This window comes from Elaeis guineensis, chromosome 6 (assembly GCF_000442705.2).
Source record: "Elaeis guineensis isolate ETL-2024a chromosome 6, EG11, whole genome shotgun sequence".
Taxonomy (NCBI): Eukaryota; Viridiplantae; Streptophyta; class Magnoliopsida; order Arecales; family Arecaceae; genus Elaeis; species Elaeis guineensis.
Window position 1 is genome coordinate 28,660,423 of NC_025998.2, and position 72,089 is coordinate 28,732,511.

General features: G+C 36.8%; 2 protein-coding genes and 1 pseudogene across 2 annotated transcripts; 1 reads left to right on the forward strand and 2 right to left on the reverse strand.

Moving 5' to 3' along the window:
• The first annotated feature begins 7,995 nt into the window (after positions 1 to 7,995).
• On the forward strand, positions 7,996 to 33,715 carry LOC105035034 (glycerol-3-phosphate acyltransferase 9). Its single transcript, XM_073259418.1, has 12 exons — positions 7,996 to 8,184; positions 8,293 to 8,350; positions 22,574 to 22,692; positions 28,193 to 28,292; positions 30,421 to 30,516; positions 30,589 to 30,685; positions 30,820 to 30,907; positions 30,995 to 31,091; positions 32,304 to 32,389; positions 33,164 to 33,283; positions 33,375 to 33,473; positions 33,602 to 33,715. Exons 1-12 carry the CDS (start codon positions 8,087 to 8,089, stop codon positions 33,648 to 33,650), a joined length of 1,107 nt encoding a protein of 368 aa, XP_073115519.1. The 5' UTR covers positions 7,996 to 8,086; the 3' UTR covers positions 33,651 to 33,715.
• A 2,746-nt stretch (positions 33,716 to 36,461) lies between these two features.
• LOC105035037 (protein NDR1-like) lies at positions 36,462 to 37,221 on the reverse strand (annotated as a pseudogene).
• Positions 37,222 to 53,474: 16,253 nt separating this feature from the next.
• LOC105035035 (NDR1/HIN1-like protein 26) lies at positions 53,475 to 54,393 on the reverse strand. Its single transcript, XM_010910424.4, has one exon. It carries the CDS (start codon positions 54,307 to 54,309, stop codon positions 53,644 to 53,646), a length of 666 nt encoding a protein of 221 aa, XP_010908726.2. The 5' UTR covers positions 54,310 to 54,393; the 3' UTR covers positions 53,475 to 53,643.
• Positions 54,394 to 72,089: the final 17,696 nt, after the last annotated feature.

The following is a 72,089-nucleotide window of genomic DNA, read 5'->3' on the forward strand; positions in this document are numbered from 1 at the left end:
AAAGTACTAGGGGCATTGGATAATCCAAATGGCATCACCATCTACTCATATAAACCCTCTTTTATCTTAAAAGCAATTTTTTACTCATCTCTCGATCTAATCCTTACTTGATGGTAACCACTCTTAAGATCAATCTTAGAAAAAATAGTGGCTCCGCCATCATATCTAGCATGTCATCTAATCTAGAGATGGAGAAGCGATACTTAATGATGATCTTGTTAATGGCATAGCTATCTATGTACATCCTCTATGTACCATCCTTCTTTGGAGTCAATAGTACAAAAACGTGCAAGAACTCAAACTCTCTCTCATGAACCCTTTTTTTATCAGCTCTCTAACTTATCTTTGCAGCTCGCCATGCTCAGTAGGGTTCAACCTATAGTGGGATAAGTTGGATAGGATAGATCCAGGAACTAAATCAATGGCATGTTGAATTTTATCATAGGTGGTAAATAATCTGGGAGATCTTCAGAAAAGACATCATGAAACTCACTAAGAATGCTAGTTACTTCCTTAGGATAATCTACCTTAGGGTTCTCACAAACTTCTCTTGTAGCAAGCATCCAAACTGGTGATCCCTCAGTCATGATCGTCTTTAATTCTTTAGCATCTATCAGATGAAGGTTTTTCTTCTTGATGTTTTCTTTTGGTCCATCGCCTATCTTTCTACTGATAGCCTTAGGTGGGGATGGATTAATTATGATCTTCTTACCCTGATAAGTAAAACTATAGGAGTTGGTCCGGCCATAAATTATAACATCATTATCAAACAGCCAAGACCGACCTAATATGATACTTCTGACTTCCATGGATAAGACATCGCATCAAACATGATCCTAGTAGGAATGAAGCTGAATGGGAATATAACATCTAAATTTGATGGGAATAGAGGAGAAATCTATCCAGAATATACAGTATGGATTGGGATGATCTACAGGAGTTAATCATAATTGCTTAACCATGTTGGTAGAGATGGCGTTGATACAGTTACCGTTATTAATGATCACCTTATAAATTTTATCATCAAATTTTATGAAGGTATGAAAAATAGAAGTTCTACGTCAGTCTTCACTTTTTTTAGTCTGTACTAGAACATACCTAACAACTCCAAGCATGTGGAGCATTTTCCAAGGTAATCTTGTGAACTTTGTCATTGTAAGATCCTAGAAATTTAAACAATTCAATGAAATTTTCATGATTTTTTGAACTTGAACTTTCATCATGACCTCTAAAAGTACAAACTTGAAATGTCAACCATCTAATGCAATCTATGGAAGCTTTGAGTCTAAGACAGTTATTCTCAATCTCTTCAGATGCTTGCCTCTTGAGAAGCCTATCAATATATTGAGCTTGCTTCCTTAAATCACCACAAGACTTCATAGCAACATGTGATGTGGTGAATTAGGATATTTTCCAACATGATTCAAAAGAGGGCAATTTTCTCCACTATTTATTTCTTCCAATCCTTGAAGCCTTCCTCGATGAATGCATTCGAACCTAGGCAATCTGAAGATTCTTTACCAAAGAGGTAGCATGAAAAACAATACATAGTATCATTCTCGGGAGAATTCTCTAACCAAAAGGGATGCATTTCAAACAAAAAAGATTGAAAGCGATGTCAATGACCATCAGAGTCAAAGAATGGATACTCATCAAGAATAGGTTGATATGGCCCAACTTTGAGATAAGCATGATGAATTTCATCTCTTTGATTAAGAGGATATTTGCAAATTTATGGACGTAATCTAGGATCACGCTCTAAATGAAAGGCATCCGTTTGTTGAGGATTGAGTCATGGATGTTTTGATTTACGTTGCCAAAGAGTTGAAGTACTAAAATTTGATGGCTCAAGCGCGGAATGATCTGAATTTGATGTAGGAGTTGCAAAAGGATCCAATTGTTTGTCATCTTTTCTTTTAAAGAATGTGGTCAAGGATTTTCAATTGACCCATAACTCAAAAAATAAATCTCAAAAATACATAAATATAATATTTAAATATATATGACTCTATACATATATAATTAGATATTACTTAATTAAATAAGACTAATTTAGTAGTTAAATATTTAAAACTAATAGTTAAATATTTAAACTCTAAAGCTTATACTGTTACTATATAATTACAGAGTTTTCAATTCTAAAAGCTATTTACGGTTCAATATCATTTTTGTTCTGATTAGTAGTAGTATAATTCTATATTTCTATTCCGTTGGCACTTCTAAAACTTCTAAATTATTACCGAGTGCTTAAAAAAATTCTCAGTAGATTTACATTGACAATTGACAAAGGAACAAACATAATAATGGAAGAAAGGAACCATACCTTCACTGCTTTAGGCACCTTTAGCGAATCAGCGATGATGCACCCATGTAGATTGTAGAAAAATATAATGGCAAAAAGAAAGATAAGTTGAAAGGGAAAGGTAGAGGAGTGTGATGGTAGAGAATAGAAAGAGACAGAGTAACTTTTACTCTTCCACTTCCTATCTACCTTAATCAATATGAAAAGAAGTTATTAGAAAAGTAACACATTATTTTATTGAAAATATGTGTTAGTCGGTGGGCCACCAAAAAGTTAGAAAAATAAGAAGACATTTGTTGGAGGGAGAGAGAGAGTGGAGACTAGGAGTGGGAAGGTAAGGTAACTAAGTATGATAAAAAATTGGGAGGGCCCAATTTATTAAATTTATCATACTATAAAAGAATTTAAAAAAAATCTGGGGGGACCATGGCACCCCCCCCCCCCCCCCCACACACACACAATGGAACATGAGGCGCCGCCCCTGATCCTTAGATTTAGAGGCTTGATTACAAATGCTACAATTGCCACAGTCTCTCTCAAGCTTCCTTTGAAGGATAACCCTAATGTTGAGCTTATTCAGAAGAGCCAGCCAAAGGAATCCCTTAATCTTAGAAGGAATATGTGAGTTGCAGATAGTTTTAACCAACAGCCAGATGATGCTTCTATAAATCAAGAAATTGTACAAAGATGAGGTAGTGAAGACACTCTTAGATTCTAGAAGCCAAATGATCTTATCAAGGTTAGAGATAAGAGATATACCTTGAAGCAAAGAAAGGATGAGCTGTTTTTGAGTTTCTGCTTTAGATGTGAGGTTAGAGTATGTGATTTTCCATGAAGAGGAAACATGGCCGAAGAGTTTTGCAACATTGCAAAGTTTCAATTTACAAGCTCTATAAAGATTCAGCAACAAACTTTTGAGAGGAGTGTTACATAGCCACAAATCAAACTAGCAGGATGTACCAACCCCATTCCCAACAACAAACTTGCACTTGTTCCAGATTGGTAGGAGAGAGGTAATAATATATCTTTCCATAGTCCAGAACATAGAATTCTCAGCCTCCAACAAGGTGAGAGCTTGAATTTCTTGAGGTAAAATGAGCTTAGTGTTCTTCTCCAATTTCCAGGATCCCCAGATAGATATCTCCAACCCCATTTTGCTAGAAGAGATTGATTGGGAGGCTTGGGTATATTAAGCATCTTGAGGTCCTTAATTCCCAAGCTTCATTCCTCTTTAGCCAAATAAACCTTCTTCCAACTGGCTTTGCAAGAAATGTTGGAGGCAAGATCAGACCCTGCCTAGAGGAAGTTATGACAAATTTTATCAAGTTGCTTGGATACCCAGGAAGGCTATGTATAAATGGATAGGAAATAGGTGAGAGTAGATGAAAGCACAACATTGATCAAGATTAGTCCACCTCCAAACAACAACAATTTTCATTCTAAGAAGCAAGTCTAGTTTTAAATTTTTAAATCAAAAGTAACCAGTCAGAGTTCTTGAGCTTACCTGCTTTAATTAAGAGGAAGGCCGAGATAATTGAATGGTAGGGAGGAGAATTTACAATTCAACCAGGAGGAGAAGACCGACCAATAGAAAGGGATGGTCCCACTATCACAACTAGGCTTTTGGAGAAGTTGATTCCAAGACTAAAGATAAGCTTAAAGTAGTAGAGGAGCAATTTATTACAGAAAAAGAATGCTCTCCCTTTGAGCAAAAACCAAAGTGTTATAAGCATATTGGAGGATGTTTGCCCCTTAGATCCCTTGAAAGAGGCTAGCCATTCTTGCATTGGCAAGAAGTTTCGAAAGCCGATTTACAGCAAGACAAAAAAGTAAGGAGAAAGAAGGTCACCTTGCATTAAGTCACTTTTACAAGTGAACTAGGCTTCATGATTGCCATTGGCCTATATAGAAATCTTTGAGGAGTAGAGAAGGTTGTGAATACACTCACACCATTTAGGCGGAAACCATGGTGAAAAAGCAGATTAAAAATAATCTAGATTTTTTTAGATTTCATGTAATATATTATTAATGAAATAACAATATAATATATTATATGATAATGTAATATATTATTATAATATTATATTGTATGATATTATATATTCTAATATACTATATGTTATTATATTATAATGTACTATATTATATTATAACATATATATTATACTATACTATATTATAATACTTTATGATCATAATATTATATTATTTATAACCATGTAATATATTATAACATAATAATAATATAATATGTTATATGATGAAATATATTATTATGATATTATATTAGATGATATTATATATTTGAATATATTATATATATTATTATATTATATTATAATAATATATATTGTACCATATAATTATATTACATCATTATTATTATATTATATTATATTATTATTGAATTAGATTTTTTAGAATAAAATAAAAAGGTTATTTTTTTGGGTTGATGGAAAAATGACTTAAGGTTTTTCCTCATTTCATAGGTAAATTTATAATAGAAAAATAACTTACCACCTAAAGAAGCGTGAGAACATAAATAAGTTGATCAATGAAAAAATTGACTAACTTTTTCATGATATCTATCCACCAAAAAATGGGCCTTTAGGTACTTGGTTTTTATTGTCAAATGTGATCTCATTGCCTAGTTTATTAAAGAGGAATGAAATGATTGTGTTGCCACTCTAAGCTTGCAATCTTTAATACTCTCCTCATAAAGGCAAGACCCAAGATCCTTTGTAATGTGCAATTTACACTGCAGAAGCTGCTATTAGGGGATGGATAGTTATCAATAATGATATGTCATATATAGCACGTAAACAATCTTGTTTGATAACTATCTATCTTTTAATGATGGTCATCAAGTGCTGCGGAGCATTTTATGATAAAATTGTACACTGTATAGAGGATCCATGCTCAATAGAGCAAATCCACTATCTTTAGGTGTCGATGATGAACTAGGTATAATTACTAATGCTATGAAGCCTTACCCAACTAGGCCTGATTTGGACTTAGTTGGCAAGCCAGCCGACTTTGATTAAAAAATTTATTTTTTTTTTGGATTGAAATAAGGAAAAATATGATCCTTACTGGGTGGGGACAAGGATGTGCAAATGCTCGTTGACATCATGGCCTGTGGAATGACGATGGCCATTGGCTATTGCACCGACGAACGACTGATGTTAGTTGAGTTCATCTTTCCAAACTCTCTCTATTTAACCCCCCTCTCATTGATCATCATCGAACCCCACCACCTCCCTCTCACTTCCTTCCTCATCTCCGCAGTATTGTGTGACAATGACACCATCACCCCAGATAGCCCAATTTCCTTCCTAATCTCCTCTATCTTCTTTGTCTGGGAATCAATGACCCGTTTCCCACTGGCTTCCTCCACCATTGGTTGCAACCCACTACTGCCATCATCTCCACCTCTGGTGAGTCTCTCCCACCAATTGCCTTTTCTTCCTTGGCCATGGATGCTGCCACCAAGGCAACAAGGAGTGATGCCCCTTTCCTTCTCTCCTATTTTCCCTGTGCATGGCCAAAGCACTACCTAAAGCTGCGGCCATTTGGCACGCCACTATAGTCTTGACTGCCTTGGCCCCACCACCATCGGACTCCATTTTTTTTCTCTTCTATCCATTCACCCTTGTAAAGCCACAAGAAGAATACTGTTTTGGCATGGGAAGGGGAGAGAGAAGAAAAAAATATGGTGTGAAATCGCCTCTTAAATCAAGAACCAATTTGATTAAGTCTAGATCGATTTTCTAATAAGCAATTCGGACCATCTAGATCGAGCTCATAATTAGGCTTAGACCGAGATCCAAACCGAGAGTCTCTCTCTTGTTCTAATCATTTTCTCTAATTGAAGGCTAACAATATTGTAAATTACTTATATCAGAGTCTTCAATGCTAGAGAAGCACCAAGCCTAGGGATCAAATCGTGAGTCAAAGGTTGTGATTATTGAATCTGATTTACTTAGTTCCATAATTTTATATTATTCTCTGAGATTTTTCTTAATGCATATCATATATTTCAAAATATAATTTATAAAAATAATATATTTAAATATTTAGAAATTAAAAAAAATATTTATATTATGTATGTTCTCATGAAAACATTATTCAAAAATATGGATCAAGCATGAGGTCTTACTTTGGCATGATTATTGCAAAATTGCAAAAATTGAAATAAATTGATTTCTCTATTTTAATATTATATGATATTTTAAAAGAGATTATGCATGTTCACCTTTACATGAATTTTTGAATAAAAACTATTTTTAATTTGAAAAAAGATGCGATACTTTGAATTTAAGATTATTATGAAAAAAATATAGTGATGCTAAAAAAACTGGTTATTAAGAAAATTATGAGAAAAACTTTCTATTTATATTATGATCCAAGTCTAGCTAATAAGACTGATCATTGGTCACATGTCAAAAAATAATTTTTTTGGTTTAGTCAATCGGAACAGATTGCTGGCAGAGCTAGTCCTTCCAGGCCTAGTCAGTTGGACTGATCGCTAGTACATGCTGATACATTGTGTGCTTATTTTTAAGACTAATCTTTTTAATCTGTCACCGGATTAATCATGACCATATGGATCAGAGCCTAGTTCCTTTCTGAGCTTAGCTGGTAAGACTGATCACTGGTACATGCAGATAGATTGCATATTTTGTGTTTCGGATTAGTCTCTTATGGGTCTTATCATGAGGCTGATAGTGATTGTAGTCATCAAAGACTGAGAGAGAATTTTTATATTTTACTATTATACATGATATGTTTAAAAAAGTAAGCATATTGATACATAAATCTTATTATTGTTAAATTACTATGGTTGAAATAAAATTTATTTTATACTTATCCCTTAGAGATATTAAAAGCTTACTGGGCTTCTAAAATGCATTTTCTATTTTCTTTTTTTTTTTTTCAGATCCAGATAGCATACGTGGCTTGGATCGAGCGGAGTGTAGGGCCTTCGATGCTATTTGCTAGTTTTGACTTTGAATAAAATTTATTTTGGATATTGTGTTATTTTTCTTATTAGTGTTTGTGAACGATTTTATTGAATAAATATATTAGATGATTTGTTTTTCGTATCACTATCTGAGTTTGGAACGATGCCAATATGCATGAAGAAGATTGCAGGCCATGTATATCCTATGAGGTTCAAACTTAGGAATGTATAGCTGTTTATCATGCGCTTGGCTTGAGCAGTCGGACCGAGTTGCGATAAGCGCCCAGTTCATCTTCACGCAGCACTTTCCGGAGATTTCAGGGATGAAGTCAGTGTTGCTATCGGTTCGGATGGTCTGAAATGATCCTTGCTTCGCTCACCTTTAGTTTCGCTCAGGCCTCCCCAAGCTCATTCACTGATGAGAGGACGATAAGAACACTGATTCCTCCGACTCTGGATTGGAGGCTCTGCTGCAGCATGGAGGTAACTTCGAGAGATGAACCGTAGTCTTGCATGTTTGGAGTCACGAAGGGATGGCAGGCAAGGGATTGCTTGCGACAAGCTGAGACCAGGCCGGGCCTTAGATAACCTCATTTGGCTGGGCTCAGGTTGGACAAGCTTAAGGGCCGAGACCGGGCTGGGCCGGATAGATATGCTCTCAGGTCCGTTCAATGCAGACGGATGGAGTGGGGTCTCTTCCGTAGGCGGCTTCGAGTTGCGGATACTCAAAATCCGAAGAACTGGATTCCTCAAGCAGGAGGGCCAGAATAAAAATTAGAAGGAGAAAAAAGAACGAGAAAGAAAATCCTCGCCATGGCTGGATGGGGTCCTCGAGCTCGGAGATCGATCTCGACCGCCCGAACATCGAGGAGTACCTCTCCACTGAGTCCATGCAAGAATCCCCCAAGAAGCTCCACCTGTACGGCCCCCCTCTCTCCCTCTCAGTCCATCCTCTTAATTTCTTGATATTTTCCCTTCTTTTTTTTTTTTTTTTTATTTCGCTGCAAAACCTTGTTCGTTTGATCAGGAGGGACTTTCTCGAGATTTCTCCCACGCTGACGGAGGCCGCTGGTGCCATCGTTGATGTAAGTTTTGCTTTTCCTGCCCTTCTGATTCTTTCTTTTTTGTTTTTTTCTTTCTTTTTTTATTTTTTTAAATGCTGCTCAGAGGTTTTGACTAAAAGATTGGATTTTTTTTTTTTCCACGTGTATTACGGTGTGCGCAATGTCATGCCTAAGCAGTAGCGAAGTTTTAATTGGCAAGAACAAGCTGAGTTTCTTAAGGGAGAGAGAATGCTTACCGCTTGTAAGATTGTGAATGGGTTGACGCTACTGAATCTTACGAAACCAGGGCTAAGTTCAAATTATGTGTCGAAGTTTTTTTCTCTCTTTTTTTTCTTCAAGCAATATGATTTAAAGGAAAGCTTTTGATTTTACGATGAAATTCTCATGCTGTTTGTTTAGGTTCTTGATTGTGGATGGTTAGGTATAGAACCCACTTTTGGTGTCTACAAATTATTTTGAAAGAGGTTTCTTCTTGGTTACTTCTAGGTGGAAAGCCTTCCTCCTGACTGATTGAACTTGAATTTTTCTGTTCTTCATATTTTTATGGGCGGGCTTTGTTGGGTTCCAATGGTGCAGCGGAAGGGCTAGGTGTTTAAAATTGTCATTTAAAATACTTGAGGTACCGAAAATCCTAATGCCCAGAAACTTTGACTATAACAATCAAAGCATAATTAAATTAAACTTGAAGAAGAAGAATACATATAGTGTTAATCCTAATTTCCACGAGGCGTCCAAGTATCCGTCCTTCAATAGTGATCCATACGAAAATCAGATCAAAGACAGTACTCCTCCTCCACCTTGCTTCAAGAATTCTAGCTTCCTAGAATTCGACTAGTCTTGTATCAGTCAGCACTTCTCTAGACTTTTGAATCTCCTTCTTTAGGACCTTCCTAATCCTTATCTGGACCTGATTAGACCGTGTCTTAAATCCCAAAGCCTTGTCCTAAAACTAAGATGGGCTGTAAGAAAGAAAGGAGAGCAACCGAGAGAAAAGGGAAAGCAGATTGAATGTTTTGAATACTTGGCGCACACACCTATTTATAGGTGTCAGAGGGACGTCCAAATATAAGGACACACCCCATTCAAATGTCCTATCTGATTTGCATATCAGGAAAATAAGAGTCTTCAGACAGAAGGACTCTTCTACCTGATACATCGATCAGAACATTCATCGGCATGTGCGACCAGAGAAGGGATGTTTTTGCATCCCTTCTCAAATCTGAAAAATTAAGAACTTGCCACGTGGCAAGAGGATTTAATTCTGATTTCAAAATGCCTGATAAGGAGATAAAAATCCCACAAAAGAATGACCTCTCACATCTCTTCATGCGAAATTCTTATCACCGCGCGCGCGCACGTGAAGCGGGGCTTCTGGCATCCTGTTGACCTTCAGATATATCTGAAAAAATTTAGATAAATATTCATTAAAGAAAATTTTAAATAAGGAACATTATCAGATAAATATTTTTCCTATTTAAATAAAGTTCTATCGTCAGAAGGACTCTTCTGACGTGATGAGTCACTAGACTTCACCGCACGCGCACACGAGTTTCCTTCTTTCCAATTTTTCTCCGCCCCATAAATTTCAGAAAAAATACATCTCATGCTTTGAGATGTGTACCAAAGGATGGAGAGTGATGTGGGCTGCCATACATGTCTGAATCCCAAGTCAGAAGGACTCCATCCTTCTGCTCACGTGAATACCCGCGCGCCCACTCAAATTTGCGCTAAGAGTCCTCATCCGAGAGGACTCTTGTATTTTGGCGTTAACTTGAAACGAGGCACCCTTTTTGAGTTGCCTCCAGGTGGCACGATCTAACTCAATTGCTCACCAAATTGGGTTAGAAAATTAGTAAGGTATGAGACCAAATTGATCTTCTAAGGAGCTAAGGTTTTCACACGTGCTAGTATGCTTATCGAAGACCCTGATTGGATCCAAAATTTCAATCAATCTTATCAAAAAGGTCTTGGCCAATTTTCTTATGTGTGTGACCCATTGGGTTCCACATTTAGCCAGCAATAGGTCTAGGTGCAAGTTGACCTAATTTGATTAGATTCCAATCTAACCAATTTAGGTCCAATCGAGCTAATCCGAGTTTAGCAAGTAGAATCTTTTCTAATTGACGATCGAATTAAACTCTTTAATTCGATTAAATCTACAAGTCAAGATTGACGTCTAGCAACGTATCATGACTATCCAGAAGATATGAAATTTGGTGGAAATACCAAATATACCCTTCAGTGGCAAGTTATTATGCAATTCAATCATTCGATCATCTCTACATCCCGAATATATTTTGAGTATGGAATTATGTCAAACTCAAACATATATTTATATCGATTCTCCATCAACCAATGATGACTCCAAAGATTAGAAACTCTTTCTAATCTTCATTCTGTTTTTGGTCAGAAGATTTTTTTCGAGTCATTTAGAGATGAGAATTCACAGGATGCGATCTCTTCTTATTAGGAGTGATCGATTCCATATTGACCGACTCATAACCTTCATACACACTCCACCATGTCCAAAACATCCCATACATGTCTTAATGCCATGTCTGGGTATGAACTAAAATATGGGTTCATGTGCACAAGATTTCATGGTGATCTTAGGTTTAAGGATCACTTGCACAACTCCCACTTAGATAACCATCTTTGAATGCAAGTAAGGTTTTCATAAGATGTTACTTGTCATCGAGTCAATTCAATAAACTCATATCCAAATGAGCACCCACATTCTTGTATTAGCGTCCCTACACAAATGGCTAGTGAGATCAACCACCTTCTCCATTGAGCATACACAGGATGTGCCCGTCTTTGCGGAACACTGATCCCCAACTCAATGTTCCCACGATCAGAAATATTTAAGATTAGAATTTTAGGATTTAGGTCTCATTGGTATGACCCATTTGTGTCTCCTAAAACCATTGTCTTAATTTTTTTTTGGGGTTCATCATAATCTTAGACATAATAAGATGCAGCTAAAAAGATGAATTAATGCCTCATTTTATTATCAAATAATAAATGTCAGTATATGAGTTGGAAAATTACAAAGAAAAGTCCCATCGTAACATACATGCGATTGGCTTGTAGGGCACTTTTCTTTCAATCTTCCATTTGTACTAAAGCTAATCGTCTTTGTATTTTAATTCCATACAATCAAGATGTCGATCAAATAGCTTCTGTGATATGGTCTTAGTGAATGGGTCTGCTATATTGTTCTTAGTGTCTACTCATTCAAGGACAATATCTTGTCGCTCTATAATTTTCGAACGAGATGGAAGTGTCTGAGGATGTGCTTGGATCTTTGAGATCCAGTTCCTTAGCTTGAATAACGGCTCAGTATTATCACAATAGAGTGGCACCGATCCTTCAATTTTAAGAATGACTCCTAATTTCATGATGAACTTCTTTATCCAGTCAGCTTCCTTAGCGATTCACTAACAGCGATTACTCTGCCTCAATGGTTGAGTCAGCTACTGTCTGCTGCTTGGAACTCTTCCAATTACTGTTCCATCATTTAGGGTAAACACATATCCTGAAATCGACTTGCTATCATCAGAGTCAGATTGAAAACTAAAATCTGTATATCCCTTTAGTTTCAATTTTGATCCTCCTTCAAATATGAGAAAAATATTTTTAATCCTTCTTAGGTACTTTAGAATATTTTTCACAACTTTCCAATGATGCTCTTCTGGATCAGTTGAAATCTGCTAGCTACGTCTAAAGCATAGGCTACATCAGGCCTGGTACATAGCATGCATACATAATTGATCCCATAGCCGAAGTATAAAGGATTTCATTCATCCTCTTCCTTTCCTATTGCGTCGTAGGATACATTTTCTTAGAGAGATGTATACTATGACTTACAGGTAGGTAATCTTTCTTACTTGCCTCCATATTAAATCTCTTTATACGAGATCTATGTACCGTAACTGGGATAAACCTAGCATCCTTTTAAATCTATTTCTATAGATCTTTATACCCAGTATATAGGATGCTTTACCCAAGTCTTTTATGGAAGATTTATTCGATAGTCAAGTCTTGACCGATTGCATTATTGGGATATCATTCCCAATGAGCAGTATATCATCGACATACAGAACTAAGAAGACAACAGGGCTCTCACTTGTCTTCTTATACACACATGGTTCATCCTCATTTTTAATAAAGTCAAACTCTTTGACTTCATATCAAATCGGATGTTCCAGCTTCTCGAAGTCTGCTTTAATCTATAAATAGATTTCTTTAGCTTGCATACTTGATTTGCTCTCCCACTTGAGACAAATTCCTCTGTTGAGTCATATAGACCTCTTTCTCAAGATTATCATTGAGGCAAGCGGTCTTGACATCCATCTATCAGGTTTCATAGTCGTAGCATGCAACTATAGCAAGCAAAATCCAGATGGACTTGAGAGCATAGTCACTGGTGAGAAGGTTTCATCATAGTCAATTCGCCTTTGTCTGAAACCCTTCGCCACCAACCTAGCCTTGTAGGTTTCTATTTACCATCAACTCCGATCTTTTTGAAGATCTACTTGCATCCTATTGGGGTCACACCCTTAGGTGCATCAACCAAAGTCCATACTTAGTGTATATAGAGTCCATCTCAGATTTCATGGCTTCCAGCCATCTATCTGAGTCTCTAACATGACAGTTTTCAAATAAGTCAGTGATCATCATCCTGAATGATGTTGATCGAATTGTCATTCTCAATGACAAAATCATATCTTAGAGGTGCTTGACGCACTTTATCTGACCTTCGGAGAGGAGGTGTGTATTGTGGATGTATCTCATCTTTGGATACTTCTGGTTAAAGATGTTCTTGTGGTTTAACTACAGGTATTTCTGAATTGGTTTGTAGATTTTGAACTTTCGTAAATTCAATATTCCTCCCACTGCCTCCATAGATGAATTCATTTTTCAAGAAAGTGGCATACCTACTAACAAATATCTTTTATTCAGTAGGATGGTAGAAGTAGTATCCATTAGTTCCTTAGGATATCCTACAAACGTGCACTTGTCTGATCTAGCACTAAGCTTATGTCCAAAGATATTTTTGACATAAGTAGGCCTGTCCCAAATTTTAAAATATTTAAATTAGGCTTTTTTCTTCCATATCTCATATGGTGTACTAGTAACAGACTTTGAAGGCATCCTGTTCAATATGTATGTGCAGTTTCTAGGGCATATCTCCAGGATGATATTGGGAGATCAGTGAAGCACATCATGGACCGCATCATATTCATCAAAGTGCGATTCCTTCTTTCTGCTACACCATTTAGTTGGGATATATAAGGATAGGTCCATTCAGAGAGAATACCTTTACTTTTAAGATGATCAAGAAATTTACTGGATAAGCATTTTCCTCCTTGATTAGATCGAAGAACTTGATATCTTTTTCAGTTTGTTTCTTGATCATATTTTGATACTCCTTGAACTTATCAAAGGCTTCAGATTTATGTTTCATAAGATACACATATTTGAACCTTGATAGATCATCCGTAAAGGTGATAAAATAGGAGTATCCTCTTCTGGCCTGAGTTAGCGGCCCACATATATTGAATATACTAGGACTAACAGCTCCTTTGCCCTCTCTCCACGTCCAGAGAATGAGTTTTGGTCATTTTACCCATGAGACAAGATTCACAAGTTCCCAATGATTCATAATCATATGGTCAAAAAATTCTTCTTGTATTACTTGTTTATTTTAGTCTCATTAATATGATCAAGGTGGCAATGTCAGAGATATGTGATATTCACATTCTCTCTCTTTCTTTTCATATTACTTTCAATATGAAAAATATTTTTATTTAGTGCAAAAATTAAAAGATTGTTATCAATATAACCATTGCCATAATATTCATTAGAAAAGAAAATGGAGCATTATTTTCCATTAGCCTTATTTTATAATCTTGTTTTAATAACAAAGGTATAGAAATAATGTTTCTAATGACCTTTGGTATGTAATAACATTCTTTTAATTTTAAAGTTTTGCTCGAAGGCAAATCAAGCATACAGGTTTTCATAGCCTCTGCGCTAATGGACTCTCCACTTGCGTCATGAAGCTTATGAAGCTTAAGGTCACCTCTTTTCAGACTTTGATATTCTGTAGTCGCTGCAATGAATTGCAAATATGCGATCCACAGGCGGTATTCAATACCAAGTATCAAAATCTGAGCCACTCAATGAAAAATAGGTCTGTATATGTACACCCTTTTTGTGTTATACTCGCATCTTGCTTCAATCTTGCAAGATAATTCTTGCAATTATTTTTTCAATATCAAATTTGCTATAAAATAAACAGATAATATTTAAATGGACATCTTTTGCCTTCTTATTTTTTCTTTTTATAAGCATTATCACTGACCAATCTAAGGTCAGGAATATCCAGAATATCGGAGTTTTTCTTCGGTATGAATCTAATTTCAAGTTCCTCAACCAATCCACATAGTTTGGATCAGTCAATTTATTATCATCTATGATGTTATGCAGCGAAAATAAAGAAGCCATAATGCGGAATGAAATCTACATAGATAAAGAACAATAATAGAAGCAAACCACTCATGTTTGACATGCATAACTGATGAGGTTTTTCAACTAGTTATGTCTCCCACTATTTTATCGGATACCATAGCCGTCTCTATGGTAGACGAAAAAATCCTAAATTTGTTTCTTAGTGGGGTTAAGATCTTAATTCCTCAATAAAGCCTTGTGGATATCACAACAAACCTCAATGAGTTCAAAAATAGGAAAACCTATCCAATTGCATCTCATGCAATTTTCAACATAATCCTTGCCTCTAAAAAACTCACAGTCTTGTGGATATCACAACAAACTATAATATTTTCTAGTTAAGTCAGACCCTTCATTTCCATATAGCCATATCTGAAAAATGCTACCCTTATGGATATCACAATAAAGCAACATATCCAAATATGGCATAAAGCATATAATATGCACTAAGACAACCCTACATCAATTTCCATAACAAGTCTTGTGGATATCACAACAAACCTATTATGATTTTTGACAGGGTATTGACTTAGTATGAAGGAAGGCAAATGTAATATTTAAAATACTGAGCAACCATCGTTCAAGATTGAACTAATCCAATTGGTCAGAAAAATGTTGAGATTGGTGGGGTCCCCCCGTTGCTTTTCTTAGACACCAATAAATTGGTCAGGCCAGCAAACGAAACTAATTAAAGAACCATGACACTTGAAACACTCTTTAGACACCAATCGATTCAAGAAATTGATCAGCTCCTGGTTCACAACACTACGACTTAATATGTTTTTACGAGGCTTTAATGGTCTTATGCACATCCTAACTTAACTAATCATAACGATGCACTATTACAGTTGTAACTTCATAAACATAACAACTAATCATGGCATCTAATCATATCTCTAAGATATGAAATCATAATCATACAATATGATTATAACATAGCAACTTAAACATATCATATGCATGAAGTACTAATAGCATGTATCAATATAAAACACTCTTTTTGCGGTTCTTCTTCTTGGGACATCACAATGACACCCCTACACGCCATAAGAGTACCCCATAGAATGGAATGAGAGGATCTTTGAACCCTACTCGCTCTTATGACTGGACGACCTGATGATGAATCCCAATTCGAGTACTAGGCTGCTAAGAAAAGTATTCTACATCTTTATATGCATATATAATCCATGCATCATGCCTCTGAACATAACATTATGTATCTAAACATATCTTTAAGATATGCTAGGGTTTGGATGTTCAATTGGGTTCAAACATTGATCCGATTTGAACAAAAAAATCCAAGCCTGATCATAATCAAGACAATATTCCAAGCTTTTATTATTTAAATCAAGACAGGCTTTGATACCACTTTTGGGTTCCGTGGTGCAGTGGAAGGGCTAGGTATTTAAAATTTTCATTCAAAACACTTGACGCACCGAAAATCCTAATGCTCAGGAATCCTTGACTATAACAAGCAAAGCATAATTAAATTAAACTTGGATAAGAAGAATACCTGTAGCGCTAATCCTAATTTCTACGAGGCATCCAAGTGTCCACTCTCCAATGGTGATCCACATGAAATCGGATCAAAGACAATGCTCCTCCTTCACCTTGCTTCAAGAGTTCTAGCCTCTAGAACTCGACTAGCCTTGTTTCGGTCAGGTTTCTCCAAAAACCGACTCGACCCTCTTAGAATCTCCTCTGGATTTCTGAATCTCCTTCTTTAGGACCTTTCTACAAGGAGAAACCTGACTCGATCCTCTTAGAACCTCCTCTAGACTTCTGAATCCTTTTCTTTAGGACCTTTCTAACCCTTGTTGGTCCTAATTAGACTTTGTCTTAAATCCCAAAGTCTTGTCCTAAAATTAAGATGGGTTGTAAGAAAGAAAGGAGAGCAACCGAGAGAAAAAGGAAAGCAGATTGAATGTTTTGAACACTCGGTGTGCACACCTATTTATAGGTGTCAGAGGAACGTCCAAATATAAGAACATGCCCCATTCAAACGTCCTATCTGATCTGCATATCAGGAAAATGAGTCTTCAGATAGAAGGACTCTTCTGCTTGATACGTTGATCAGAACATTCATCCGCATGTGCGATCAGAGAAGGGATGTTTTCGCATCCCTTCTCAAGTCAGAAAAATCCAGAACTTGCCACATGGCAAGAGGATTTAATTTTGATTTCAAAATGCCCGATAAGGAGATAAAAATCCCACGAAAGAATGACCTCTTGCATCTCTTCATGCGAAATTCTTATCACCGCGTGCGCGCACATGAAGAGGGGCTTCTGGCATCCATTTGACCTTCAGATATATCTGAAAATTCCAGATAAATATTCACAAAAGAAGGTTTTAAATAAGGAACATTATCAAATAAATGTTTTCCCTATTTAAATAAAGTTCTACCGTCAGAAGGACTCTTCTGACGCGATGAGTCACGAGACTTCACCACGCGCGCGCACGAGTTTCTTCTTTCCAATTTTTTTCATCCCATAAATTTCAGAAAAAATACATCTCATGCTTTGAGATGTGTACCAGAGGATGGAGGGTGATGTGGACTGTCACACACGTCTGAATCTCAAGTCAGAAGGACTCCATCCTTTGGCTCACGCGAATACGCGCGCGCCCACTCAAATTTGTGCCAAGAGTCCTCATCCGAGAGGACTCTTGTATTTTGGCGTTAACTTGAAATGAGGTGCCCCTTTCTGGACTGCCTCCAGATGGCACGACCTAACCCAATTGCTCACCAAATTGGGTTAGCAAATTAGAAGGTATGAGATCAAATAGATCTTCCAAGGAGCTAGGGTTTTCACACGTGCTAACATGCTTATCGGAGACCCTGATTGGATCCAAAATTTAAATCAACCTTATCAAAAGGGTCCTTGGCCAATTTTCTTATGTGTTTGACCCATTGGGTTCCACATCTGGCCAGCAGTAGGTTTGGTGCAAGTTGACCTAATTTGATTAGACTCCAATCTAACCAATTTAGGTCCAATCGAGCTAATTCGAGTTCAACAATTAAAATCCTTTCTAATTGGCGATTGAATTAAACTCTTTAATTCGATTAAACCTACAAGTCAAGATTGACGTCTAGCAACGTATTATGACTACCCAGAAGATGTGGAATTTGGTGAAAATACCAAATATATCCTTTAGTGGTAAGTTATTATGCAATTCAATCCTTCGATCATTCCTACATCCTGAATATGTTCTTGAGTATGGAATTATGTCAAACTCAAATATATATTCATATCGATTCTCCATTAACAATGAGGACTCCAAAGCATTAGAAACTCTTTCTAATCTTCATTCTGCTTTTGGCCAAAAAACTTTTTTCGAGTCATCTAGAGATGAGAATGCTCAAGATGCGATCTCCTCTTACTAGGAGTGATCGATTCCATATTGACCGACTCATAACTTCATATACACTCTACCGTATTCAGAACATCCCATACATATTTTAATGTCATGCCTGGGTATGAACCAAAATATGGATTTATGTGCACAAGATTTCATGGTGATCTCAGGTTTAAGGATCACTTGCAAAACTCTCACTTAGAGAACCATCTTTGACATGCAAGTAAGGCTTCCATAAGATGTTTCCTGTCGTCGAGTCAATTTAGTGAACTCATATCCAAATGAGCATCCACATCCTTGTATTAGTGTCCCTACACAAGTGGCTAGTGAGATCAACCACCCTCTCCATCGAGATATACAGGATGTGCCAGTCTTTTGAAACACTGATCCCTAATTCAATGCTCTCACGATCAAGAATATTTAAGATTAGGATTTTAGGTCTCACTGACATGATTCATTCATGTCTCTTAAAATCATTGTCTAAATTTTTTTTTTTGGATTCATTATAATCTTAGACATAATAAGATGCAGCTAAAATGATGAATCAATGCCTCATTTTATTATCAAATAATAAATATCATTACATGAGTTGGAAAATTATAAAAAAAAGTCCCATCGCAACATACATGCGATTGGCTTTTGATTTTACGATGAAATTCTCATGCTGTTTGCTTAGGTTCTTGATTGTGGATGGTTAGGTATAGAACCCACTTTTGGTGTCTAGAAATTATTTTAAAGAGGTTTCTTCTTGGTTACTTTAGGTGGAAAGCCTTCTTCCTGACTAACGAACTTGAATTTTTCTGTTCTTCATATTTTTATGGGCAGGCTTGTGTGTATATTACTGCATAAATATGGGTGTCCTCCACTTTTTTCGACAGTCCGGATTCTGGTAGATCATCAATGTTGCCACAATGTTGTCCTTTATTGAGTTGTGGTCAGCATTAATTTTCTGAGAAATTTATAAGGGCTGAACTGTTTTTCACGCTGTAATTATGTTGGATCTAACAATTAATGTCCTTTTATATCCACTTTTGGTGTAGGTTACGTTTTGTTTCCAATTTTACTGGAAGGTGTTTGAAGACTTTTGTATGGCCATATGATCTTTCATGGTGCTTTTGAACTTTCCACCCGAAAGGAAAAAGTGGTGCTTATCATTTCTTGAATGAAGTGAAAAGGATGAATGAGAGTTCCTTAGAAGATAAACAGCTTAGGAAGATAAACAGCTTCGACATGTTATGGAATGATAACATGCCTACATGTGGAAACTTGGGCCAGTATAGATGTAGAGGGGATAATACTGCGTGCTTGATCTTTATGATTGAAATTTGAAGAGTAGGCTGGAGATCGCATGCTCTTTTCAAATCCTATGTTTTTTTCCATGCTAGGAAGTTGCCTTCAATAATTTGCTCTAACAAATCTGTTCTTTCTATAAGTTTAATTTGGATGTCCTTCTCAGTTTAGTCCTCTTTGAAAAGGTGATTGTGATATGTTGCTGGCAATAGATTTTGTTGGATGCACTAGTTACAGAGGAATACCAAGGTGAATGAAAACAGATTTAGTTAGGGGTGATTTATACTATTGCATTTTGGGCAATTCATACTGTTGGTTTGCAGATTTCTTGCATCTCAACTGCTCAGTCTTTGTCATTGCTTATCTGCCTGGGTTGGTTTGGTGATGCTTCCTTTTCTTTCCTGCTTTTCATTTCATTTCTCTGTACCTGATTGGAGGTCTATATTAAATATCCATTCTGAATTTTGTATGGTGTCTTATCTTTTTAGTTTGGTCTATTTTTCAAGATAATATAGACCTGATTCCCTTTTGCTAACCAGTGCATTTTCATCATTTAAAAGGAATGAATATAAAATTCATCCCCTGGAAAAAAAAATAACATAATGTGGTTCTTCCCCATGATTTTTTTTATAAAAAAAATTCCAGACTTCTTTCGAGATGGAATCCATGTAACATGAATTCTGACTTGTCTGATTATGTATTCAACATTGAACATAGGTTAAAAAATGTAGTGAAGGTTGATTGCTAGATCCAGTCTATGCTTCAACTTTGATGTTGAAATTGAAATAGGTCGACTATCTCTTGATCATGATGATGATGATGATCATCATCACCATCTTCTTCTTCATCTTCTACTTTTGTTTCTGCTTTCTCTTTTCCTTTCTTCCTTATCTCCAGTCAATCCTCTTGTTCTCTTTCTTTTTATTTACCCTCTCCCTTATTTTTCACCCTGTTTCATTTCTTGCAACCACTAGTTCCAGCTGTGCTATCAGGTCCTTCAAACACTTGACCAGACCACCTTACCAAAGGTTTCTGCTGTGATCATCTGAAGTAGGTACTGTTCAAGATGGGTATCATATAGCTGTGCTTCAACTTGAGGGGTTGATTGTAGTGGTTGCTATGGTTAAAAACTTGAGATGTTGAATATCCTAAGAAGATAATGATGAATTATGAAGAGTTTGATGGGATCATTGATGAGATCAGAAGGCAGAATTGACTGATTAATGGGGACAACTTTTTGGTTGAATGGTGTACTTTTATTGTATTGGGCTTAATGGAGACTATAAGCTGATGATCAAAGGGAATATTGCTTCTGCACAACCAAGGTATGCTGAACCGGTACCGCCGGCCGTATCGGCCGGCCGGCCGGCGGTACAGATGATATGGTTTCGTATCGTACCGAACCGACAAAGGCAAGTGGACCCGAATCGGAAGAAAAAAAGAGAGAATGAGAGAGAAATAGAGAGAGAGAAAGAGGAAGAAAGAAAAAAAAGAGGGGAAGGAGCCGGCGGGGCCGTCGGACGGCCTCCGGCTGGCCGCCATGGTCGTCGGAGGGTGTAGTTCACACACGCGGCGCCACGGGAGTGAAACAGGGGCGTCGCCCCTGTTTCGCAATTTTTTTAAAAAAACCTAGTTTTAAGTGAAGCCGGCAAATAGTTTGCCGGCTTCACGATTTTTGTATTTTTTTTTTTAAAATTCTTTAAGTCGGCAACTAAGTTGCCGACTTCATAAGTTTAAAAAAAAAAAAAAAAAAATCGAAACAGACGGTCGTCTGTTTCGAAAAAGAAGAAAAGGGCGAAGGTGAAGCCCGGCCCTCAGGCCGTCGGCATTGGCTCGCCGGCCACCGGGCCCTCGCGACGGAGGCGCCGTCCGTCTGGTAGGTCCCTCCCCCCCTCCAGTGCTCTCTCTCTTTCTCGCTCTCTTGAAAGCCTTATCGGCGATATGGGGCTCGGAAGCCCTCCGGCGGCCGCAGCCGGCCACCGCTGGCCTCCGGCAGCTCCCACCTCCCTCTCCTCCTCTCTCTCTCTTTCTCATTTTTTTTTTTTCCTTTCGTACCGCTCATGTACCGAATTTACCGGCCGAATCGTGCCGGTTCCCCATCGGTCCGGTACGATACGGGGTGTACCGGCCAGTTCAGCACGGTATGGAAAATCTTGTGCACAACTATTTAGGACATAAGGTCTTCTCCCTCAACAATATTTTTTGAACTTAACTCTTTAGAGGGTATTGTTTAGCGGGTGTGGTCCTCATGTTCTATGCATGTACTTTAACTTTCAACCACTTGGGATAAACAATTAATTTTTTTTTTAATCAAGGGAAAATTGCAGGTCTATGATTTAAAACATATTTTAATGCTGAAAACATTCTTTACTTATTTTTATTCTTAGATTTTATTTTTTGAAATTTGTGTAATCTATTCTGCTTCCTTATAACATTGGAGCAGGAATTGGGAATTCTAGTTGAATAGTTGGCTGCATCGCCTAAGATTTCTTTGCCACTGCTTTTTGTACTTTATATAGCTGGTAGACAACTGGGTGAACTCATGCAAAGGTAGGCAAAATGACTCTATGGGACATAATGCATATGTTCACCGCATCATTGGAAACAATGAACATAAGCCATATTACATTTTAATGCTGAGAAAATAGATGCTATTATGGTTTTCTTGTGTTAACTTTATGAAATTAGAGCATGTATACAAGGTTTGCTATCTTAGCAACAAACCTCATATTGGCACACAACCGGTACAACCCCTACAGAGTTTTAGTATGGTATGTGCCTTGGTACTGAGACTCAATATGAGGGGTGTACCAAGTCTTGGTATCATACTCGTACAGTATGATATGCCCCATACAAGTAGCATGGTTCGAGATTGCAAATCTTGCATGTATATATATTGTTTATATAGCCTTTATGGTGCAATTTTACATTTCTTCTTTAGGGAAACTTTTTAATTCTATTATTGATGTTCTAGTCATAAGTAGAGCATATCTTCGTCACTTTTAATAGTTGTTGACCAATTTTATTGTTTTTCTAATCTATTATCCAGATAGATTGCCTTTGAATTTATATTGTTTCATTCAGGATTCCTTCACTCGCTGCTTTAAATCAAATCCTCCGGAGCCATGGAATTGGAATGTGTATCTATTTCCGTTATGGTGCTTGGGAGTGATTATTAGATATACAGTTCTTTTTACCCTAAGGTATGAAATGATTTCTTATTCTGAACAACTAAACATGAATAGCCATTTGGTTTTAAAGGAAACAAGGTAGGCTGCATTTTTTTACTATAATTTGAATCTCAACTACACAGTTTTTTCTTTATATGCTAGTATGGTTTTTCTATATAGCAATCTAGGCTGTTTGCTATAGTTATTGAGATGTTAACTACTAAGATGATTGATATATGACTGACTTATGATTATGCTAACTACTTAGATGTTGACAGTAGCAAACAAATGTTGAGCACCAAAGGGAGACTTTAACAAATACATGATATGCCAATGGTTAAATGAATGATTTTTGTTTTCTTTCTTTTTTTAATTTTTTTGCATGTGGTTACAATCAAGATTTTTAAATTCCGTGGGATGGGGCTATCCTGCTTTGCCCATGGATTGCGATACTTGAGACCAAGATGTCCTAAGATGTGTTGATCGGAATGTTGGGATAATGGTGGGATGGATTTGAGACCATGGTAACAATGATTAGGAAGAAAAAGACTATGTAAGGCTTACAGGCTAAATTGACTTTTTTGTGACAAATTTTTATTAATGTCAAAGTTTAAACTAACAATGTTACAATTTTTTTCCTCTGGAAGAGAACTTAACAGGGAAAAAGCTGTAATCACATGCCATCTTAATGAGAGAATTGGTTGGCTATGTGGAGTAGTTGTTCCTAAAAGCACACTGTAATCTATAGTACAAACAAAGTTCTGAATGTTTCGTTAAGCTGTGGTATGCCAGATATTTTTGAAATGTGTGGGCCTTGTAAATTTCATTGTTAAGTGAAGGATAAGTGTTTACTTAATTTGTATTGTTATAATAGCGGTTACTTATCTACTTTCTTTTCATATGAAAATAAGTATATAAAAAACAGCGCAAGACTGGAGTGGTTCTTAGCTAAAATCTGAGTATTGAGATCCTTAGCCAAGATAAAATTATCACACACACACACACACACACATAATAGCTGGTTACTTATCTACCTTTCTTTTCATATGAAAATAAGTTTATAAAAAGCAGGGCAAGACCGGAGTGGTTCATTGCTAAATCATTCATAGCTAAAATCTGAGTATTAAGATACATGGCCAAACTAAAATTATCGCGCGCGCACAAGCACACGCACACGCACACGCACACGTGTGTGTACATATATATATGCATATATACATATACATGTATGTGTGTGTGTGTACATACATACATACGTACGTACATACGTGTGTGTACACACACACGCTACGTATGTGTATACATATACACAATATATATATGTGTGTGTGTGTATGTGTATGTGTGTATCTATATACATCTATACACATACATACATACATACATATATATATGTGTGTGTGTGTGTGTCTATATACATATAGATATATATAGATACACACACACACACATATATATATATGTGTGTGTGTGTGTAGATATATAAATATATATATGTGTGAGTGGTGGTGTGTGTATCTATTTATATATCCACACACACACACACACACACACACATATATATATTACGCACACACACACACTTGACCAAACTAAAATTATCACACACCACACACACACGCGCGTATTTATGTATATAGACATATACATATACATATACATACATATATATAATGTATGTATGTATATATATGACACACACACACACACCCCCTTGGCCCACCTAAAATTATCACATAACCCACACACGCACACACGGCGCGCGCACACACACACACACACACATATATATATATATATGTGTGTGTGTGTGTGTATGTATGTGTGTGTGTGTGTCTATATTTATGTGTATATATATATATATATACACATAAATATAAACACACACACACACACATACATACATACTACATACATATATATATATATATATATATATATATATATATATTATATTTATGTATATATATATATACACACACACACATATACAGACATACATACATACAGACAGTCACACACACACGCACGCACACACACACACATACAGACATACATACATACAGACAGTCACACACATGCACACACACACACACGCACACACACATATACATATACATATACATATACATACATACATACATATATATATATATATATATATATATATATATATATATATATATATGTATATGTATATGTATGTATGTGTGTAGATGCATGCATGCAATTTGCTAACCACTAGAAGTAAAATTAGAAGCGTGGCAAGGAGCAAAGTTGGACATGTTGCAGTAATGCAGCAGAACACATTAACAAAGGAAAACACCCCATGGATAAAATTCAAATGGCTCTGAGTCATTCAGTCTAGGACTACAATATGTATAAATCTCATTTACATAGTGTAATTCAACTGACCATTGTATATTTTTATCAAACTCAAGTATGTGTTTACTTGGTAGGTCTGAAAGCACGCATTAGAATGAATCTTCATGAGAGTCACAATCTGGTCAAAACATCAGACTTAAGGAATTGTTGCTACTATCTTGACAAATATATTGAAGAAGTGCCAATTATTTTCAATATAATTTATTTACTTGCAAAAATAAATTGTGTCATGCTCCGAACCCAACACCCAGCTCGATCACATGACACGACTGTATGAACCCTAGAGCAATGTTCTAGAGATCACATAAGGCCTCAAAATCCGTTACGACATCAATACCTATAAATAATAACGACCTCAGTTCATAACAATTACTAGAACTTGTACAATTACAAATCCTATCATCCTTCAATCATTCGATCAGACGTTAATGCTGTTCTATCTGTCCATTCTTCACTGCAAACCCAAACCATAGCCAATTATGAGCATCCTGCAACTCTAGAAGAAAAGAGAAATGGAGGGTGAGCTTTATAGCCCAGAAAGAATCTCCACACACTCACATCAATATAATAAAAATTTGAAAATAATATATGAACAATATCAAAAAAAATATAAACTATAAAATCTCATATCAAGTATCTAATATAACTCAATTCCAATATAATGCCAAAGCATGCATCATACACCATCAAATATTCATCTCTTTCAAAAGTGATATACCACACATATGAAATTAAGTAAAACTCTTTTTACTTAATTATGGTTTCATATCTTATCACCCGTGTCTCATTATATGATCCGAATCCATCAATAGTTATTTTTAGGATTTTGGACTAATCATGATCATGCTTCAATCCGTTATTGGTAAACTCAAGTACCACATTCCTATCCATGTTAGAGCTATTCTCAGTATCATGTTTCTGCCCATGGTGGGCTATTCACAGTGTTATGTTTCTACCCATGGCGGGTTATTCTCAGTACCATATTTCTATCAATGGCAGACTATTCACAATATCACTTGCCTGCTCGTGACAAAGCTATTTGCAATTTAATGTGACTAGTCCAAACACCCCTTTCTTGATCATCAATTTATTAAATCTCAATTATATGAGAAAAATATTGTATAATATTATGTTGTTTTTCAAGATTCTCAATAGACGGTATCATAATCTAAATTATCCGAAAAACTATCAACATTTGATACAAACATACAATACAAAAAATACAATTAATCATACTGACTATCACAAAATAAATATCAGCCATGAGAAACCAAAATCATGCAGTGCAAAAATAAATATATATACCAGTGTTCATGTTCAAGAATCTTTACCTCTACCAATAACAAACTCGATCATGACATCTACTAGTCCACGCCTTGTCGAATTAGTCACTATGATTCCAACTTGTCCTCGATTAACCCCCTCGATTTAGAGACTAGAGCACAAATCCTCTTGCTCAACATCTGCTCGTCAGTTGATTTCTCCTCCCCAAATTGCCAACACCAATAACTAGGGAAAATCATAAAGTTGCTATGATCGGGATGGAAAGATTATAAGAGAGGAAAGGCATAGCTATTTGGGTAATGAGGTCTGGTAACTCGAGTAGATTAAATCTGGGTGAGTCGACTAATAGATCATAAAACAAGAATCCAATGAGTCATTATCAATGATGGGTGTTCTACAAAGAAAAATAGGATGGAGATCAATACAGTGGAAGATCGCCGCATTGTTAGTCTAGGACCCTCTATTGGGGTCAACTCAGGATTTACAAAATAAAAGTCTCAACCTTCTACTAGATCCAGTAAACCATGTAAAGAGAGAAAAGTAGGCATCCATTATGCTAAAAAAGAAGAAAGTTAGAGAGATTTTCTTCTTTCCTCTCTTCTTCTCCTTTTTTTTTATGGATCTCTAAATCCAAGAAGTGAGAGAAAGGTGAGAGAGATGAGAGAGGGAAAAGAGAAGAGAGAGAAAAGAACAAATCTCTCTCTCTTTCTCATCTCCTTTCTTCAAACAAGGGATTCCCCCCATCTCTTCCTCCCAAGATGGCAACGGATGGCTGGGGCCAACAACTTGTGGCAACATCCGACAGTGAAGAGGCGACAATGACTTACCCGGGCAACAAGCCGCGGTCGGTGATGACTGACGAAAACAAAAAAGGGAATAATGGACTTGTTTGGGTCACAAATTAGGTATGAAGGCGGATTATCACTCTGCCTTGTTATAAGCCATCACATGATATACCATTGTGGTATTGGAGTGATTTCCTATTTCATGCTCTTGTAGGAGATGTATCCACCCAAGAAGTTAGAAAAGTTGATGGGAAAACACTAATTAGTAGGATCACTAGCCCACTCAACAGGGAAAGGTTCTAAGCTTTAGAATAGAAACAACAAAGAACAACTGTTCCTTAGGAAAACACGCACACACACAATGAACAGAGGATCAATAGGGATATGACTGGGTTTGAAGTGGGACATGACCTAAAGCTGAAATATGGTGTCAACTTGTGATTGTCTTCTTATCAGCTTTACAAAGAGATGAGGCTTGTCTTTTGTCTTTTTCTGTAGCATCTCATCATTTATAGGGTTTTTTTAATTTGAATATATAGAATATCGATACATTTATTATTTGTATGTCAGAGGTGTAGGGCTGTTAATGGGCCAGTCTGGCATGAGTATCCTGAAGACCCAGCCAGAAAATCTGGGTCCTAACCTAGATTGGCCCTAAAGCCTGATTGGGTTCAAAACCTAGAAAGCATAAATGAGTTTGGACTGTCCTAGGATAGATTATATGGAGAAAAATAAATGGCCCTAATTTTTCACATCATGTTCTGAAAAGGTTACCCACGCTTTGGATTAGCTCAGGCATGGTATCTTTGGGCTAGGTTTAGGTTGGGCCCAATTTGGGCCTCAGGTTTCAAACCCTAGGTCAAATTATACATGGGCCTGACCCAGCCCAGCCCATGGACACCCCTATAAAGATAATTCATCAGGGCAATACATGATAATATCATGTAAACTTTGTCTTTCTTTTCTTGCACTTTTATGGAGATAAATTTAATCTTTTGCACTTTTACTTTCATTTATATGGAAATATACTTGTTAACTCCCATTTTGCCCCATTTGGTACCTTGCATGTGTTGGTGTAGAGTTGCAACCTTGACAGCAGGGTGGATAGTGTTTTTTGCAGTCTTTATTCCTGTACATTTCCTGTTCGGAGAACATAATAAGTGGAGGCGTAAAATAGAGGTGGGCTTATAACTCTTGCAGTTAAAATTCTGCAGCTGAACTTTTGAGTGGCTTGTAAAAACTTTTACTTTATTTTACAAAACTGTCTGGTTTTATCTGCATATATCTCCACTGTTGGCGTTCTAGTTCTTAGATTGACAATTAGAGTGTAGTTTCACTTTCATCTTCTAGTTTGTATCTTCTTTCATTTTCCTGCTAGCCTCTCTTGTGATCCTAATAAGTAGAAGTGAACTTTTACCTTCTATCCTCTTTTTTCTCTGTACTTTTATACTTATTTTTGTACTTTTCTGCACAGAAAAGACCAAAAAGGATGAAGGAAAACATCATTTGGTGCTCTCTCAGATATCAGCGATAGCAACATTAATATAACTTTCCAAGCCACAGAAAATCTGTGTTAAGGTGAAATAACCAATGATAGAATTGTTAAGCATGACCAGGTGGGTTGGGAAGAGATTGCAAATAAATCTTAATTTAAAAATGAAGGTTTATGCCTATGTGAAAAGTAAGTCCTTAGTATTGCAACAAAAAGCCCATGGAAGAAACCAGTTTGGTCATTGGGGCAGTTGTATATTGTAACAACTCATGGTGTAGCCGTACACTCATGTATAGTTGTATATTTGTAAACAACTAATGGTGTAGCCATACTCACATGCATACATGATTTTCTTGGTTTAAGAGTACAGAAAGATTGGAAGATGGACTGCAATGTCTAGGATGTTTCTTGTAGACATACAGAGGTATGCAAAATGTAGTTTCACTTACATTTTAATTATCTTGGTTATATTATATTGTTATATAACCACAAGGAGAGTTCGCCTGTTAACTGATTTGATTGAGTTCAATATATGACAACAACTTGAATTTAACATAGAATGGATTATAGAGGTAGGGTTGAGTACTAAAAGTGAACTTTCAAAGTAGCACTGGTTGCGCAACTAAAAGCACTTGAAAACTGATTGAGAAGGCTTTGTTACTTGGAGTAATATGAGTGGAAGTTGGATAAATAGAAAAAATAAGGATGAAAGGAGTTTTGTTTCTTTGATTTTTTTTTTTTTCCAACCTTGGAGATATGCAGTACGCCATATCAGACAGTTTCTTCTTCTTTCTCCATCTAGATTACTTTCATGTTTGGTGAACTAAAGAGGTTTGCTTATTGGGTCCATGATTTTGCCTATTAAAACCTGCTTCTGTATGTATGGTTAATTTGCTTGCCTGCTTTTTTTAATGTTTAGGGCCACATCATTGCATTGGGCCTGTTGAAAATTTTGGGTTTGCTTAACCTGAATCCAGACTATTATTTATGTGTGCATTATTCCAGTTATCTAGATCCATGTGAGGTTCTGGTAGAGAGAGAGAGAGAGAGAGGAGAGAGAGAGAGATGCATGAATCTGACTTGTAACAGCACTCATTTATTGGCTTTTAAGAACCGTAACTCTTCAGCTCTTTTTTGTAAATAGTAATTGACTTACTATTTTGGAGGATCATGGATATCATCTGATGTCCTAAATAATGATGCACGGATAATCTGATTTAAATATGACCTTTAGGTATCCTTACGACTGCAAATTGTGCAATATATAAATGATACTTATGTGGTCATTGGCTATTGAAAAAGCAACATTCCATCAGTAATTGACATCTTAAATGCATGTAAAAATGATGGAAGCAGGTGAAGATCCTTGTTCCATAAAAAATAACCTATCTGATGTGAATATAATTACATTTTCAGCCACAGCCTACAGCTTTTATTAACTAAAATTTGCAATGTGAAGGTGCAAATTAGTAAAGTGGTCTTGGTTTGTTGATATTAACAGTCTCATATCATGTTTGTATTCATCAGCTCTTTTATTATCTCTTGTCCCCTTCTTTGTTCTACCCCAGTGATTTCAGCTAACAAAATACACTTGGATCAAGGGAACATGAACCTTACCTCTCAGAATCTCTGAATAATTTTTAATTTTGGAATTCAACTTGGTTGTAATCAGGTTGCCCGCATATTTCTTAGATTGATTCAGTTTTTGCTTTATTTAATAATTTGTTGATATGTAGTTCAGTTTTCTGGCTAAATTGTTAAACTGTCAACAGAAAGTGATGATCTGTGTTTCCTTTTTTTATGAATATTATCCAGAGGAAGTTGGTTGAGATGATGTGCAGCATATTTGTTGCTTCATGGACGGGGGTTGTCAAGTATCATGGACCTCGTCCCAGCATGCGCCCTCAGCAGGTTCTTTCTATACATATTATACTAGTTGTTGGCCTTGTGTTACTTGTATTTGAATGCAACTTATTTGTGCAGGTATTTGTTGCCAACCATACTTCCATGATTGATTTTATCATATTAGAGCAGATGACAGCATTTGCTGTTATCATGCAAAAGCACCCAGGATGGGTTGGTAAGGACCTATAGTATTATTTTTTCCATTTTATGTCCTTTTGTATTTGCTTCTGTTGGTAATGGTTTTCAGATTCTCTTTTCAATATCTAATGGTACCAAGCCTTCATTTTCTTGTTTAATTTTGTGATATAGGATTTATTCAGAAGACTATTTTGGAAGGCGTTGGTTGCATTTGGTTCAACCGTACAGAGTCGAAGGATCGTGAAATTGTGGCAAGAAAGTAAAAAAACGCCATCTTCTTTTGACTTAAAGCATGATGGTATCTGTACATGTTCATAGTCTTGATAGACTAAGATTCCATTTTTAGGTTAAGAGAACATATTCAAGGAGCTGACAACAACCCGCTTCTGATATTTCCTGAAGGAACTTGTGTTAACAACCATTACACTGTCATGTTCAAAAAGGTTAGTATCTGATCTCCTTCATATCATGTTTCTTAGATCAGTATAATAAAACTTCATTTGCTGAAAGTGATTCCCAATTCCCATCCTGGATTACTCTTATTGACTAGTTCTGTATCATGCATTTAGACCAAAATAAGAAACATGTGTTTTTTTTGCCCTCATGGCATATATGTTATCGAAGAAAAGAATGATATTGTGCATGGAAGAAATTTTGTATCTTTAGAATTAGCTGATCTTCTGTATTAGCTATTAAAACATCTTATTCACTTTGGTACCATGAGACATTAGTAAAATTTAGCAATAAGCTAGCATTGATGGTTCTGAATGTTGGTTTTACCTAGGGTTCATCAAACTGAGGTTGCTTAAGGGCTTTTGCAATGTACGTCAACTTTTTAGACTATCTGTAGTTTAGCCTCGTAGGTATGCACTCTCAGCACATATTATCAAATTAAAAGCAGGACAGGAAGGACCATTCCTTCTTAGCTCACAAATCAACCATGTTAGAGGGGATTTGTGTGAAAATTGCACAACCTTGCATAGGTGGACACATAATCGCACATGACATGTTCAACTTTGACCCAGATATTTAAAAGTTGGGATGTGGCAGAAAGGGGAATCTCTTTTTCTTATGGTTGTTTTTGGCAGAGAAGGGAGTGGGAACAAAGTGTCTGGTGGGTAAACCCTCCTAATAGCTGAGCTAATGGCCTAATACCCAACAAATCCCTCTCCTACATAACCGGATATAAAATTTTCTTTCTTCTGTTATAAATGCCCCAGCATGCATTCTCTCTCAAACTTAGCACCAAAAATGTGAAGTGGTTCATGAATAGTGTTATCCTCTTATCAGCCTGCAAGTAGGCCTTTTGAAAGAAGTTTTGGGGAGGACAGTGGACTTGTACATTGGTAAGTTAGATAATTATCTAATGCAAGAGAATAGATATGAAATATCATTATCTCATAATTATTAGCTGTTTGAATGTTTTGTTGATTTTTATTTAAGTCATTTGTAGCTTTCTGCCATGTGTTTTTAGCGTAACTTATTCGTTGTGTCAAAGGACATTTCTAAGCTTCTTTCTTATGTGTAGTATTGTTAGCATTTGCAGTACTGCAATTGTTTTGAATAATATATTGTTCTCTTATTTTCAGGTATATTTTTTATATATGATAATATCTGTGTCTATTAATTGGCTGACAAACATGTGCTTTACTCAGGGTGCTTTTGAACTTGGTTGTACAGTTTGCCTGGTGGCAATAAAGTACAACAAAATTTTTGCGGATGCCTTCTGGAACAGTAGGAAGTAAGGACCCTTACAAGGAACAGTGTAGATAAATAAGCTATGATTTTATTTGTTTCCTTGGACTATCTATTCTTTCCCTCATATACTGTATTAAAGCAAGAGGTAGTTTGAAGATTTCAAAATCATAAAAAACGAGGTGCATGTGGTATAGCAGCATGTTGCATATGCTAAAGATTACCTTGAGACAATTATGAATGAGTTTCAGGCAGGCCATGTGGTGTTGAATTTTCTCATGCTTTTTGAGATTTGCTTGATCAAGCTGTTTCCTTCGAAGGCACATGAGAGTTGTTAGTTGATCATGTTTGCTTTTTATAATTACCTTTCTTAGTACAATGTCTCACTTATGGTGGCAACTCATAAACTCTCCATGTAAAATTGATCCATGATTATTGCACGAACAGTAACTTATCAACTGTAATTTGAAGAGAAAAGGTTATTGACCATATGCTTGCTAGGATTTTGTTACTGCAAGATAAGAGAGAAATTCATCTATATGAGAGTTCAACAGAACAAATCATGTGGACATGAATGGATGGTACCAATAGGTCTAGCATGCTAATTGTATGGTAGGCCAGATAAATTGAGAATGTGCTGTTAAATCAGTTTCTACACATTCAAAGTTATATAACTTATTGTTGTTTCTTATTTTTATTCTCTTTTTACCCTTTTTTCAATACTATAAAAACCTTTTCATGGATTATTGGTATGTTTCAGCTATATAACATTATTATTCTCTTAAGTCAATTTGCTGCGTCTGACACATTTATTTGGCAGGCAATCTTTTTCAATGCATTTGTTTCATCTTATGACATCATGGGCTGTTGTCTGTGATGTTTGGTACTTGGAACCTCAGTGTATAAGACCTGGAGAGACACCAATTGAATTTGCTGAAAGGTAAGGATATTGTGCATTTTCTGATTCACAATCTTCAAGTGAGAAATTTGATCTGCTAATTTCTCTCTGCTACATTGCCCATTTCATATAGGGTTAGAGATATGATTTCTGTTCGAGCTGGTCTCAGAAAGGTTCCGTGGGATGGGTATTTGAAATACTTCCGCCCCAGCCCTAAGCTTACAGTGCAGAAGTATGCAACATGTCTCTTTTTTCTCATTCTTCTCTAACAGCATTAACAAAAAATGAAAAAAAAAAAGGAAGGTTCTTTTGGATGTCTTGTTTTGAGTTTGTTTCTTTTTTTCTTTGCCGTATTTTCAGGCAGCAGATCTTTGCAGAGTCGGTCTTGCAGCGGTTGGATGAAAAATGAAAAGCCATTGTGGATTCAGCCTGAATGTGCCCCACTACGTGCGCTGTTAGATTTTTTTTTGATTTATCTTTTGCCATGACCATTATATATTGATACGGAAGCTTTTGGAAATGGCCAGCTTGCTCTTATTGTAGGAAATCATAAAGGTGCTAGAATGATCTTTTGTAAAGTAACAGTGGTTTTTTTTTCCCAAAGAAAGTATTGTCGAACAGCTAATAACCCTTGTTGTTTGTCTGAAGTGCATTTTGGAGCTCAGTGGCATTAGGCCATATTGAAATCTGAAATATAACACGAATCCAAAAGTATGTATCACATTTGTAAATGGTGGCGTTATTCAGTTCCGGGATTTTCATCCTAGATTAAAAGTATCACATATAACCGCTGAGTGGAATTGCAGTAAAGAATGGAGAAGTATACAAGTAAATGGATAAATAACCAGCTGAGATCAAAATATGTTGTGAATTTAGGATTAATGTCTTAGTGCTCTGTCAAGCATAAGGATGAATGATTTATTCATTTACCATTTACGGGGTAACCTTTCAGATATCAATGACCTCAATTACTGGGATAGAACCTTATTTAGGGGAGGTAACTTCTGAATGTCAGCGGCTCTTACCGGGTTAAAACCTTATTTGAGCAATATTCCTCGCGGCGCTGGTTGGGCCCCCACCCATCTTGGATTGTGCACTCTTCAACTCCAAAAATCCTCCAAACGTAGCGGTGGGTCACATCATTGCCACAGACCAGAAGATACATTGGAATTTAGACCACACCATTGATTGAGCACCATCCAAATGACCATCACCTTCTCTAAGGGCAGCATAGCATACTCGATGAACGATAGCTGGGCGGTGCGCATATGCTGCAAAATTCACACCATATTGAGCTCCGTCCGTACTCGGCAGCTTTAGGACTCCAAAATATGGAACACCTTGACTCCTTATCTAAGTACCCTATCATCGAACTACCAACAGTCACCATTGATTTTCATAGTGAATTTCTTGGTCTCGCCATTGAGTTCTTTGCTGAGCCGATCTCGATAGCTCACCGGAATTGAGGTAATCACCCCTTGCCTTTCTTCCTCACCTTCCTTGGACCTAAGGTCACATTCGCCAGCTTGACTACAGTCAAATTATCGCTCGGTCCCACCAGAATCTAGCTCCCTGTTTTCCACCTCTGTTGCCTGGCTGATTTCTAGATTTCTCTCATTGTTCATTGCCATTGCTAGTTCGAAATGTAAGGACGTATTTGCAATTCTATACAAAATGCAGGGCAGTATTTTTTTTAGCTTTTTTAAAAATAAAATTAAGAACTAGCCCAGATAAAATGTGTAGGTGTCTACAGAGTTCCGGCGGATGCTTTCCAAGGCTTGGCTATCTCTATGGCTCTGTCATCCTCCGTCCATTTAGGTGGATCTCACTAAGAGAGAATGAGTGATTGCTTCAACCAAAAAAGAGAGGGTGATTGCTGATGATTTAGTCAGACATGACCGGATGGCAATACAGCTTGATCTCTTGCTACATGAAATCATACGAATTGACTTTGTATGAACGAGGAGAATGTTGCCACTCCCTCTTTTCCGTCTTAATTGATTAGATGCCGCTGGTGAGGAAATTCTTCTCTTCGAATGCAACGTATGAATTTGCCTATATGTTTCTGAGAAGAAGGCTTTGCATGTATGGATCATATCAATTAGAAAGTTGTATAGAATATCTGTCAAGGAATTGTGACTATGATGAGAGAAGAACTAGTAAGAGCTTTGCAATTTTTAATTATTCCTATGAAATTATATAAGCTTTTAAAATTTCAATTTCACTAAATGTAGCATATATAGAATGATATTGTTGCAGCTTTGAATTGAGGAAATGTGCATCCTCCAATGGATTTTGAGTAGGGCTAATTGTGATACAGCTATATTCTCTCGGAGCACAGACTATTTATGAGAAGGCTAGCGGAGGCAGCTGAGGATGCTTTCACACATTTACTATGAATGAATGAATGAATGATTTGGATGAAAGATTTCGACCATGCCCTTACAAGCAGAGAATTAGCATTCTAGATTTTCATGATATTTCTCTCAGGATTCGACCTTAAATAATTTATTCTCGAGGTTTTTGAGGTGTGAATTCTAGGTTCACATCTCAGACCAGCTCAAATACTTCTATTTCTTCTAGGTTGATATTATAATCAAAAAAAGCGAGCAAAAGATGTTGGAGGTTGGCAAAATATTAGCTCATTTTTATAACTCATATGTCAAAATAAATGAAGCTTACTGCTTGACACCAAAAAATAGGGATAAAAGTGGTACGGATATTATTCGTCAGATTCAATTTCGTATTCGAATCAATTCGGATATGAATAAAAATCTGATGACCTATCCGTATCTATATCTGTATCTGTATCTATCAAAGAAAAATGGATATGGATAAATAATTATCTAATCCATATCCAAATATCCGAGTTTATATGTAATCCTATATAATTTTATATAGTATTATTAATTTTTAAAAAAAATATACAATCATATAAAATGTTATTAACTTCATTTATCATCTATTTAGAAATATCTTTAATTTAGTAGCTATAAAATGTTTAATTACCTAAATTCTATCCATACTTATATTCATAATTCCAATATCCTAATCATATCTATATAGTTCAAAATAAATATGCATATAAATTTTTACATTCAAAAATATTATATATATTGTATTTGTATTCATCAAACAAAATAATTATGGATATGGATACGCTGGTATGCAATCCATATCCCATCCACCTTTAGCCCTACCATGAAATCATATCTGTATCTCACTCGTATTGATCTGAATCCTGTTAGTGACTTTTATCATAAGCAAATACACAATCAAACAATTATGTAACAAAAAAAAAACAATACCCAACGTTTCATATGCGACATCAAACTAATTACATTTACACCAACATAACACAAGAGGTGTTTCAAGGCCCCCCCCCCCCCCCCCCCAAAAATCAGGAAAAGAATAAAGAAAAGAAAAAAAGTCCTATCCTCCCAAAGCAGTGACTTCCGTTTCCTGCGACTCCGATGCATCCTCGCCTTGCGAACCTTTCCGTCCTTTCCAACCGACATCCTTGCCTGCTCGACCATCCTATGAACTCTACTCCACCACCATAATGTCTTATACCTCACCTTCGTCACCAACCCCATGGTCAACTGCGTCGTCCCATTAGTGACGGCCCTAACAACTGCGTCGCTCACCTCCGGCCGGCATCCACACCTCCTCTCAACGAGGTTGTCCTCTGATGACCCTGGTAGAAAGAAGGCACGTCATGGACCCGGCATTTTCATCGAACAAAAATAACGTGACGTTCATATCGGAATAGTAGACTCCGCCACCCAAGTTGGGGTTGGACACCTCGAGACCGAACAAGATGGTGGTGTTCCCGTGCCATTAGCGTTTGGGATGGAGAGGTCGACGATGGTGTAGGAGGGCGCCGAGGGGCGGAGGGTTAGCCAAAGAATTAAGATGAGGAAACCGGAGAGGGTGAGGACCAGTAGGAGCCAGCAGCAGACTCCGTCAGAGCGAGACATTTCGCAATGGCATGCAATACTGTGGGAAATGTAATGGAGATGGGTCGGTCTTCAATTCCGGGGTGTCTTTGCTTCGAGTTGGGGGGACGGACTTGATTCTTTGCATCTTCAATGGAAGTTTTCTGGAAAAGGTAACTTGATATGTTTTTTTTTTTTTTTTATTATTATAAAAAGGTAACTTCAGGGTTCGGATTGTACCTTTCATCTGAAAAAATAAATTATTATTATTATTATTATTTTATTTTTGGCAATACCCAGACCACAATAGCCGTCACGAGATTTGTACTGGCAGATAAAAAAAAGAGTTCGAAATATTTTGAACTCTATGCAAGGTACGATCCAACAATTGATGCCGTGGAAAAAGATCAACAATTCTTTAATTCGTGCGAAAGATACAACCCTAACCCATAACCTGGTACGTTGCTTGAGAAAATCGTATGGGCACATATGAATTTTTGGGGGAGTTCGGAGCCCCTGCTTAGGGCTGGACCTGCAATCACAGCCATATATGTAGATCACCAACAAGATGAACGTTATGATTTGATGAACTCTATGATTTGAACGCATGAGATGGCCGACAGAAGCTGGCCCCATGTATGGTGTCATGATTTCAGCAAACGCTTGGATCTACAGATGGACAGTTGGGATTGCAGAGGTAATCAGTGGGCAATGAGCAGCGGGTAATTTCTTCTGTTCTGCTACACAGAAGGATTGATAGAATCAACAATTACTATATGCCGGAATTGCATGGAGCCCGCAGCTTTTGTGTGATTATTAGGTATCTTTTGAATATTTTCAATTCATGCGGTTTCAAACTTCCAGCATTATTCTTCTTTCAAGTGCTGTCGGGACGGCCATCCAGCCAAACAAAAGTCTCGCACAATACATGACACAAAAGAATTATGACCGGCACAAATCAATAATCGTCGCTAGCGATGCATGTTAGAGAATGTTTTGGAGCGGTGCTGCATTGTCCCAGTGGTACATCCTATTGAGACTCATTGCAAGTGCAACTAGGACTTTATTTTTATTTATTTATTTATTTATTTTATGTGTGTTCTATTTGAAATATAATTAAGAGTTTGTATTATAGTGAATTTTATTTTATGAATCAAAATAGGAGCCAAACTCTAACCCATATGACGGTCTATTTAAAGAGACCCTTGGTGTCTCCTTAGTGTGTGGAACCGTAGAGAATTGGTATGGGAAGAAAGTGAGGAGAGATTATTTAAACGTGTGGAGACTCTTTGTGAGGCATTGTTGTAAGGTTTTGGTATTTATTCTTTTTTGAATTATTATTTTTTCTCCCAATTTTTTGTTCTTCTACAATTATTTTTTCTTGCAATTCTCTGCAAATATTTTTTTAGTTAGTATTTATTTAAGATCTTGGACCGACATGATTAATTTACTACGTATAGCGTACTTTTTATATGGTATCAGAGCCATATGTTTGGAGATTATTGATTCATACATTAATAGTTCGGTGTGGTTGAAGAGCTTTCAGTAATTTATTTTAGGATGGTGCAAATGTGTAGACTTTTATTTGATAATTCAAAATTGAGTCCTCATAGCTGAAGCTACTATGATCAAAATATTGAACAATATCAATTATGCATTTTGGAAGGCCTGCATCAAATCTTATTTGATTGGAAAAACTTTATGAGAGGCCGTGGAAGGAACAGATACAATGAGGCTACTAAAACTTTAGATAATGCAAAAGTAAGAAAAATATAGGAGACCAAAGCCACAGACGCAGTTCTTATTCTTCTAATAAATGTGGATGAAGATACTTACAAGCATATTTAAGGTATAGAGGAGCTGAAAAAGGTATGGGATATTCTTGCTGCTCTCTACTTAAAAACTAATGAGGCTCGGCTTCAATTTTTGAAAAATGAGATTGGTGCTCTCAAATAAGGTAATCTTATAATCTTTCAATATTTTCTTAAAGGAAAAAAATTATTTGATGAGCTTGGTATGCTCGATCTAACTTCTCATTATGATGAAAATAAACAACATAGATTATTAGTTTGAGGTTTGAATAAAGAGTATAATGTTTATATGCTAGCTATTTCTAGATGCTCAACAACCTACATTAGCAGAATTGGAAAACATACTTATTAATCAAAAAGTACTTAACACTCAGGTCCTGATTTAACGATATCTCCTTAGAAAGAAGAGGCCTTATTTTCTGAGAGTAAAAATAAAAATAAAAAAGAAGTGGAATAATGATTTTAAAAATTCGAACAAAGGCCAGTTGGAGAATATGAGAAGGGTAAAAATTTTAATCAGAAGAAAAATTATAAATTCAAGGAGGATGTTTTAGGTGTGGAAAATTTGGTCACAAATTTTAGGATTGCAGGGTAAAGCTTAAACAGTCTAATGTTGCATCCTCTACATCAGAGCAAAGGAAAGAGAAAAAAAGTAGTAGTTGGGCTCTTACTACTACTATTGTTAATTCTAATCTTGATAGTAAGCATGCATATATTTCTACTTCTTCTCATATGCCAGATATTGATTTTGCTCATGACTGGATTATTGATCCTGGATGTTCTAATCATCTGACTGGATATAGAGAGATATTTAATTATTTGTATGATTATACTGGTTCTAACACTATTGATACTATCGATGATTCACTTCATCCTATTAAAAGTGTTGGTGATTTATCTCTATATCATCCACTAGTTTTTCTGTTTTCATGAATAATGTTATTATGTGCCTGGCATGAAGAAAAAATTGATTTCTATTTCATAAATCACGAATAAAAGATATTCTATTTTATTTGGACCTACCTCTGTGGAGATTTATGCTAATGTTAAAGCTTCTAGAGAACTTATTACTCAAGACTGGAAAGTGAATAAGTTTTATATTATGTTTGCTAGTAATTCTTATATTGATTGGACCCTTAAACATGATACTGCTGACTTACAGCATGCTAGCTTAGCTTATGTGAATTATAATAGACCTCCAAGATATACATTTTACTTTTTATTTATGATTTCTCTAGATATATCTGAGTTTATTTTATTAGATTAGAGAAAAATCAAAAGTATTTGAGAAATTTTGTTAATTTAAGAATTTGGTTGAAAATCTTTTTGAATTAAAAATTGACTACTTAAGAACCAATGGAGATGGTGAATGTCTTAAAGGAATTCTCTAACTATTTGATCAATTGTGGCATACATAGACAGTTTACTTATCCAGGTACTCCTAAACAAAAGATGTGGCAGAGAGGAGGAACAGGCATATATTTGAAACTATCCGTAGTATGATTCATGCAAAGAATGTGAGGTGTGAATTCTGGGTAGAGTGAATGCAGGCAGCTGTCTATGTTCTTAATAGGACACTTTTGAGAAGTATTGATAATACAACTCCCTATAAAAAACTATTTGGAAATCATCTTAATATTTTTGATCTTTGTGTATTTGGATGTGTTTATTTTGTACATGATTATGATGCATTCTCTAATAAACTAGATAAAAAGTCTGTCAGATTATGTTTCTTGGCTATGATGAAGCTAGAAAAGATTGGAGATGCATTAATCCTGGGATGATAAAGATTTATATCTCCAGACACATTGTTTTTGATAAACTTTTTTTTGTGGTTTTCTGATTGGTCCTACTTTCTAGTTGGTAAGTTTAGATCAATTTCTGATGAGGACAAAGTATCTCGGAAAGATGTTCTTACAAAATTTGATGAGTCTTCTATAGTTTCTCCAGCTTCTTCTTCTTCTACTAAATTGTCAAGTCTTCTCTACCTATTTCTGATACTCATAAAAGTCCATGAAAAACTGATTTACATACTTCAAATTCTAAGAAAAAATAAATTCTTAGAGAAGAAGATGCAAAGTCACTTGAAGATGAAACTTAAGCTTCTGAAGATCCATTATCATTGCAGAGAAACAAGTGAAAGAAGAAATAAATTGACAGGTATGGCGATTGGGATTATTTCTCTATGGCTTATTGTTATATCTCTACTATTGTTGATCAGCTTAAGCCCACTTCATATGATGAGGCCAAGGGTAATAATGTTTGGGAGGAGGCCATGAGAGAAGAGATGTCAGCTCTTAAAAGGAATGAGACTTGGGATTTGGTTCCTTTACATAGTGGTGCTTCTCCTATTTCCTATAAGTGGGTTTATAAGGTGAAAAGAAAGAGTGATGGTTCTATTGAAGCTACAAAGCTAGACTTGTAGCAAGAGGATTTTATAAAGTATGGAGTTGATTTTGACGAGACCTTCAGTCTGGTTGCAAAGTTAACTACTGTCAGAGTACTTATTTCTTTAACAGCGAGCAAGAAATAGTCTTTGTGGTAGATAGATGTTAAGAAAGCTTTTTATATGGTGATCTTGACAAGGATATTTATATGTTGCAGCCTCCTGATTTTGTTGACTCCGCTCATCCTGAGTATGTTTGCAAACTTAAGAAAGCTTTATATGGTCTCAAACAGACACTTAGAGCATGATATAAAAAAATTATAGAATATTTAATATTTTATGGTTATTCTCTATCTTCTGTAGATTTTAGTTTATTTATGAAACATACTAGTAGAGATGTGGTAATTGTTTGCCTATTTGTTGATGATCTGATTGTTACTGACAATGATGTTGATGAGATCTACAATGTTCGTGGGTGGCTATCTATATGATTTGAGATGAAAGAACTTGGTGAGTTGAGATATTTTCTTGACATTGAAGTAGCTAAACTTAAGGATAATTATTTTATTTGTCAAAGAAAATATGCCCTTGATTTTTTAAGTAAGTATGGATTGGCTAATTGCAAGCATAAGCAGATTCCAATTAAATCAAATTTAAAGTTAAGTAAAGAGCAGGGCAAACTTCTTGATGATCCTAATATGTATAGATAGATTGTGAGTAGTTTGATTTATTTGACTATCACAAGACTAGATATTTCTTATGTAGTTGGCATTGTCAGCAGATATATGCAGCATCCTCGACAGCCACATCTTGATGTAGTTTTTATGGATCTTAAGGTATATTGCTAAGACTGTTGATTATGGCATAGTATATACTAATAATTATTCAGTTAGCCTAGTAGGTTTTACAGATTTAGACTATGCTAGTGATGTAGATATACATAGGTCTACCACTGGTTATTCTTTTAGCTTGGGATCTAGTATTATTTCTTGGTGCAGCAAGAGACAACCTACTATTGCATTATCTTCTACAGAGATAGAGTATCGTGCGACCATGATGGCAATTCAGGAGTTGACTTGGCTCATGAGATTGCTTGATGGTTTAGGTTAGTAATTGATTATATTGTTCCTCTTTATTATAACAATGAGAGTGCAATCCGTTTGGCAAGGAATCTAGTGTTTCATGCAAAGATAAAGCATATTGAGGTTCATCATCACTTTATTAGAGAAAAAATTATAGATGAAGAGGTTGATTTGCTTTTAGTTTTAATAAAAGATCAGCTAGCAGATATCTTCACCAAAGGATTAGCGGTTAAGTGATTTAAAGACTTGCATGGCAAACTTGGCATTGTCAGTATGGACTTCACAATGACGGAGAGTATTGAGACTCATCGCATGTCCATCTAGGATTTTATTTTTATTTATTTATTTATTTTATATGTATTCTATTTGAAATGGGACTAAGAGTTTGTATTGTAGTAGATTTTTTTTGTGAGTCAAGGTAGGAGTCAAACTCCCACCCATATGGTGTGTGAAACTGTAGAGAACTGATGTGGGAAGAAAAAGAGGAGAGATTATTTGAACATGTGGAGATTCTTCGCGAGATACTTTTATAAGATTTTGATATTTATTCTTCTTTGAATACATTATTTTTTTCTCCCAATTTTTTTTCTTCCATAATTATTTTTTCTTGCAATTCTCCATAAATATTTTTTTTTGATTGGTGTTTGTTTTAGATCTTGGGCCAGCACGATCAATCTATTATGTGTAGTGTGCCATTCTACATGCCTCTTACTTTCCAACAAGGGGTCAAAGGCTCGAGTACTGAAGTGATCTTACACCTCAAGGTTTCAACCCCATGCTTTTCAAAAAATTTTGGAGGGAGTTCTTATTATGCTTTTTTATAATATTTTATAAAAATAAATATTTAAGATAGTTTGTAAAGAAAAATATTTAAATTAATAAATGAGGGTATTAAAATATTATTTTTTAACTGTCCGATGATCATTCGATCAAGAATCTGTGATAATGAGAGATCTAATCTAGAAGCTGAGGGTAAAGTTGCTACCACCATTAGGGGAATGGGAGGGCACAGAGGTAGGGAGGTGGGACTGATGGGGGAGAAAGTTGGGGGTGGTGTGATGGGATGGGAGCCATCGAGGTGGGAAGAGCCTTAGGGTCTGGATGGGGGCTAGATTTAGAAAGTGATGGTGATAGTTACAATAGTGATGGCAGTGAAGATCATCCAAGAGGCATGGAAGTCGAAGGCAAAGCCACAGCCTTGAGGTCAGCTTGGGCCGCCCTAATGGCAACGGCCACCACGGAGCAACCTCCATCCACTCCTTGGCCTGATGCAAGAGGTTAGCCTCGACAGGAACAATAGTTATGAAAAATTTGGCGGCGATATTGGCGGTGGGAATGATGGTCTTGGAAAATCCAATGATATAATAGGAGGTTGGGATGATGGCTGTGGAGAGGGGCGGGGAGGGGGAGAAAGAGAGATAGTTTGGGTCTAGTAGTAGAAGTATAGGGAAGGGTTCTGGATTATTTGCTGCATCAGTCCATGCAATTCAAATTATTTGCTACACCAGTCACGCACATCGCTGATTAAAATCAGTTGACTATGGATAAATCAGTACCATCCATCTTAAGCTGGATGGCCAAAAAAAACCTAATGGCGACAAGATCAATAAGGACTTCAGAGCACCATAGCAGTATCCTTTTCTGGAATACAAAATTCTGGTGACATAAGCAATAGATCTTAAACCATCATGGTACTTGGTAAGATAGTAGTGGGGTGGTGTAATACTTTTTTATTTTTATTATGTTTAATTTTTTTATGGAACCCCTTCTTCCCAAGAATCAAGGAAGCATAAAATTACTGACTCATTTGGTCAAATACTAATAGTTGTCATGGGATAGCTATCGGTAGTCTAAATCTTGGTTCCAAATCACTCAAAGCATGCAAATAATAGCAGGCCTCTCGATCGTGATCTCTCAGGTTAGAGGAGTCAAGTGGCTGTATGGAGACTTATGTGGGCATATACTTAATTAATCCCATAACAACTATATACTAGATATATCGTAGATACTGGTACAAGATCAAAAAATTCAAATAATAACTTTTGTTAGTTTTTTTGGATGAAGGTTTTAGATTATCGCAGAGATATTGCAATATAGGTTTATTTTGATTGATCACGAGTTAATTGTTGTATTTATTATTCATTCACAAACATCTCGCAGCTAAGCCCTAGTTGTCAATTATTCACAAATACCATGGTCAGCCACACTTCATTTTTTTAAAGCAAAATTATACACTTCATTTTTGACAACTAATAATGGTTTGACATTCTTATTAACAACAACACATTCGATTTTCATTTTATTCTTTGCAGATAGACACCTTCCTCTACGTTGCAGAATTTGCTAACAAGGGGCACCCCGGCAAACTTTGTGACCAAGTCTTAGATGCCATACTTGATGCCTGCCTAAAGCAAGATCTTGAGAGGCAGCTTGTGTGACCTACACCAAGATCTATAGAGTTTGTCTTCAATTATACTTCTAGTAGGACAAGTCCATGTCAATTGAAAGTCTATTTTGGATGGCAATTCAAGTCTATATTGAATTAAGACTGGATGCTAATTCAAGTCTATATCGAATTAAGACATTAGTCTAAACTAATTTATTATAGAAATACTAGTTTGAGTCTAAATTAGTTTACTCTATTATATATATATATCCCTTGTAATCCTAAAGAGATAGTAGTAATTAAGTCATAATTGAGTGTCCTAGAGATCTGTTGTCTTGGAGGTTTAAGTTTGTGAGATAATTTTGTACTCCATAATCTCAAATTTTTTATAGTGAAGTTGCACTATTTCTGCTTGTGGTGTAGGTCAATAGATCAAACCGTACAAATTTTGTATGCTCTTGCTGTTCTCTTATTCTCTCTCTTCCCTTTTTTTTCTCTTGTAGTTTTATTATTCTTCCTATTTGTCGCAACAAGTGGTATCAGAGTCTTGATCTTTTCGATTGGAGTTTCATGATAATGACTACAAAATTCAAAATCGAGAAGTTCAATGGTGTAAAAGATTTTGGCATCTTGTAGATTAAGATGCAAGCCTTTTTGATACAACAAGGTCTGTGGAAGGTATTAGAAGATAAAAAGAAGTTATTAGATAGCATACTTGATGGACACAAAGATGAGCTATTGATGAAGGCACATAGTACAATTCTATTATATTTGATAGACAATGCTTAGAGAAGTTGTTGAAGAGAAGAAGCAGCTGGACTATAGTTAAAAGTGGAGAGTAGATACATGACCAAGTCATTCGCAAATAGGTTATATTTGAAGCATCAGCTCCACCACCTACACATGAAGAGATACACCTATGAAAGATCATATAGATAAATTTAATAAAATTATTTTGGATTTAAAAAATATTAGTGTTTCAATTAATGATAAAGTTCAGGCATTTATTTTATTGTGCTCACTACCAGCCTTTTATATGAACTTTATTGATACTATACTGTATGATAGAGAATATCTTATAGTCATGATGTAAAAGATGTGTTGCAATATAAAGAGTTGAAAGAAAATGGTATCTGAAAATTATGAGGAGAATCAAGGAGAATAGTTGATTGCTAGAGATAGGAACAGAGAGGGGTTCTAGCTGTAAGAATAAGTCTAGAACAAAATTAAAATATAAAAATATCTATCATTTTCATTATCACAAGAAAGGACATATTAGTAGACTTTGTCCAGAAAGAAAAGAAAAAGGTGAAATGAGAGAGCCAACCTTTGAAGCTAATACTAGCATAGTACAAGAAAATTCTGATTATGCTCACAATGAGATTCTATCGGTTAGTGTTGGTAGCTCTAGATAAAGTAAATTCTTTATTCTGGTTATTCCTTTCACATGATTCCTAATAGAAATTAGTTTTCTACCTATTGGATTATGGAAAGAAATGTTCTATTGGCACATAATAAATCTACTATGGTTATTGGTATTGGAACCATTTGAATTGAGAAGTATGATTGTACTATGAGGATCTTAGAAGCTTGATATGTTCAAGAATTGAAAATGAACATAATTTTCTTAGGTACGCTTGATTCTCATGGATACAAGTATGCTGGTGAGAATAATTTGTTGAAAGTTTTTAAAAAAGCCCTTGTAGTGATGAAAGAAAAGTTGGCTAATAGATTGTATCACTTTTTGAGTAAAATAATAGTGGATACTACAACAATTTCTTCATCAAAAGGATTGTTAGAGATAGATACTACTCAGTTACAACATATACTTTTAGGCCATATGAGTAAGAGAAGGATGATGATTCTGTCCAAGAGAGGTTTGCTTGATGATGTGAAGATAGAGAGACTATACTTTTGTGAACATTGTGTGTTTGGCAAGTAGTGGATTAAAATATTGAGAACCAAGAATAGCTTGGAGTACTGTTCAAGTGAATTTGATAAGTTTTACAAGAATGAAGATATAGTGAGACATTATATTGTATGAGAAACATTATAATAGAATAGAGTTGTAGAACAAATGAATAGGATACTAATGGAGAGAGCTCATTGTATGCTCTAAATATTCGTCTCGACAAAACTTTCTAGGTTGAAGTAGTAATATAGCATGGTACATCATAAATCGTCTCCATCAACCATACATGAGTATAAGATTCCACATAAAGATGATCCAATTACTTTGTTAATTATTCTAATTTTATAATATTTAGTTGCCTCTCATATGTTCATGCGAATGATGGTAAACTAGAATCGAGGGTAAAAAGATGCATATTCCTAGGTTATACATGTGATCACCCGGCCCAATTGGGCCCAGAATCAATCCACAGCCCAGAAAAAAAAAAAAAAGGGAAACAGAGGAGAAGACTCCCGAAGGGAGTCTTCTTCCTCCTCTCACTGGCTCCCAATCGGAGTCGGAGAGCCCCCCCTCCGGCTCTATTTAAGGAGGAGAATCCTCCTCTCTCCCTCTCACCGAAGATTCGAGACCCAGTCGGCGGCAATCGCCGGAAAACCACCGCGGAGACCGTCCCTGTGCCATCCTTTTTGCTCGCCGGAAAAGCCTCGCCGGCGTCGAAGGTGAGCCTCCTCCCTTCCTCTCTTCTCCTCCTTTCTCCCATGCCTGTGTGCACGATCGCCGGCGATCGGAGTCGTCGGATTTCTTGGAGAAAGGGATTCGATCCCTTTTGAATGTGTGGGCGTCGGTGGGCCGCCCCCTCCTCCTGCCGACGGGCCGCCTATGCCGGTTGCACCGTCGGTCGGCCGGCCAACAGGGATTGTGAGATCCCGACGGCAATCGCAGAAAACCACCGCGGAGACCGTCCCTGTGCCATCCTTTTTGCTCGCCGGAAAAGCCTCGCCGGCGTCGAAGGTGAGCCTCCTCCCCTTCCTCTCTTCTCCTCCTTTCTCCCCATGCCGTGTGCACGATCGCCGGCGATCGGAGTCGTCGGATTTCTTGGAGAAAGAGATTCGGTCCCTTTTGAATGTGTGGGCGTCGGTGGCCGCCGCCGGCCACTGGCTTGGCCTTCCTCTTGCCGCAGGGTCGCCCCTCCTCTGCCGACGGTCGCCCATGCCGGTTGCACCGTCGGTCGGTCGGCCAACAGGGGATTGTGAGATCCCCTATTTCGGCTCAATGGAAGCCTGGGAAGAAGAAAAGAAAAAGGAAGAAGAAGAAAAAAAGAAAAGAAAAGAAAAAAAAAGGAAAAAAAAAAGAAAAGAAAAAGGAAAAAGAAAAAGAAAAAGAAAAGAAAAGAAAATACAAAATAGAAAAATAAAAAAAAAATAAGAAAAGAGAAAAATTCCCTCTCTCCCCTCTTTCTCCCTCTTTCTCTCTCTTTTCTCTCTTTCTCTCTCTATTGTCTCTCTCTAAAAAGAAAAAGAAAAAGAAAAAGAAAAAGAAAAGAAAAATATAATAATAAAAAATATATGTGAGAGAAAATTTCTCTCATCTCTCTCTTAAGTCTTTCTCTCTCTAGAATTAGACTTTCTCTCTTTACATTCTCTTCTATTTTCTCTCTCTAGATTTTCTTCCTATTTTCTCTCTCTAGACCTTTTATCTCTTTTTATGGATTTCGTCTCTCTAGGGTCATTCTCTCTCTGATTGCATCACAGACCCTAGGATAAACTTGAGATGAAAATATGATGATCTGAGACTGCTCCGAAATTCATGCAGTAGATTAGATCCTGATCGATCCTTCTTCGAAATTGATAACATTGATCATGGTTAATCCATATTAAGTCATCATGATATAATCTCTGATGATCTCAATCATGATTGTCACTTTTGAAGGATACGAAGATTCTCTCTCCACTTTTTCTCTCTACTTTCTCTCTCTTGACCGACTTTCTCTCTCTAAAAAAGGTCTATGAATTTGTATCGAGTCATGTCTTCATCTTTTAGAAGCTCATATTGACTCTAACAAGATGATCCGAAGTTGCTTTGATATCCGTGCTGTATGTCAACCTCATTTGATCATATCAAGATCTTTCAAATTTATTATTAAAGAATCCTATTAATTGATCTTGACCTTAATTCGATCTATGCTTCACGATTTTTTGATCAAGTCACTTAAATCTGACCCTCAGATCAGAGATCCTGAATTGCCCTGGTATCTGGATGGACCGACACATCCGGACAACAATCCTCTTTCCTTATGATTTAATCTTATTGTATTTATGGAATAGAAATTGATGATGATTTGATATTTTAAATAGAATTAGCTGATTCTTTTAATAAAGTCTGAAGATCTAAGATGAACGAGGTAAGTAGATCTTATGCTCCTTATTTATTTTTAAATGATTATGTTTTTATGTAAAGAATTACTATTGATGAAATCATAAAATAAGGATCGACATATGTGATATAAAAAGCATATTTTATTATGAGTATTGATTTCATGAATATGTCTTATGAAAATAGCATGTTATGAAGCATGAATTTCATTGTTTTTCCATCTATATATATGTATGCTTTAAGAAAAAGATATAATGATTTCAAAGGCTCTCAGATGGCTATGAATGAATCCCTTCAGGAAGATCGACATCCGGAGCTAGCATCCACACGAAACATGGCCCTGCCAGCGGGTATAAAGTTGGCACATGAATTAAGAACTCTGTCGATTAAGAAATATGCCCTGTCACGGATATAATAGTGACCTTAGCACGAATATCTGTGAGCAATATTTTGAAACATGACATGAATACGTGATGAAAATGATTTACGATTCATGATTGTGAAATATACATAATTTATGCATGCATGATGAGTTTATAACTTGTTTTGTTATATGCTCTATGAAATACTTTATTTTGTATTATCTGTTATTTTTTAAATATTACATTATCATGAAAAATTTATGCTTGATCCGATAAGGAAGCGTAAGTTTTACTTACTGGGCTAGTGTAGCTCATATTCTTTTTGTTTGAATAGAGAAATAAAGTTAGGATCGACAAAAAGAATCCAAGCTTGAAGATCGGCATAGCAAGCTGAAAAATTTGACAACAGAAGTTTAATTTATTTTATAATCATGAATTTATAGTTATTTATAAATATTGAGATTCGGGTTAGTACTTACTTTTGGATTTAGATGCTCTGAACCAATATTGGTTCGATTATTTGATGAATAATAGAATTGAATTTTTTTATTTGATGGATTTTAGATGATTATGATGGATTGGTTTCGTGTTATCGTAGGCTCCATCCCTCGGTAGCATGGCCGTGTTATGTCTCGGATTTGGGGCGTGACAATACAAATGGGTTGAAGGGATATAGATTGTGGCATACTGATGAGTTTAGGTCATCCAAAGTTATTATTACCAAAGATGTTACTTTTAATGAGTCTACTATGTCAAATTAGAAGAAGGAATCTATTGACAGTGTAGGTATAAATAGACCACGATATTAATAAATAAGTGGAGCTTGATGTTGAAGCTCCATGGAGAGTGCCAAAAAATCTTTTAGTTCAACACAATAAAATAAAGACATAAGATTTTATACATGATGATACGTCATGGCGGTAATAATAATATAGTATTGCTATTGGTAAGGAGACGAGGTAGGTTAGACCATCTTCATGATATGTAGATATAGTTGCTTATATTTTTGTAGTAGTTGAGAGTATTGAGCATGAGGAACCTCCTCATATCAGGATGTTATGAATAGTGAGTCTATAAAATAGGTCATAGTTATAAAATGAATAAATTGAATCACTTAGGAAAAAAATATACTTGGGAGTTAGTTTAGTTAACTAAGGGTAAAAGAGTAGTTGGTTGTAAATGACTTTTCAAGAAGAAATAAGTCATTCTTGGGGTTGAGGCAGCACGTTCAAAGCATGATTAGTTGTAGAGGGCAATACTCAGAAAGGAGCAGATTTTCATGAAGTATTCTCTCTTATTATAAAGTGTATCTCCATATATATTTTAGTTGCTATAGTTTGTGTGTTTGATTTAGAGCTTGAGCAGCTCGATATCAAAACTGTCTCTCATATGGTGAGTTTGAGGAATAAATCTTATGTCACAACCAAAGGGATTTCTTGATCCAGGTAAATAGAATTATATTTGCCTATTGAAGAATTTTTTATATGGTTTGAAGCAATCATCTAGGCAATGGTACAGAAGATATAATATTTTTATGGCTAATAGTGGTTACACTAGGAATCACTATGATAACTATGTTTATTATAAAAAAATTTTAGATGATTCTTGTGTGTATTTACTGTTGTATGTTAATGATATATTGATTATAGCTAAGAATAAATCTAAAATGAAAAGTTAGAAAGTTAGTTAAAAGATGAATTTGAAATAGAAGATTTGGATATGGTGAAGAAGATTTTGGGGATAGAGATCCATTGAGATTGGCAAGCAGGTTGACTGTACTTGTCTTAAAAAAAGTATATAGAAAAGGTGCTTAAAAGCTTCGATATGGATAGGTTCAAACTGATGAGTATTCCTTTGGCTGCACACTTTAACTTATTTGCTTCATTATAAGCATAAACTAAGGAGATGGAGCACATGTCATGTGTTTCATATGATAGTACAATTGGTAGCTTGATGTATGCTATAATTTGTACTAGATCTGATATTTCACATGCTATTCGAGTAGTTAGTAGATACATGGGCTATCATAGGAAGACATATTGATAGATAGTGAAATAATTATAAGATATTTGAGAGGCTCTATAAACATTGGCTTGGTCTATCATAGTAGTAGATCAATTAATAGCATTGCAGGTTATATAGTTCTGGTTATGCAAGTGATTTGGATAATAATGACATCAATGTAGTTTAGAAGATAGCCAATATAGAGAATCTAGTTGATATGTTGATAAAGCCACTTCTAGTTAACAAGTTCAAGCATTGATTGAATTTTATTAATATTTGTAGAGGCTGATGCCTTCATGAGGCAAGTAAGGAAGAGATAGCGAGAAAGATTTCGATATTTTTGACTTGGTAAACTTCAAGCTAGGGTGGAGACTTTTTTAGTTTGTCTTGAATTTTACATCTAGTAGGATAAGTCCATATCAACTGAAGATCTATTTTGGATGGTGGTTCCGGTCAATGTTGAATTAGGACTCTGGGTCTAAATTGATTTATCATTGGAATATCGGTTTGGGTCTAAATCAGTTTATTCTATTATATATTTCTCTTGTAACCCTAAAGGGGCATTAATAATTGAGTTGTAATTAAGTGTTCTAGAGATGTGATGTATTGGACTCTCTCTCTCTCTCTGTTTTCTCTTTATTTTTTCTTCCTTGTTTCGTTATTTTCCCTATCTGTCGCAACAAGATCAATATGGTTATGATGTTTGGCGAGATCACCTTGACTATGAGAAGATTGTTCCAACAGTACTTGCCGAGGTAATGGATTTGTCCCAGCCCATGCGTGTCTTCATGCTGATGGTTGCAACGTTCTTGTCAGCATTGAGGAGCAGAGCCCTCACAAAGCAGACAATGTTCGTGATCACCTCATAAAAAAGCCTGAGGAAATTGATTCTGGGGAGAAATGCCGCATGTTTTGCTATGAATTCCTAGCTGATGCTACTGTCCCATGTTATGGTAACTAAGCTTGGTGCGAGGGTCGTACAGACCGGGAAAAATGGGAAGGTACTTTCGAGTGTCAGAACAATGGTGGTGCCATGGTCCCAATTAGGGTTCACACTGTGCTTACCTCCATCCAATGCGATGAGTCTGTGACTAACGGGCAGATGGCAGTTGACTCCCCACTGCATGACCTGGACAGCCTGCTACAATGGAAAATTCAAAATGGTTCTAAAACACTCTCTTCAACACCCTTGCCACCGGGGGCATACGAAACAACACGGGAAGGCATATCAGTGATGCTGAAGGAACAAAGGTATTGACTTCGTAAGTGGCTGCGCACAAATGTAGACCACGCAAAGATGCAAGCTGCAATGCATCATGAGTACAGTAGGAAATCCATGCTTTATCAATAAATTCTGGATAGGTCCACCTTCCATTTTCGTTAAAATATATGAAATAAAATGACACTCCTCTCGTCTCTCTGAGCAGATATCACCTCTATTCTAAGTGCATGCCCTGTGGGTTCGCACCTCTGAGTTCAAATGTACAAGACCAGACCCGTGTTCAACATAAGATTGATCTGGCGTTCAATTCAGTGCCCTCACCTTTCTTCTTTTCCTCTCTTTCTTTGTTTCCCCTGTTTTTATCTTTTGTTTGAAGTGGGGGTTCTCTTCCCTTCATGGTCTGTGCACACTTCATTATTTAATAAAAATTTCTAGTGAATTCCTCCATATTTTCTCCTTTTTTCCGCATAAAAGTTAATCCACTTCTTGTTTTTGGTACAAAAAATTAATCTACGTACTTTATGCCTTGTTTTTGTTGCGTGCCATAGGCTGCTTTTCCTTGGATATGAAGAATCTCTCTCTAAGAGACAGAAAGAACTATGAAAACCAAATGAAATTAGGAGTCTATTCAATGGATCACATTAAAAAAAAAAAAAAAAGGTAAATATGAAAAAATCATTTTGCAGTGAGATCACATCCATATACATACCAAATATTCCCAATTCGTGATATGACAAATTGTTTCTTATACATTTTCTTGAGCTCAAAGAGGAAAGTTGTACAAACGATCAAATGTCACAAATCAAACAAGAAGAACGTAAGATAGGTTTACCCAAAAAAAAAAAAAAGAAAGAAAAAAAAGAAACGTGAGATAGTGAAGTCAGGAGGGAAACGATCACACATATGCAAGTTATGTCATGTTAAGACTAGAAGTAGATGGAGCACTTCTCGTTCTTGTAGCTGGCCAGGAGGTTTCCGTCAGAACCCACCGCCATGTCGCACTCCACGTGCAAGGTATGGTGGTGCGTGTCCCAGGCCTTCACCTGGAACCGGATGACTGATTTCAACTCGAGCCGGAACTCGACCCGGCCAGACGCCGCGTCACCCGACATCTGGGCCGCCAGCGCGTCCCCCGCCGCTGGCGCCGTCCCGGTGAGGTCCCCGAGGACCAGCGTCGTGTTCTTGGGCGGCTGGAAGAACGGGTTCAGGACCGGACCGGACGCGACCACTTGGTCGTTATAGTAGACCGAGCCGTAGACGACGTCGTAGTAGATGCCGATATTCCGGTTGGAGTTGCGGTCTGTGACGTTGAAGGAGATGGGTGAGTTGAGGAGGCCGGCCGACGGCTGGGAGACGGCGGGGACGGAGAAGGAGGAGAGATAGAAACGGGGGCGATGGGGGCGGAGGCTGAGCCAGAGGATGAAGACGATAAGGCCGGCGACGAGGAGGACGAAGAGGAGAACGGAGCAGACGCACATGGCGAACCGGGTCGTGAGGCTCTCCCGGACAAGTCGGGCGTTGAACCGGGACCGGCGGGCTGGGTTGTAGGACCGGGTTTGGGTCTGGAGCTGTGGCTGGAACGCGGACGACATGGCTGGCACTTTGGATGAAGGTGAGTTTCTTGTGAATGGAGCGGTGACGGGACTCTTTTATAGAACTGGGACGGGGATGGCGAGCTTTGGAAGGGCCTACGCGTTGGGGAGAATTCAGAGACACTCCAGCTTTTCTCCTTTACTTTTTGGTTTGGGTTGAGGAAGAAAGGAATATTAACTGGGTAGAAACCTTGCTTCTTTCTTATTACTAGCTGTTCGTTGAGCCAAACTGAATCGAACCGACCCGAAACGGAGTTGGTCCAATAATACTTGCACCAAATTAGTTTTAGGTCTAAGTTTGAGCAGTCTCATGTTATCTTTTGTGGCTAAAATCATTGAACTAATGACATGGGTTGAAATCTCACGTGCGTTGGTTTTGGCACGATGCTTTTGTAGCGGTTTTAGAGCTGGTAACGGATCGGACTGGATCGGACCACATTGTTGTTCAATCTGATCTAAAAAATTTTTCGGCCTTCGGCCGAATTTAAATCCAAAATTTTTTAAATATAAGACCCGCCTAGCCCGAGCCCAAGCTTGAGCCGGTTCGAGTCTAATCAGATCAACTTGAATTATTTATTTGGGTTAACTATTGGACTGGCCCAAATTAAACAACTTCAAATACATTTGTTTTATGGGACGACTGAATTACTCCTTAATTACCCTCATCCCCAAAAAATCTTGTGAATTCACTGTTAGAGATTTTCGACCTATAAGTCTAATTAATAGGATAGTCAAGCTAGTCTCCAAAGTTCTATCCAGGAGACTTGCAAAAAAGTTGAATCAGCTTGTTTCAACCTCTTAGTTAGCATTCATGCAAGGCAAAAATATTTCCGAATGCTTTGTCATGGCCACAGAAATTTTAAATCACTGCAAAAATGAGGCGTATAAAGGACTAGTCTATAAGGCGGATTTTGAGAAAGCCTTTGACAATGTTGATTGGAGCTTCATGCTTAATTTGTTGGCAGAGGGTTTGGTTCAAAGTGGAGACAATGGATAAAGGATATAGTCTATACAGCCAAAGCTTCGGTGCTTATAAATGGGCTGAAAGGAAATACATTTAAACTGAGGAAGGGACTCAGATAGGGTGACCCGTTATCCCCCTAGCTATTCATTTTGATGGTAGACACCCTCGATCGTATGATAAGGGTAGCAGAAAAAACTAATTGATAAAAGGAATTGGGCCAGCCAACATCACGGGGCAATTTCAGAGTTTGCAGATGATACACTCATTTTTAGTAGATATGGCCATAAATTATGTAAAGCATCTCAAATTCATACTTTATTCCTTTGAATTGATGACTGGACTCAAGATCAACTTTGACAAATCCCATGTTCCAGGAGTGGGTGTTGAAGAGATGATGCTGAAAAGAGCAGCAGAAATGTTAGGGAGTAAAGTAGGTTATTTTCCCGTGACATATTTAGGCCTTCCATTGCATCACTCCAAACTACGAAAATCAGATTGGAACCCATTGATAGAAAAGGTTCAGAAGAAGCTGGTGGGATGGAAAGGTAAGCTGCTAAATTTACCTGGAAGGCTTGTCCTTACGAATGTGGTAATTACAGGCATTCCTTTGTATTGGATGAGCACCCTACTTCTCCCTCAATTTGTTATTTAAAAAAATAGATAGGATTCATAGATCATTTATATGGAGAGGGAGAGAGGATTGTAAGCCAGGGAGCTGCCGAGTCTAGTGGTCTTGTGTCTGCTGGCCCAGGCAGTTCGGAGGGCTAGGGGTGCTCAACATAAAAATCTTCAATAGGATCTTATTGGGTAAATGGTGGTGGAAACTTCATACCAACAGCACTGATATATGGTGCAAACTGGATTGTTCTATACATCCTGTATCACAGAGGCGATTAAGGCAAAATCGTAAACCATTATCAGTTTTTTGGAAAGGATTAGAAGCTGCTCAGGATAGTATTCAGCCTCTAATTAGATACACTGTTGATGATGGAAAAGCAGCCTTGCTCTGGGAGGATTGTTGGCTTCCAAATCAGGCCTTGAAAGACCTCTTACCAAAGCTATATGCAGTGGCACCAAATCACTTCACGACAGTAGCTGAAGGATTGGAATTCTATAGCAATAATTAACTCTTGGGTACGTTGATAATATCCTGCTTTAAAGAAGATATCGACAGGTTACAAAGAAGTATTAGTCCAGTATGTTTGATGGGTAATCCAGATTCCATAGAATGGAAGTGGTTCAGTGAAAAGGATTACAAAGCAAGGAAGGTGTACAGCTTCATACAAGATGGAGGAATTAGACCGAATTCAAGCAGAATCATTTGGAAGACCGGGGTGCCAGAGAAAGTGCGGATATTTGCTTGGTTATGTGACAAAAATAAGATCGCAACAAGGGCGAACCTATCTAAAAAGGATTTCTTAATTAGGTGGACTGTGTGCTTTGTGGGGAAGATTTAGAAACTGCTGATCACCTTATATTAGGCTGCCCTTTCTCAAGATCAGTTTGGGCTCAACTCTTTTCAGGTCTTCAACTGCTTGAACTTCCCCCAACTATGGACAACATATGGAATTCATGGACATCTGAAATCAAAGATAAACAGAGACAGCAAGGTGTGGATGTACTCCTATTAACACGTTTATGGTGTATCTGGAAGGAGAGGTGTTAGAAATTATGTCCCAAAAGCTAATCGTCAGTCAACAATGGTTGAGCTCTTAGTTGTAATTGTATATAAATTTTTAATAATAAAAATTATTTGACTTTTTCATCACAAAGTTTTTTATACATCTTCTGTATGAACTCCTTTGTTATGATGAAGTCCTTAGGACTATTTTAAATTGATAAAGGAGAATTTATCATTTAGCCTTTAAATTTATTCGTGATCAAATAATATACTATTATAAGGATGATAGCGATATCGAGTATAGATCGTTGTATTCCATATGAGTTGGTTGTCATCTTAACCAAGGAGTGTGGAGACACTGGTATGGCATGCAGATGAAATATAGGAGTATATTTGCACCGAATATGATTAACTGCGGAGCACTCTGCTATCAAGAGTAACTCACGAAGGGTATGGGTATAAGTATCCTTCCGATCTAAAATCACCACGATGACTTGCAAGCAACTCATTGTACTTTGGTGCCGGACTACCTGAATTTCTAATTCAGTGATAGAAGGTTTCGGGGCACAGTCAAGTATTTGTTAAGTCGGTGTGTGAGTCAAGATTGGATTGAACCCTCCGGATTCAGGAGTTAATGCATCACTGTATTTCAATTTAGTAAAATTTGGATAGGATAATCCATGTGATGGATTTGAAAGGTTGAGATAGAATGTGGTTGACTATTCTAGGATTGATAGTTAAACTCTAGGTCACCTTGAGCATTAGAATCAAAGAGATGAATTATACGGTAACCATACACCAGTAGGTTCTTGAATGTTGCTTTGTAATCATTCGACCTATCTGGACGTCGGATCTCATTACTAGATGGTTACATTGATTAGTTCAGAAAGTTGTTTCTGTGCTACCGGCTTAGGTTCGAACATATGGGGTCACACTCATAAGAAATTTCTGTCTGATCAAGTAGCTGATCAACGATTGAGAATCATTCTAAGATTTAATCGTCAATTTGATTGATGATTAACCTGATGCAAAAGTTGTAATAAATCAATTTACTAATGAGTAGTGAATTAAAAGAGGATTGATAAGTAATTGGATTACTGATTATCTCAATTTGATTGAGCAATATAATTTATTTTAAGTCTAATTGAATTGGATTCGATCAGATTGATTTAATTTGTAAGGATGATTGATTTTTGATTTGTTCAGAAATTAGACTTGATTAAATTCTGATTTAATCAGGTTTGAAACTTAATTAGATTAGGTTCAAGTTATTCAATTGGATATAATCTAATTTGATTAGGTTGGAGACTTATTAAATAAAGCCTAAGAGTCCAAACCAGCTTGGACTCTCCTAGCCGCTGGTCATCCTTGTGCGCATGCCCACTTCTCAACGCAAATTCAGATTTGCATGAGAGTTTGCACACCTCTCAAAGATTTACCACCTCATCTCAATGCCCAAGAGGATGAGATAAGTTCTGGTTTGGTTTGAATTCAATTTGGATTGAGTTTAGCTTGAAACTGAACTCTTATCTAAGTTTGAATTTGATTCGAACTTGATCCTTATCTCTCCATCCATGCCATGTATAAAAGGACCTGATTTTTGTATGACAAAAAATCAGAGATTATTGGGAGATCTAATTTATTGGAAATTAGGGTTTCTGGGCATGAGGTCTTGGGGTTGGATGGCCATCTTTGGCGTGTGAGCATAGAGAGTTCTTCCTCCTCTTGGGTGAGATATCTAGATTTGATCTAGATTTTTGGATGAAGAAAAAACAAGAGAAAAACAGTTCTCCATCTTTATTTCCATCACCAAATCTTTTTTATCTTTCTTTCATTTCGGAGGAGTTCGAGAGATCTAAAGAAAGTAGTAGATCAGCCATCTACAATGGTTTCTATGCAAGCTAGTACTTTTGGAGAAACAGATCAATGCAAGGCTTCGAGTGGATCAACCGTAGAGACCGACACCCTGTGCCACTATGAGCAATCCTCAAGTCTATGATATTTAGATGTGGAGATCTACTACCCATGTTTAAGTGATGAGTTTTGAACTCGTGCTTGATATCATGTAATGTATATTGTAGATATGATCTACTAGTGCATGTCTAGATGTGATCTTGCATGCTGATTTTATTTTCAGATCTTTGTATGCATACATGCCATATTATAGATCCTAAGGTAGGCATTAAGATTAGATCTTAAGCATGTTTTATAGATTAAATTATTTAATCTCATATTTTTACTACATAAAAATTTAAAAAAAAAATACTCTATGCCTGCTAGTTTTTCTACAGTGATATCAGAGCTTAGGTTCGATATAACATAATTATATTGCATGTTAGATCTAATTTTTGTTATTTAGATTAGATCTAAATAATTTTTATGCTTATCATGTAATTTTGATTAGATCTGATATGATTTAGATTAAATCTAAATTTTATCATATGTGATATGATTAGATTAGATGCCTAGTAGCATAGTAATCGGATCGAATTTTTTTGGCTATCCGATCATAGGAGAAAGTAAGATTTCATAACCCTCTCTCCCATTCTATGAGATCTCTTATAGCGTATAGGGGTACTGTTTGTTCATGAGGATGAAACACAAAAAGAAGAAAACTTATTTTTCTGTAAAATCTTAGATTTTTAAAATCTTAGGATCTGTTGTATGTGATATAATTTTTAAGAAAAGTAAAATTATCTAATCTATGTGATTAAAATTATTTTAATCATAAAAAATAAAATTTAAAATCATAAAATATTTAGATATGATCTAAAAACTCATTTATGATTGATTTTATTTCAAATGATGCAAAATTTTTAAGTGCTAAACTCTGAAAAATCTATTGGCATGCAAACTGGGCCGACTCAGTTTTGATCTGAGCCAACCTAGTCCCTTGATTTAGTCAGCTCGGTGCTAACTAAGCTGAACCAGTTGTCACAGATCGAACAGTAATAATTACTGTTCATTATTAACTAGCTGACCAAGTAGTAGACTTGGTCGACCCACTAATGTTAGCCAATTAAGTCCAGGGATAGGTCGACCTAGTTTCAGAATAAAAAAATTTACATAAATCAGTTATAAATTATTTATAAAATTAAAAATTAAAATTATTTCAAACCTAAACAGCATACCCATATAAATTATATACTTAATTGATAATTAAGTTGAATTAATTGGATCTGGAATTGTGAATTAAAGATCTGATGATTTTCACATAAAACATAGGTCTATGGGTTAGCTAGATCAGATTTTTTTAATTGGATTAGACCTAAGGTTAGAATCAAATAGACTTAATAGAGAAATTGATTAAATCTAATTAAAAATTAAACTAGATTAAATCAGATTTTTTAGAACCAATACAATAGTTGTAGTTGGTCAAGTCCATATCTTTGATTGAACCAAGATGAACCTCGATCGTGGTGCAATAATCGAGCCCGAGTCTTTAGGCAAATCAAATTGAAATTGATGAACCAATTGATGTCTAAGGTAAGTTTGGTAGTGTGGATCGATAGTCATTAATTGGGAGTTACTCACATAGATTGAGTCTATGGTGAGTTAATGACATATCCCTCTCATCGATCTCACTTATTTGGCCAATGTGGTCAATCAGCTTTTGATTCAGTTGCTCATTGATTCATGCTAACCCATGCTGCATAGGTTGATCTGTATGACTAATTTAGGGGTCAGGTTCTTTGATTTGACTTGGTAAAGTCAGTGGGAGGATTATGATTAGCTGATCAACTTTTTTTTTCTCTTAAATTGTATTAATCAAATTCTCTAAATTATTAGGTTCTAAAGATAAGATAGTTATGGTGATAACTAGATCATAGTCTCCCATTAAATTGAATGATAATTGGTCTATTAGTTTGATAATCATTGGAGGTCCAAAGGCCTGGTACTTATTGTCTATTGAAATTATTATTCATAATATGATGGCTCAGTTGAGTCTCTCAGATGGGTGGTTAGGTTGGTCGATCAAAGTCGGTTCTGATCATTCGTTAGTTAGATTTTTAGAGTGATCATGTTAATGGTTGGACCTAATCAGAACCTTACAATGGAGGCCAAAGCCTACTGATTAAGTTTCTAGGATAGAATTAATTACTAAAAGTTATTTGGAGAAATAATTGGTGAAGAACTTACCCATAAATGCACATGGGTGGGCCGGCCAAAGTCAGATTTGTGTGCAAGCTGTGTGGATTTTAGTACCCACTAAGAAATTAGTGTAATTCCTCATATTGGAGGTAGAGGCTACCAATTCATAAAAATAGTGGGAGAATCTTGAGATTAAAGTTTATGTCTTTAGGCTCAACAATTCATATACTGATTAGGTTTTAATTTTTTTTTGTAAGTTATGGCCACCATCTTATCGCTCCGATCACTGTTGAACAGTGAAAAATTGATGGGATCCAATTTCAGTAGCTGATATCAAAAATTAAAAATCATCTTGGAGCACGAGTAGATCTTGTACGTACTGACAGATCTGACACTAGAGGAGCCAGTCCCGAATGCATGCAGTGCGGTACGAGATACTTATTAAAAGTAGATCAGTGATCACATCACTATCATTGCATTATGCGGGCTGCGATGAATGACGAATTCAATTGTAAGTTCAAGGATGCTCAGCTAGAGGACATGCTTCAAGTGTTGAATAAGTTCTCCAGTACTCCCAACGATGTTGAGCGACACAAGACTAGTTGTGCTATTTTTAACACTCGAATGAAGAAAGGGACGTTAGTCATTGATCATGTATTGTACATGATCGAACAGATCGAGTGTTTGAGCAAGCTCAGCTTTTTCTTGCATGAATAGCTTAGGAAAGATGCGATTCTGAATTTTCTGACCAAATCCTATCTCTCCTTTCTCAGTCATTATAGAATAACAAAGCCTATAGTCAATTACCACGGTTTACTGGGATTGCTATAGACTTTTGAGAAGGATCACCAGCTCCACAAGGAGATGGTGAATGTAGTGGAAGGATCTTTGATGGGGCATTGTCCCATTAAGAAAAGAAAGAAGAAAAATAAAAATAAAAAGGTGCAGCATGCTAGGGGTCAGACCAAGAAGTCTAAGTCCAAGTCCGATCAGAGTCAGACAGAGTGCTTCTACTTTAAGAAGCAAGGTCATTGAAAGAGGAACTATCCTCAATACAAAGCTTCTCTTGATTCGAACTGGCCAGATAAGAAGAAGCAAGCAGTTGCTGGGCTTGATAATTATATGATAACACCTTGCAACTTCTCTATTTGTGATACTATGATCTGGATATTAAATACAGATAGTCTTATTAATATTTGTAATTCACTGTAGGAACTTCAGATCAGTAGGAGATTGAGGACGATGAGAGATTTTGAACGTTGGAGATAGAATATCAGTTTCAGTTCTAGCTTTAGAAATTGTCAAACTTATATTCAATTCTCAAGTCGTTGTTCTTAGTGATGGTCACTTTTGTCCTTTATTTCTATTGAATGTAATTTCTATAGGCTTTTTAGCCAAGAAAAATTATGAGATTTCAATAAAGAATAGTTCTTGTAATGTCATTTTGAATGATGTTACTATGATGAATGGATAATTAAATAATGATATTTATATTGTATCATGATCTAGTGTAATGTACACGTCGAATAAACGCCCTAGGATAGATGATGTCACGGATACCTACCTTTGGCATTGTAGGCTAGGTCATACTAACAAGAACAAGATGAACAGGTTGACCCAAAATGCAATCTTTGAAGTCAATGATTTTGAATCATTGCCTACCTATGAGTTTTGTCTTCTTGGAAAGATGACTAAGTCATCTTTTACTAAAAAAGATGAATAAACCAATGATGTTCTAGATCTGATACATACTGATGTATGTGAACCTATGAACACAAGTGTCAGAGGTGGATATCATTATTTCATTATATTCACAGATGATTTATCTAGATATGGGTACATCTACTTGATGAAACACAAGTCAAAATCATTTGAAATATTCAAACAGTATCGTAATGAGATAAAAAAATAAACTGAAAAGAGTATTAAAATTCTTCGATCTGATCGAGAGAGTGAATACCTCTCTAGTGAGTTTTTGACATATCTGGGAGAGAATGAGATTCTCTCGCAATGGACTCCTTCTGGGATGCCACAACATAATGGTGTGTCTGAAAGGAGAAATCGAATCCTATTGAACATGGTTCGATCTATGATGGGCTTTGCTAGTCTGTCAATCTCCTTTTAAGGATATGCACTTAAGTCGGCTTGCTATGTACTTAATAGATTTCAAATAAGTCTATGAGCAAAACATCATATGAGATATGGATAGAGCATAAGCCGGTTCTCTCACATCTTAGGGTTTGGGGGTGTCTAGCTCATGTCAAGCATTTAATAACAGACAATTTGGACCTAGGTTTGACAAGTATATTTTCATACGGTATCCAAAAGAAATTAAGAGATATTTTTTCTATCTTGTTGATAAATAAAAGATGTTCGTCAGCCTTAAGGCAATCTTTTTAGAAAAAAATTTTTTTGGTGAAGGAATAAATACCTCTAAGATTGAACTTGATGGAGTTCAACAGGTAGATGAACCGACATAATCAGTGAACCTACAGAATAGGATTTGTTTGGATCAAACCTTGAGTCCATTGTAGATGCACCATTAAGGAAATCCAATAGAGTACCGCATCAGCCGAACATATACTACGATTTCTTGATCTGGGACGATGATCCTATTGAACTCGATGAGAATAATGAGGCTCCGATCATCTATATTGATGCAATACAGAGATTCGACTCTGATAAATGACTTAAAGCTATGAAATTCGAAATGAAGTCTATGAAGGTTAATGATGTATGGATATTAGTTGATCCACCTGAAAAAGTAAAAACCCATTGGGTATAAGTGAATCTTCAAGAGAAAGAGGGATGCAGATGGAAAGGTGGAGACTTATAAAGGCCATTTGGTTGTCAAGAGATATTGTCAACGTTATGGTATTGACTATGATGAGGTATTTTTTCTGTGATAATGCTCAAATTTATTCAAATCATGCTTACGATAGCGGCACATCTGGACTATGAAATCTGATAAATGGATACAAAAATAGCTTTCTTAAATGGAGAGCTGAAAGAAGAAGTATGTTTGATATAATCTAAAGGATTCATATCTACAGATGAGTCAAAGATGTGCAAGCTTCAAAGATCTATTTATGGATTGAAGCAGGCATCCAGGAGTTGGAACATACATTTTAATAAGGTGATCAGAATGTATGGCTTCGTTAGGAATGGTGAAGAACCCTGCATCTACAAGTGGGTAAACAGTTCTATAGTTGTATTTCTTATTTTATATGTAAATGATATTCTCTTAATCAGGAATGACATCCTTGCATTACAGGAAATAAAAGTTTGGCTATCATCTCAGTTCTCTATGAAGAACTTGGAAGAAGCATCCTACATCCTTGAGATGAAATCTACAGAAATAGAATGAAGAGGTTGCTTGGATTATCTCAGTCCACGTATATCAATACCATGCTGAAACAGTTCAGCATGAAGAATTTCAAGAAAGTTTATCTTTCGATAGACCATGAAAATTTTCTTTCGAAAAGAGATTGTCTGACAACCCCTCAAAAAAAAGAACGTATGAGTAAGATTCCATATGCTTCAGCAGTGAGATCCATCATGCATGCCATGACTTGTACAAGATTGGATTGTGCCTACTCACTAGGGGTAGTGAGCAAGTATCAGTCTGATCCAAGGAGAATTACTAGAAGATTGTGAAAACCATCCTCAAGTATTTAAAAAATACTAACGACCAGTGACTCATTTATGGAGAATCTGACTTGAAACTTATGGGTATACAGATTCTAACTTTCAGTCAGATTATAACGATAGCAAGAGCATGTCGGAATTCATGTTTATTCTGAATGATAGAGCAGTTTGCTGAAAAGTTTTAAGCAGCATGCCATGACCGACTCAATTTACGAGGTGGAGTATGTCACGGCATGCGATACTATGAAGGAAGCTGTATGGTTACAAAAGTTTATCAGTGAGATCGGAGTGGCACCCTCCATTGATGGTCCGATCCTGTTATACTACGACAGCATTAGAGCCATTGGTCAGACGAAGGAACTAAAATCTCATCAGTGCACCAAACACATACTGCACTGCTACCATCTGATCCAGAAGATCGTAGATCGAGGTGATATCGAGCTTCAAAAGATCGATAGAAAGAAGAATCTGACCGATCCATTCACTAAAGTCCTCAGTGTCAAGGAGTTTGATGATCATAAATTAAAGATGGGTATACAATACTGTACTGATTAACTTTAGTCCAAGTGAGAGTTGTTAAAAATTATATCCCAAAATCAATCGTCAGCTTATTAACTATTGAGCTCTTATTTGTAATTGTATATAAATTTTCAATAATAAAAATTATTTGACTTTTTCATCATAAAATTTTTTATACATCTTCTATATGAACTCCTGTGTTGTGATGAAGTTGTTAAAATTATTTTAAATTGATAAAGAAAGATTTATCATTTAGTCGTTCAACTTGTTCGTGACCAAATGATACACTATTATAAGGACGATAGCGATGTCAAGTATAAATCATTGTGTGCCATATGGATTGGTTGTCCTCTTAACCATAGAGTGTGGAGACATTGGTATGGCATGCAGGTGAAATGTAGGAGTACATTTGCATCGAACATGATCAATTACGGAGTACTCTGCTATCAAGAGTAATTCTCGAAGGTATGGGTATAAGTGTCCCTCTGATCTAAGATCATCATGATGACTTGCAAGTAACTCACTATACGTTGGAAAAAGATCTCTAGTATTATTGAGAAAAATACATCGAGATTCGATTCACAACAAGCTCAGAATGAGGTCCAAGATGACGAACGAAGTCCAACGAGATCAAAAACAATCCAAACGGAGTTCGGATAGAGGAGATACGCACGAGAGAATCCAGAAGTAATTGGTATGAACCAAGGGCCGGCGGAGGGGCCCACGGGCTGGTACAAGCCGGTGGCGGAGCCGGCGCATGGCCCGGCGGTAGGCGTGACCCAGTGCAGGCGAGGCCTAGTGCGGGCGAGCACGGGCAAGGCCTGCAGTGGATTTTTCACTGCGGTCCACGATGGATCGATGGTCCATGCGACAGTGCATGGACCAAGTGGCCGTTTCCTCTAGGTTTCGCATGGTCCACAGTGGACCGACGTCATTTCCCAAGGGGTTTCTTGAGGTCTACAGGTTTCTCCATGGACCGATTGCACGATCCACAGTTGTAATCAATGCTGAAGTTGGATCAGACGGTCCTAATCTGATCAGGAGGTTTGGGCATGCGGATGAGGCTTGATGAGGTGCGATCGAATGGCCTAGGGATGAGCCAATTGTGATCTAATGGTTGAGAGGCTGGTTTGAGTTCGGAGTCCTATCTTCGATTAGGGCTTGACTTCAGGTCCTTAAGAGACCCTGTGGGCAATCGAGAAGTGCGGCGTGGGTCAGTACTCCCTGAGCAACAGTAGCAGATTGAGAGGAGCCAATAAAGAGTAGAAGTACAGGGGTGCTTTAGACAGACTATCAGACAGTGGATAGTGATCGTTTTAGAGGTTCAGGAGATGTCCTAGAGAGAGAATTTTTGTGAAGAAGAGCTTCTTATTGAGAGAGAGGGATTGGTGTATGAGGGTTGAGGGTGTGATCTCCTCTTGTAATTTTTTTTTCTTATGGTGAAGCTTGCATGCCCCATGGAGGCGAGTCTTTTGGATGATCTATGTATTTGATTATGTTCTTATTTTATTTCTTTTTTTTTCTGCTAAATACATGATATTGGATCCTACATAACAAGTGGTATCAGAGCTAGGAGGTACCAAAGTGTAGGTTACGACGATGGTGATTAAAATTGAAGATGGAGAAGACAAGCTCCATCAAAGTGGAGATCAACAGGTTTGATGAAAAGGATAATTTCTCCTTATGGCAAATGAGGGTGAAGGATGTGCTCATCCAGCAAGAATTGATCAATGCTCTCTTATGCGAAAAGAAGCCGACTACCATCGAGGTATAGGATTAGGGGCGGCTCCAGATGCAGATGATGAGTACAATCTGCTTGTATCTAATGGATAATGTGATGATCCATATGCTTGATGAGATTTTTTCGATGGTGATGTTGTCGAAGCTTGAAGAGTTTACATGGCGAAGGCCCTCAGCAATATTTTCTTCCTCTGGAGACAGTTCTATCAACTATGGATGACTGAAAGACAGAGCGTGCAGGAGTATCTCAGCTATTTCATAAGATCCTCACCGACATCCTCAGTATTGATGAGAAAGTTGAGGAGAAGATCAGGACGTTGGTCTCGCTAGCGTCGCTTTCTCCTTTATATGAGTCTTTGGTGACTGCTCTTTTAGTAAGAAGAGCATCATCAAGAAGGATGAGGTCACCACGGTGATTCTTCAGAATGAGGTTCTCAAGAGGGAGAACCTAGCTTCGAGCTCAGACGGCAGTAGCTTAACTTTGGCAGTTTCTAGAGGAGTAAGTGGCGGCAGATGGAGCGACAAGAGATTACGAGGTGGATGGTCCAAGTCCAGGATGAGGGACATGAGTAAGATCAGATGCTACCAGTGTGACGAGTTGGGGTATCTAGCTAGAGATTGCCCACAACGAAGAGATCGAACGAGGACTACTGCAGCGATGGCCAGTAGCAAGTTAGAGGATGATGTTCTCATGATATCTGATAAGGTATCTACTTTTTTCCAGCAGTAGATTTTAGATTCTGTATGCACCTATCATGTATATTGTAGAGAGGAGTTGTTTGACTCCTTGAAAAATAGTGAGGGTACTGTTCATTTGTCAGATGGATCGAGTTGTGCGATCAGGGGCATCAGGATGGTCAGCTGGAGGACACATAATGGTGCAGTGAGGAGATTGGGGGAGGTCCAATACATATCCGATTTCAGAAAGAATCTTATCTCACTGAGTAGACTGGATTTGACCGACTATACGTGGAGTGCTGATGATGGAATCTTGAAGATTTTGCATGGTGATAGGATGATATTGAAAAGAAGAAGAGGATGAGAGGATATTACTATCTCGTGGAGAGCTCAGTATAAGGTGGAGCTTCAGGAGCTAGGGGGAGCCCAGTGCGAGATGGAGCTCCAAGTGGAGGTGGATCGAATACGAGATGCAAGACTCGGAAGGATGAGAGGCGATATCACAAGGTGAAGTTTTTATTACCACTGGAGACTATCCCAAGCAGATCTCAGATCAGGAGAAGCACAATATATGATAGAGATGGGATTGAGCAGCCTAGCTCAACTCCCATGTTTGTCCATCTATGATCAGCAGGCATTTATCTCAGGGCATGAGGGTGAGAAGATCCAAAAGCTCTCAGAGTTAGGAGTAGAATGAATACGGAGTCGAGATGGAGATTATTGAGAAAAATATCTTGAGATTCGATCCATAATAAGCCCAGAATGAGGTCCAAGATGATAAACGGAGTCCAACGAGCCCAAAAATAGTCCAAATAGAGTTCAGATGGAGAAAATACATGAGAGAGAACCCGAGAGTAGTTGGTATGACCACGGGCCATCGGAGGGGCCCACAGGCTGGCACAGGCAGGCGGGAGGCAAGCCAGACCTGATGGAGCAGGGGTGAGGCCTGCAGTGGATTTTTCACCATGGTCCATGGTGGACTGATGTCCATGCGAGAGCATGTGGATCGAGCGACCATTTCCCCTGGGTTTCATGCGGTCCACGATGGACCAGCACCATTTCCTAGGAGGTTTCTCGCAGTCTATGGGCTTCTCCGTGGACTGACTGTGCAATCCAATGGCTGTAATCAACATCGGGCATGGATCGGATGGTCCAGACTGAACAGGAGGTTTAAGTGTGTGGATGAGACTTGATGAGGCACGATCGAACGGCCCAAGGATGAGCCGATTGTGATATGACGGTTTGGAGGCTGGTTTGAGTTGCAATCGAAGTCCTGTCTCCAATCAGGGCTCGAATTTAGGTCTTTAAGAGATCCTGTGGGTAATCAAGAACTATGGCATGGTTCGATAGATCCTTAAGCAGTAGCAGCAGACCGAGAGGAGCCGACAAAGATTAAAAGTATAGGGGTGCCTCAGGCAGACTGTTAGATAGCGGACAACAATCGTTTCAGGGGTTCAAGGGATCTCCTAGAGTGAGAGAGCTTTTATGAGATAGAGCCTCTTGTTGAAAGGGAGGGATTGATGTATGAGAGCTGAGGATGTGATCTCTTCTTATAATTTTTTTTTTCTCATAGTGAAGCTTGTATGCCCCATGGAGGTAAGCCTTTTGGTTGATCCATGTATTTGATTGTATTCTTATTTTATTTCTTCTTTCTTCCTGCTGCAACGCATGGTATTGAATCCTACACAACAGAAATCTCATCATGAGGACTTGCCGAACTTAAGGAAGAAGCTTTAACCATTGAACCCTATTCTTTTCTTAGTCTTTCCCCATTGCTTGAAGCCGGCAAGCCACCGGATCTACTGCCCCTATTTTTCTTGTTGTTTCTGTCGATCCCCACCCCACCGGCCATAACCCTTTTATTTCATCGGACCCCATCGCCATGGCCATCAACGGGGACATGGTCTCACCACTATGGGGAGTGGCTTAGGTGGCTAGCCCTGGTTTTCCACCATCGTGGTGGTTGGGAAGAAGGAAAGGGAAGAAACCCCTATTTTGGAGAAGAAGAAAAGAGAGGGGAGGGCTTCTCTCTCCTCTTAGTTAATAGTTAATCAATTAAATAAATAAATAAATAAATAATTAGTAAATTAATTAATTATTTTCTCTTTTAGATGGATTTGAGAAATTTTAGAAGGAAAATTTTGTGGATGGGGGTATGGACCCCAATGAACCCAAATAGAAGTTTCTAGGTATTTAATTTGACTTATTTGATTTATTTTATAATATTAATTTGAATAATATAGGAAAATAATCCGTCGGATAGGAGGACATCGAGTTGGGTCTTGATGTCCAGATCATAATTTAGTGAGTCTAGTTTATTGCTGATTGAGGTAAGAATCTTTGTATATGATCACCATTATATATGTTATTTTTATCATTAGATTTATATTGTTGGTTTTGCATCATTAGATTCATATTAATGGATTTGTTATATTTGAAAACTATTATTTCTTGTATAATTTTTCAGCATAAGTATATTATGTGTCGACTATATATATGTATCAGAGATTGATGGTACGATTATATAGATATGATATACTTATCTTGATATCACTGTAAGCTGAAATTAATTGAATAAAATCAACATATAATAATCAGATGAAAAAGATATAGTTTGAACTAGCCTCGTTATGTAGAATAGTCTCTATGGGCTTATGTGTGAGAATTTGATTCGAGCAAGATCATTATAATTTGATTCGAGAAAGATCATAATAATTTGATTTGAAAAAGATCATGTTGATCCCAAAAAAATCATGAAAATTAGATTTGAGAAAGATCATAGAATTTGATTAGATAAAGATCATCGCATCATTGAAGCTATGTGAATCCTATGACCCGACTCCTACTCACCCCTTCGACACCCTGAGCCATCCTTCAAGGTTAAGGAGGGGCTGAGGGGATGGGTTCTCATCATGCCACGATATGAGATACTTCGCATAATCCACCTATACAGTTTACAAATTTATTAGTCCATACATATTAGTATATATAAAAACTTAATAAATAATTTTTAAGTTATTATCGTGATCTATCGAGATCTAGGATCTAAATAATCACCAGTCTTCTTAGACTGGTGTGTGGCCTCCCATAGTTACAGCTGCCTTAGTGCACGATCTAGCTACCATATCTATAATAAATAAATAATAAAATAAAATTAATTAATATATATATATGATCAATTCAATATAAAATTAATTTAAGTATAAAATTTTTATCAATCTATCGGCTATAACATATGTGCCAACAGAGCCATCGATGTGCTTCATTGGATCTTACTGGGTGGTCCGATTCTGTCATGCCCTCTACCACCTATCAGAGTACTCCTTAGTGCTCCACCGATTACAGAGGGCCTCTCATATGTCCATCCATATCTAGTGATCTGTGTAAGACTTTCAGTCCGATGATGACTTAAAACTGGAATGCTCTATGACGGACTGCCTAAGGCTGCATAGCCCAGTCTAGAGCCTACGTGTGGCCACCTCCTCGAAGGTCCGATGGCCCGCCTCCTCATCTTGAGGAGTCTCAAATCGGTAGTACTTTTGCAAGTAGAAGCAAGTGTGTATTAATAAATAGAATACAAATCTATCATGAATTTAAAAATTATACACCTTTGACATATTAAGAACATCTCTTAGGCTTCATCACGAGCTCCCAACGGCCAATTGGAGAACTCATTCACTGGTCCTGACATCAATCATCGGATGATCCCAGTAACCACATGAGGCACCCTAAACTCTCTAAATGTGCTGCAAAATTGATTTTGAATAATAAATGTTAGACTCTAAAATGGCTAAATTTTAAACATATTCAGTAAAGATATAGTACTTACGAGCGACTCTGAATGTGGATGAGCTCTCTTTCCTTCGATTGAGTTAGAAATGCTTTGAGCCGAGTAGGTCTTCTACCATGCCATTGACTTTGAGAGCCGAACACTGCTCCATGTGACTGTGGGGTCACTGGTGATCCCATGTCGTTTGAACCTGAGAGTATCAAGATATCATAAAGAATATTATATTAGATAATAAAAGATAAAATTATTAAAAATTATGTCTCAAAGTTAATCATCAGTCTGTTGACAGTTGAGCTTATTATTTAATTGTATATGAATTATTGAATTAATAAATATTATTTAATTTTTCAACACTGTATACATCTTATTTTGAGTTTCTGTTATGTGATGAAGTCCTTAGGATTATTTGATTCGATATAGGAGGATATATCATTTAGTCTTTAAATCTTAAACTCACGACCAAATAATATACTATTATTAGGATGATAGCTATGTCCAGTATAGATCGTTGTATGCCATGTACGTTGGTTATCCTCTTAACCAAAGAGTGTGGAGACACTGGCATGACATGCAAGTGAGATGTTGGAGTACATCTCACTGAACGTGATCAACTGCTGAGCACTTTACTATCAAAAGTAGTTGTGAAAGATATGGATATAAGTGTCCCTCCGATCTGAGATCATTAGGTGACTTACAAGCAACTCACTGTGCTTTGATACCGGACTATC

Coding starts and splice junctions, on each gene's coding strand:
- LOC105035034 (XM_073259418.1), top strand. CDS start 8,087: ATGGGGTCCTCGAGCTCGGAGATCGATCTCGACCGCCCGAACATCGAG. Junction 28,293..30,420: donor AGTGGAGGCGTAAAATAGAG/GTGGGCTTATAA, acceptor AATATTATCCAG/AGGAAGTTGGTTGAGATGAT. Junction 30,686..30,819: donor AAAGCACCCAGGATGGGTTG/GTAAGGACCTAT, acceptor TTTGTGATATAG/GATTTATTCAGAAGACTATT.
- LOC105035035 (XM_010910424.4), bottom strand. CDS start 54,309: ATGTCGTCCGCGTTCCAGCCACAGCTCCAGACCCAAACCCGGTCCTAC.